This window comes from Polypterus senegalus, chromosome 6 (assembly GCF_016835505.1).
Source record: "Polypterus senegalus isolate Bchr_013 chromosome 6, ASM1683550v1, whole genome shotgun sequence".
In the NCBI taxonomy this organism is placed as follows: Eukaryota; Metazoa; Chordata; class Cladistia; order Polypteriformes; family Polypteridae; genus Polypterus; species Polypterus senegalus.
In genome coordinates, this window is record NC_053159.1 from 36,685,143 (window position 1) to 36,757,231 (window position 72,089).

The 72,089-nt window shown below is 39.2% G+C and overlaps 2 protein-coding genes across 4 annotated transcripts in view; both read left to right on the forward strand.

The window, feature by feature from the left end:
• Positions 1-270: 270 nt before the first annotated feature.
• On the forward strand, positions 271-38,536 carry LOC120530514 (trypsin-3). Of its 3 annotated transcripts, XM_039754944.1 has the most exons (7): positions 271-332; positions 2,577-2,783; positions 3,431-3,451; positions 8,614-8,782; positions 8,955-9,096; positions 36,269-36,535; positions 36,855-38,536. In XM_039754944.1, exons 2-7 carry the CDS (start codon positions 2,729-2,731, stop codon positions 37,023-37,025), a joined length of 825 nt encoding a protein of 274 aa, XP_039610878.1. In that variant the 5' UTR covers positions 271-332; positions 2,577-2,728; the 3' UTR covers positions 37,026-38,536. The 3 variants fall into 3 exon arrangements, with proteins under 3 accessions (XP_039610878.1, XP_039610877.1, XP_039610879.1); XM_039754943.1 differs by lacking the exon at positions 271-332 and having other exon boundaries at positions 2,493-2,783; XM_039754945.1 differs by lacking the exons at positions 271-332; positions 3,431-3,451 and having other exon boundaries at positions 2,493-2,783.
• Positions 38,537-70,902: 32,366 nt separating this feature from the next.
• Positions 70,903-72,089, forward strand: part of fam43b (family with sequence similarity 43 member B) — a 1,682-nt gene continuing 495 nt past the window's right edge. Inside the window, exon 1 of the mRNA XM_039755836.1 lies at positions 70,903-72,089. This exon is cut by the window's right edge and continues 495 nt beyond it. Coding sequence (XP_039611770.1) covers positions 70,953-71,906 — 954 coding nt within the window. The 5' untranslated portion in view covers positions 70,903-70,952 and the 3' untranslated portion in view covers positions 71,907-72,089.

Below are 72,089 nucleotides of genomic sequence, written 5' to 3' on the forward strand. Positions count from 1 at the left end.
CCGCCCAGTTAGAGCAGCTGACTCCGCCCCTTCTGACAGATAGATGAACCAGTAGACAGACTCCTATTAAACTGAACAACAATGTTTTTGTTATAATTTTAACCTGAAACCCTGGGCATTTCACTCCAAGATGGGCATTACTTTGGTTTATTTTTCATTAATGTTAAACAGGATGACTTGGTTGGCACCCCAAATTTTGTTCAAGCAGTCTGTTGTTCCTGCACGTGGCCTAAACTGCTATATGATTCATTATCAGACCTGAAGATGGTACAGAAGGATGCATTATAAGCTGTGGTCTTGGGTGGAAGATGGACACTGGCCAGAAATATCAGGTACAGAGAAGTCGGAAGTGTTTTGAGGCAGATGCCTTCATTCATATACAGTTTTTTGTTTTCTTAAAATATGGTAGGAGCAGAATTTGATCACTTTATATTTAATACCACAGTCATCTTTAATATATGTTTCAAAATTGTAAAATAAATAGTGAAAAATGCAGATAGTGTGTTAGTGCTGATTGATCAAAATAATGAAAAAAAAGAGATACTTAGAGGACCTCTTCAGAGTTTTTTTAAAACCTGGCAGGACCTAATCAATAATATTTTAGAAAAAGCATTTTTATTGGGGGAACGGGGGGGGGACTCCTTTCTCTCTTTACTACTCTCAAAAGTTTTACTCTGGCTGTTGGTCTTCCTCTTTTTCTCATGGGTGGGGGTTGATTTGATTTTAGTTGTGTTAAGTTTGACTTGATTGTATGGAATGTTCTATGCTTATAATAAAAGATAAATAAATAAATGAATAAATAAAGAAACAGCAAACCCAGTAAACCCCCATGCATTTAGTGAAGCATGATGAGCAGCCATATCAGTGTGTCACCATTTGCTCATCTGTGTCCGCCATACTTCTACACAGGGGTAAGGAGCATGTCAGGTAAGCTCATTTGTGTTTTCTATTAAATAAAATGAAGTTGTGTGTTTTATTTTAATACAGTGTGTTCTTATTCATCATGGCACTAAAGAGTGGCAACTTGTTCTATATTAGTCTAGCTATAATCTGTATCTAAGTCCTCCTTGAGCACATTGAGGCATGTGTGTCTTTGATGGCATATGCTGTCCCTTTTGGTGTGGCTTTAACAAAAAACATCACCGTTAATTCGATAGTAGCTACACTTTTCTTGTTTACTAAAGTGGGGATATTATTGTTTGTAGACATAATACATGACTGTACAAAGAATGAGAGTGAAAAAAAGAATACGGTTGTGAAATCCTGAATCGGCAGCGTGCTACACCAGTGGTCAGCATCTTGGTTGCCTTGTGAGTAACGTGCTGTCACAGCTACAGTCCCTTCTTGACCAGAGAGGGGGCGCTGTGCTCTGCCATGTACTGCTGCGGTGGGAGGTGTAGCTGCATTTGTTCAAAATGATCAAAGTTCTGCACCTTTCAGTTTGCGTCATAGGACAGTTCTAGGAATGGCTCTCAAATAATTCCACAAATTAAATGTCTTTGTTTTAAAAGTATTAGTAAAAATCCAAAGAAAAACAGTTCACACAAAAATAGAGAAAATTTGATATTACAAAGAAAAGAAAAGTTCTGGTTAAGGCTTTTTATTAAGTAAGTTTGGTCATACAGTCATATTACGTGCAGAACGTTAAGCACGGTCAAAATACTGAAAGCCAATCTCCTATTTGGAAACTTACCTAACAGTCCATGTTAGCTGTAAGACTGTTTTCTAACTGGCTTAATTAACAATCAGTTTTATAAATATAGCAAGGAAAGTTCGGTTTCATGTTAACTTATAGGGTATAAAAGACTATACCATATTCTAAGTAAATATGAGAAAGTGATGTGCTATTGAAATTAGGCAGACACTGTGTGAATTTAACATTTCACATTAGATTTCTAAGATTGGCTCTTACAGGAGGATACACTAACTAAGACCACTCACTGCTAATCATCAAGTCTGAGATAATAAATTGCATTCTGTAACAATGCATTTGCTGTGAAAGCAGGACTGGCAGCACTTATCAGAATGAATGGACAGTAATAGCTGAGGTCCCACCGTCATCTCCATGTGCTGTGTTGGCCAAGTCTGACTATTTTATATTTTCCACTTCTTTTTGTACTCTGATGGAATTTTAACACTTCAGGGAAGCTGGGGCTTTGTTTTTAGGAGAATACAGTAGCAGCACCATCCTATGAAGCTCTGAGCACCTTATTTGCTTTCTTTTATTATTAACCTGTTTGGCTGATATCTTTATCAAAGGTGGCTTACAACATCTGAGATACAGTTAGATGCCTTTCATTTTCTTTAATTCCAGTTGGAGCACATACAGGTGAAGTGACCTGCTCGAGGTCACACAGTGTCAGTAGTGGGATTTGAACCTTGCCTTCCAAATTCTTAACCACTATGCCACACTTTCTCTCTTGTGCAGCCTCTTACGCATACAGTATTGTTCAAAGCAGCAGCCTCTACCCTGAGTTTTTATAATTTGGTATTTATTTTTAATTAACCTTGACTTCCGAGAAGAAAAAAAAAGGTTGCATTTCAGAGACATGTAAGATACTGTCTTCGTACCCCAGGTAAGCCGTACAGGGTGGTAAAGTCACCATGGAAACTGAAACTGGAACTGGGAAACCTGAGCATTGCTGCCAATCTGATCCGGCAGAATAAGAGCCAACAGTCGGGCTGCATGTAAGTCCCACGAGAGCGGAGGCACTGAATCAGTTCCATCATGAACCAGTCGCACGTCCTAAAACTGATTTTTCTGAAGCTGCTCTCTGCCAACTGTGAGTATGGCAATGGGGGTGTGCGGTGGGGTGTGAAGAGGGTGGGGGCTACATGGCAAAAGCATATTAATAATAGACAAGACTGGAGCTGTGAAAAAAATGAACAGAAATGCCTGTGTGTGTGTGACAGAGAGCTACATAATGTACGCTTCATTTTAAGCCAAATGAGTGGGCCAGCAGTGGGCCGCAGAGATGAGTGCATGGCAATATGTGATTTAGCTCACACACAAACACACACTCACTTCAATAGAAAGTCCAGTGAGCACCATCACACGCTCAGACACACACAGTCTGTACACACCCAAACAAACACACACACCAAGTCTGCAGTTCTCGTGATTACACAAATTCACACACACACGCAAACATCCACTGATACTGAGAGCCTGGTGAACACAGCTACACACACACACCAAAGGTATGGTTTTGTCGGGGGCCCCATCTCTAATTTTTGTTATATTTTTCATAAGTTGTTTCCTTAATCTTGTTAATGCATATGTGTTTGTTAAGTATCTCCTGTATTTGTTCTGTAGCTTCTCTTCCGTACTTAGAAATCTTCTTTTTTTAATTCTGTAAAAGTTCCTTATCTTTTTGTCTTCCTTTATCCTTTTATGCTGTACCTGGGGGGATGTGGGTGCTGCTAACAGGTTTGCTATTCCAACTCCCATGTAACCGCCTTAGATTTATATTTACCCCTGGAATAACAAGCCAAAAAGGCAACTTAGATACATCAAGAAAACATGTCTAGTGTCAGCTGCTGTGCTGATTTAGGTTTAGTACACATCCTTTGTGTGATAGATTTTTAAGGTAGTCCCCAACGCACAGCCCGGTGCTGCAATTAGGGCAGTAGAAGTGTTCTTTGTGTACTATTCTTATATTTTTTCTGTTGTTTGCACTTGAGAAGGTAGAATGTCAGTGCCTGAATTGCACAATGGATGTGCTTATTTAGTTATTGTAGGCCACCACAGTGCAATGCTTAGTGACTTCCACATTTCCCCTGACATGAACACTGACAGTTGCTGCATTGTGTAACACAGTGTGTTATGCCAGCAGGAACGCGAATTAAGAAGGTGACTGGAAGACAAGGACATAGTAAAAAACTGTAGTGATGGCCAGAACCAGTAGAACAACTACAGTATCAGTAGTCAAAGGCAAGACAAAATCAAAGTAAGAAGGATTGCAGAGAGTTCAAAAACCAAAAGACAAAGCAAAAAAATTCAAAAAGGTTTGAAGGTTTTAGGAATCTGTGTAGTCAGATGGGGATGCATACCCCTGGGTGATCTTTTAGCATACCGTTGTTGTGTTTAACAGGCCGCAACCTCTGAGGATATGCCTGCTCCAGGACAGTCCTAGCAATCCAAATCCAAATCACAAATCAAAATTAAAACTACGAGGTGAGACACAAAAATAACTGGACTGGGCATGGGCTTGGAGGTTGGCCGAACTTGAGTCATAGAACTATATCCCCTCCTACACGCCCTCTTAAAGAGCCGACCGGCTAGGTATATCCTGTGAAATGCCCAGTCAGTATTTGCATAACAATCGCCACACAAGTTGCCACAACAATGTTGGGTGAAAAAAGCAAACAGCGAGACAAGACAAGACAACACTCCCGCACACAATGCTTTTTCCGCAAAGCAGTTTTTGACTGACAAAAAAATTTCTGTCCTCGATCATCCTCCTTATTCGCCCGATTTAGCTCCCTGTGATTTTTACTTGTTCACAAAAATCAAAAGTGACCTGAAGGGAACACGTTTTTCTTCAGTGGATAAAGTGAAGACAGAAACGGCAAGCATGTTGAAAAGCCTCACGCAAGAAGACACTGTTTCAATCAATGGAAGATACATATGGAGTGGTGTAGAGATCAGTAGGAGGAACATAAAGAAGGTGACAATGTTTAGAATGCTGTAATTCATCAATAAATATATACATTTTTACCAATCCGGTTATTTTTGTGCCTCACCTCATATAACTGTATTTCAAAAATAAAAGAACTTAAGGACGCTAACACTAACCACTAACAGAAGCAAAAAATATTTAAAATAGCGATCCCTGACTCCTATAGGGGTCTTAGTGGTCCACTGTCTTTCTTGTCCTTTCACTCCATTGCAATCATTTTGCCCTTTTTGCCATGTAGATATCATACCCCGCTGCAGCTTTAAGCGATTGAAGTCACCAGAAATATCACAGCGGTTCAATCGTACAGTGATGACATGTGCATCAGTTTCACTATCTATGTCAACATCTGATAACCAATTCACATTATCATCACTATTGCTTCATTCGACTAATGGTTCAGTTTCAGTTTGTCCTAAAACTGGCTTTACAGTTTCTCATTTACACACCATTGTGTGTTTTGGTTGAAGGCTCTACCCCCATTCATGAATATTGATGAATTACCATAATGAAGCGGAACGCATAGAAATAATACTTTTTTTTTTGTAGCATAATGTTATTTTATACACTAAATGGCAACAAAATATTGTTCTGAGCATTATTCAGCCTCAGATCATAACAGTTAACCAGAGAGAGGCTTAACCATATTTACATCGAATTCTGGGCCTGAAAGACTCACAGGGTTAATGCCGTGGAAGTGTCCCCAAGCAAGCTGAAGTAACATTAACTACTCCTTGCTTTTGTTGTTTGGGTCCATTTTGGGCTTCCCTATGACATTTCTAAATTAATTGGTCCTTTGTCCATTTTCAGTCTGGACATTTTGTAACCTTTGAATTATTGCGCTTTTTCTTGGCTTTGCCTGTTTGCTCAGCAGATCTGGTTTGGTCTATAATTGATTTACCTTTGTTTTTATCTACTTCTATTACTTTGTGTTTATGAATTATTTTAGTTATGATCAGGAGATTTAGAACCATATAGGTGAGAGTGTGAGACCTTCTAAAGGCTTCACAGGCCAGGGCAAGCCTCTACAACAGGCCTCACCCCAACTATAATGATCTATTTTGGCCTACACAAACCTGAAAAGGGTTAGCTCTTAGAAATACATTAATTGTTCCACATTTTCAAAGTTCATCTCAAGAAAAGGAAACTATGAAAAACCTTTGATTTCAAGAGAGAAATCCAATAAGTAACTTTTATAAATGAGAAACATTTACTTACTGTAACAATGAAGCAATAACAAAAATGTTTTAAAAGGGCAAAGGAGTTGTCTTATTGGCTATCCTAGTCAACCCAAAAGTCTCAAAACCACAGTCCGAAAAGAGCAAAAAGAAATCAGAAGGGCAGAAAAATCAAAATGATTAAACAAAACTCTGGAAAAACTTTAATGCCTTAGTTATATGTTGACCAGGATATGTTTATTTTGTGTCCGTGCCTTTTTCTGTCTTTCCCTTATGATTGTAAGGTCACAAAGATGCATATGGTGCTTTGTGGGTGGTTCCCCAAGAGGCGAGGACACCTGTCTGTCTTCATCTCTGAACCCCCCTGCCCTATAAAAGCTGAGAAGACCAAATGATCAAATGAGGTTCATTCAAAATCATGGTGTTGGTGAGGTCTCTTGTGTTTTCTAATTGCTATTAGTGATTCTCAGGATTTCTATCTTTTATCTCTGTTTTGACTACTCTCTTCCATTTACTGTTTTGGGACTTTGTCTGCTTTTCAGATTTCCCATTGAGCCCACTACAATAACCTCTGCACTTTTCAAAGCAGTTCTTTGTTACTGAGTTTTTGATGAATACATCATTTATTTTTATAAAGACTATGGGGCTTTGCCCCCTGCTTGCTTCGCTCGCCAACCCCCGTGTTTGGTTTTCCGAATACACACTTGTAAGATTTTTTTTTCTTTGAATTGTTGTTATTTCATTAGTTTCACTTTTATTTCTGAACTTCTGTAAAAACAATACTTGGAATATGTCCCAATATGCTGAATCTTTTAAATGAGGTCAGTGAGACATGTTTAATGACTTTGTACCATAATTTAGGATAGATTTCTCTGTTTGGAATTTCAGCACAGACAAAATGATCCACATCATCAGCAGTTAACAATTTTTTTTTGCAAAGTAACCAATAAATACATGTGAGTTAAACCCCATTTTTGAAATACTCTGACTTAAACTACTTTCCTTTTGTTTTGCATCAATGCGATCTGTGCTATCTTTTTTTTGATACGGTAGCGACTGACGTAATAAAGTATCATTAAAGTTCTACTTTAACAATCGCTGACTGCGTAATCCCAAACACAACCTTCTAGCATCCTCTCCAACCCCTCCTCCCACAGGTCTCGCCCCCCCTTACCGCATCAATCAGCACCCAGCTACCAACCCCTCCTCCCACGGGTCTCACCCCCCCTTACCACATCAATCAGTACCCAGCTATCAGTCTTCCGTGCTGTACTCTGCCCTCCCTCGAACGGACCTAACAGTCACTCTAAACAAAAAAGGCTTCAGTTTGCCCAGGACGCTAAAATACTTTTGACTGTTACTGCTTTCATATTCTGTACCTTTCTCTGCATATGTATCGTGCCTTGGGTCTCTTTTCTCCACGCTGCTCTTTCTTCTTTGCAGAGAGCACAGGCTCTGTGTGTGCCATGTGACTCTACATGACTGAATGTTTTCCTGGCTGTCCGAGCTCTTATTTGATAAGAAGGACGTGTCTTGCAAGACTCTTATGGTCCATGTCCCCGTGAGACTGCCCTGGGTCAGTCTCTTGGCACCAAATCTCATGTTTACGGTCCCCGCGAGACGCCCCGTGGCCAGTCTTTTTTGTCTCGTGGGTCTTTAAAATGTCTTTCGAGAACTTCTGAGAAGATCACGTATCGTCGCCTTGCTTTTCCATTCCAGGATTTTCGTTTATATATAGAGAGATTCTATATATAAGTAACAGAGGTAACTTTTTCTCTGTTGGGAGCATTTTCTACATTATTTTTGAACTCATCGTTATGTGGCCAGTTTCCCTTTTCAAGGGCCTGATCAGCATGAGGCCAGCAGGAGAGATTTGGGACATAACCAGATTGAGTGTGCCTCAGCTGGGTGCACTGATAAGGATATTGGCCTGCTCCCCAGCCAATGTGGAGGCCTCTTCTGTAGATTTTGCTTGGGAAAACCTCCTACATCATAATAAAGACACTCTGAAGTTTTCTTTTTCCTAGGCTTAAATAGCCAGAGGGCAGTTTCAGGAGTGGTGATGTCAGAGTGGCCCCGCCTCCTAGTGCACCGCCCACAAAACGTAACGGACACAGGAGAATACTGCATAACACATAAAAGCATACAATTTACAAATTAATTAATTAAACAAAACAAGGTCAAAGAAAAACATGAAATAAAACAAAAAACAGAAACAAGTGAGGAAATTTAAGAGTATCTAACAACAAAAATATTAAATACATAAGAAATAAGCATAAACCAGATGAACCATAATATTTCTGAATTTGGTATCTTTTGATGTTCATTTGAGTTCTTAAGATTGCTTTTAGATTTTCTATCAATTAAATATATTGAAATAAAACAAGTTTTGTTTGTTTCCAGAAATGCTAAAAACATCCAAATGAACTGCTAAATAAGTAAGGAGTTTATGCTCTGTTTTGGTGTTCTGAACACCTCTTACATTATATGAAGCATCATACCGAAAATAAGTGGATTCATTAAATATTATTAGGGTCATGATATTTGGTTAAGCATTTATGTACTGCTGCGGTGGGCTGGCGCCCTACTCAGGGTTTGTTCCTGCCTTGCGCCCTATGTAGGCTGGGATTTGCTCCGGCAGACCGCCGTGACCCTGTGTTAGAATATAGTGGTTTGGATAATGGATGGATGGATGGATTTATGTACTTTAGGAATTTGTGCTCTCTGTTTACTTGTTTGTACTCACCTTTTATCAGGTCAAGATTTTGGTGAGGAACGCAATGGACGCATCATAGGTGGCTATGTGCCCCCTGCACACACCATTCGATATATCGTTTCCATTCGGAGAATTGGTGGAGATCATTTCTGTGGAGGCTCTCTGGTGGGCACATTGTGGGTGTTGACCGCAGCACACTGCAATATTGGGTATGTTTTGTTGCCTATCCTTTTTTCTGGACTCCTCCTTTGTTAGATTTTAATATTTCGCAAAAGTTTTTAGGCACATACAAGGCAGGAGAAAATTGGTGTGAGAAGAATCTCCTGCAGTCTCAATTGCTGCATTTCAGTCTCTAAGTCAAGTTCCTCTTTATTTCTTTAGGTATGATGGTTTCGAGATAGTTGCCGGTGAGCACAATTTGACTGAATATGAAGGAACAGAGCAGTACTTGTATCCCGAGCTCTTGATCCCACACCCCAACTATAACTCAGCAACAAACAATCACGATCTCATGCTCATTAAGGTACAGTATGAATGCATATTATTAAATATATATTTAAACAGGAAAGGAAGGCTGCTGCATCCAGAAGGGTCACAATAAGCAGAAACTATATGTATGGCTAAAAGAAAGTAAAGTGTTCTATGTGTCTCTTAAGTGGCCTCAGAGTCTCAAGAATGATCTAGAATGTATATAGTACAGCCATCACCTTAACATAGGCTCATTTTACACCTTTAGCAAATTAGTGCCTTGAGAGGAATGAATTGTGAAAATCTTCCATTAATTCAGCGCATTTTCTACAATAGTTTATGTTGCCATCCAACCATCTCCTGAACCCACCAGATTTACAAGAGGAACAGGAATTAACCTTAAAGACATTGCCATTGTGTCATAGAGCACACTCTCATGCATACCAGTCCAATTAGAGCCTGGTAATTAACCTAACACAAATGGCATTAGAACGTGCGAGGAAGGCTGATGGGGAACCTCCACACAGACTGATGAGGTGGCATTGCTTACCACTATGTCTTCAAAGCTTTGTGAGCAAATTAGTCTCAGAGCCTTAGAATTGGTGAGTGAGAAACAGTTTAACATGCTAGCAAACAAAGTAAAGGTGTGGAAGCTCATAAAGCTTTCTCATTAAAGGTGGCATTGAAAAATCTAGTGATGGTATGTCCACACAGACAGAATGTAAGGACACATGTTACAGTACATATGCAGTTCAGTAGGGAGAATAAGAGCAAAAGCCTCAACACAGAAATGCATCTCAATTTGTAAATTTCAGTATAACATGCATCTTGTAAGACAAATAAAGCATCTATCTATCTATTGTGATCGATGGAAGGATTGCAGATCCACAAGTAGAAATGTTGGATACCAACCCAGTCGTCTTCATTTATTCAAATGAAAAGTGTAAACAAAAGACACGCTTGTGGGATTCCTTAAGCATGCAAACTTCTTTTCGCTTTGTAATGCTTAGTTTAGTCATTGGGTTAGGAGCTCAGTCTTGTGGTGCCCTCTTGTATTAAATGACACCAACATTCATAGACCGCAATATATATGGCTGGGGTGCCAGAAGGGGCGGATTCAAATGCTCTCACTAGGCGTCATCACAGCACTTTGGAGGGAATAGAAGAGGGTAAGGTTAGCGCCACCGCCCCCTCTCAACACTGGGTGGTAGTAGATACCTCAGATAATCCTGGTGGATGATCCACCGACATACATGGTAACACCATCTATCTATCTATCTATCTATCTATCTATCTATCTATCTATCTATCTATCTATCTATCTATCTATCTATCTATCTATCATATATTGCCTTTCTATCTATCTATCTATCTATCTATCTATCTTTCTATCTATCTATCTATCTATCTATCTATCTATCTATCTATCTATCTATCTATCTATCTATCTATCTATCTATCTATCTATGTCGAGTACTTTCAGAAAGTATAAATTCTATAGACAGGTGTATGCCTTTCCAAAATATGTACAATGAACTAAATTGACAACAGAATAAAGCAAAAATAGGATATTGGAATATTTTGCAGATTTATTAAAAATAAACTGACCCAAGTATTCAGACCCTTTATTGAGTACTTTAACTAGTTCAAGTACCTCCAGCCCGGAGAAGTCTTCTTGGGTATGATAGCACAAGCTTCACACAACTGCATTTGGAGATTTTCTGCATTCTTCTCTGTAGATCCTCTCAAGCTCTGATTGGTTGGATGGAGACTGTTGAGGGACAGCTGTTTTCAGGTTACTCCAGAGATGTTTGATTGGGATGAAATCTGGGTTCTGTCTGAGCTACTCAAGGGCATTGTCAGAGTTGTCCCTATGCCACTCCTTTGTTGCCTTTGCCTTGTGCTTAGGGTCAATGTCGTGTTGAAAGGTAAACCTTCTACTCAGTCTGTGGTCCAGAGCACCCTAGAGCAGGTCTTCATTTAGGATATTTCTGTACTTTGCACTGTTCTGCTTTGCCTCAACTCCAAATAGTCTCCTAGTCCTGCCACTAAAAAACAATCCCACAGCATGATGCAACCACCACTACCACGCTTCACTGTTGGAATGGTATTGTGCATGTGATGAGAGGTACCTGGTTACCTCCAGACATGACACTTAGAATTGAGGTCACATAGTTCAGTCTTGGTTTCATCAGACCAGAGAATCTTGCTTTTCATAGTCTGAGAGTCCTTTAGGAGCCAAGCTCCAACTCCAAGCAGGATTTCATGTGTCATCTGGCCTCCCTACTGTAAAGCTCAGATTAGTAGAGTGTTGCTGCGATGGTTGTCATTCTGGAAGTTTCTTCCATCCCCACACAGGTTCTCTGGAGCTTAGCAAGTGACCATCAGTTTTTTTTTCCAATGCTTGCTCGATTTGGCAGGACAGCCAGCTCTAGGAAGAGTTGTGATTATTCCAAACTTATTCTCTTTTAGAAAAATGGTTGCCACTATGCTCTTGGGTACCTTCAATGTGGCAGAATTTATTTGTTATAGCCTCCCCCAGATCTGTGCCTCAGCGTAACCCCATCTCTAACATCTCATTTCAGTCCCACTTCATCGCTTGGTTTTTGGTTTGATACACTTTGTCAGTTGTTGGACATTCTATAGACAGGTATATGCCATTCCTAATCATGAGTAATCAATTGAATTGAACACAGTTAGACTCTAAACACAGTGTAGAAACATCTCAAAGACGAGCAATAAAACAGGATGGCAAATTTCAATTGTCATGGCAAATGTCTGAATACTGATATGTGATAAATGTGATAGCTCGGTATTTTTTAACAAATTTTCAAAGATTCATGTTTTGACTTTGCTATTCTGGAGTACTGAGTATTGTTTGAGGAGTAGAAAATAATTTAAATGATTTTTAGCATAAGGCTGAAACATAGACAAATGTGTAGAAAGCAAAGGGGCCTGAAAACCTTTGATGGCACTGTATCTATCTTATTTTCCTTTGTAAGCACAGACTGTACCCAAAGATTTTCTGCTGTCACTTGCTTTATTGTAATGTCACGGAGAGGCAAACCCAACCTTTTACCGAGTCCCTTGGACAAGATGGGTGTTTATCACAGGCACACTCACACACTCAGACAAACTGGAATGCTTCTGAGACACCACTGAACCTAACAAGCACATTTTTGGGATGGAAACCAGTGGCCAGAGTATCCAGAGAATCATCCCATGAACCCAGACATGAACTCAGAGGAGATCCAAAAACAGCATACATGCATTTACTTTTCTGGACATCACTTTTTAAAATTTACTGCATAAAGTGATGTAGAATCAGACCAACAGACCATTCTGTTAAATGTTTACAGAAATGTGAAAAAATAATTGTAAACATTTTAAAAATAATCCAATTATTCTGATTTATTGTCGCAGAAAAATCAACTAAGCTTTTAAAGTTGTGAAGTTCCCAAATGAAAGATTCAAACATGAACTGAAATATTTTGAGAAATGATTAATTTTAGTTAAAAACAATGCCTTGAACTTAAAATTCTACGAAAACTCACAATTTAATAATATTTGGTTTACAAAAAATTAGAGACACCCATATGTTAAAAGCCTAACTTATTTCAATCCAAATATCTGTCCATACAGAAATGTACACGTGTGCATCCATCTACAGTGAGAATTCTTTTTAACAATGGATGCTTTCTAAAACTAAAAACTAAATAACAGCTTGGAATTTTCACATTATCAAAGTGTGAATGGATTTAAAAGAAAAGGAGCACTGTGATAAAACCTTGAATCTGCTTATTAACACATACACTTTTTCTCTGACGGAGCTATAGTAAAAACACTACAGATAAATCCAAAGTTCAACAATTAAATAAACGGTCAGATAGTGCTGGGCTCCATTTATGTTAATCAGTTTCGACCCACTTTGTCTTCCTATCTGTTTATCTGTACTCATCACGTAATTAGTAATTTATTCAGTTTGCAATTGTATTTTGTCTGTTAACCTTTCACAGAGGTGTGTGCCTGCACTCAGTAAATAGCACTATATAAAAAAAATAAACTGAATTGAATAGAAAAATCCCTGGGCGGCATGGTGGCGCAGTGGGTAGTGCTGCTGCCTTGCAGTTAGGAGACCCAGGTTCGCTTCCCGGGTCCTCCCAGCATGGAGTTTGCATGTTCTCCCCGTGTCTGCGCGGGTTTCTTCCCACAGTGCAAAGACATGCAGGTTAGGTGCATTGACGATTCTAAATTGCCCCTAGTGTGTGCTTGGTGTGTGTGTGCCCTGTGGTGGGCTGGCATCCCGCTCAGGGTTTGTTTCCAGGGATTGGCTCCAGCAGACCCCGTGACCCTGTAGGTAAGATATAGCGGGTTGGATAATGGCTGGATGGATAAAAAATCCCAATTTAAAAATCAACATATCACACTGAATAAAGATCTGTTTTCTCAGTTTGACGCAGGACAATAAGAGACTAAAGACAGTCTAAAAGATTAAAGACTACTAAAAGACTATCAATGAAAATTCTATAGATGCTCAATTCAATCCTTGATGCATCATCAGAGACCACCTCTTGAGGAGTGGATGGCTGGGCTGCTCTTTTCTAGTAACAGAATTATCAGTGCCATTTCCAAGCACACAGACCCGTACATTTGCGGAGGTACTGCTTCAGCTGCAGCCCCAACCCAGTCCTTACCGTGTTGCCTTATTCTAGCATAGTGTTTTCCCATGCCATCCCATAAACTGAGACAACAGTTTGAACCCCTGCCAAGGTTCCCTTTTATTTCAGCTCCAAACCCGCACCGATTAGCAATGCTGCACAAGTCCAGCACACTCCCACCCACCAAAGCTTCAAAGTGTTTTGTCACCACTTACTGTACTACGATTTGCATCCTCACAGCGGGCTGATGCATCTGTTCATAACAACTGTGGCTGAATTTGACAAAGATCATTTGAAATATTACACTTACTGAAAGTAATCACCACCACCAGCATTAAGATTGGCCGAATCAGTCAATAACTGAAATGGATCAGTTAGCCTCAGCCTCACTGATTAAATGGCTGACACATTGAATCACTCACTTATTGATTCACCAGAGTGTGTTTGCATATTCTCACACAGTCTGCATGGATTTTTCTGTTAATGGCTGATTTCAGGTTAGCCTTGTCTGAGTATGAGGATGTGCATATGTAAGCGGATCCTGCGATGGACTGGCAGCCTGTCTTGTGCCCGATGCTATTGGAATGGCTCCAGGCTAGCAATCCTAAAGTGGAATAAAGTGGATTTGACTGTTCTAGGCAGGGACGGATTATGGAAGGTATGGGCCCCTGGGCTAGAGGCGTTTTTGAGGCCATGCCTACACAAAGTAGTATGAGTGCTGTACACATCAACTTCAAGGAGTCACACAGAGTAAAGTAAATGACTACTACAGAGCTTTAAAATGAATGGAGAAATATCTGAACCACAGAAAAAATATGGGTTTACTCTCTGAAGTTAAAGTATGAGAGACAAATTATATTTTTAATTAGCCATTACTGTACAGATGAGAAGTAACCATCACAAATCAAGTGCTGAAAAGTCAACTACAGAACCCTATTCGATATGCCTACAAAAACAGGATTACAGTATAGGCCATTCTGAATATTAACTCAGAGTTGCTTTTCAGTATTGTACTTTTGGGGATTTCTATGCAGCAAAATCCAGTCACTAAAATCCAGTTTCTAAAGCAGATCACTCTCAGCTAACATGATCCCAATATGGTTGTGGGCCAATTCTTCACTATCCTGAGCTTGGAGAAAGATCACTCACCACTTACATTTGTGGCAGACAATGTCAAGTAAAGCCTGAAAGCAAGCTCTAGATTTGGGATGAGGCCCTGCAATTTTATTTTTTCTTTAAGAAACTGTAAAAGCTCTAGAGCAGATGAAATGCCTTGCTATGCTTGATGTACTTTTAGGCCCTGTCCACACGGCTGTTCAGATCTTGGTTAAATGAACGCGCCCTGTGTTTACCCTGCATTTTGTAGTGGCGCTTAATTGACTTCAATATGATGTTACTTTCATGTTAGTTTACCGCTGGTAAATGCCAACCTGCAGCCCAGATTGTACTTTTGTGTATTTTCCTGTGGGGGGCCAGTTGTCAGGCAGTCCAGAGTGTTTTTAACCTGTAGGGTTCGAGGTTCACCTTTCATTGGATTCACGAAATATAGATCAGTTGGCTTTATTAGATCTGAATATTGACCTCCTTGTGTTAAAAATCCTCCTGATACGGTGACGTAGGCAGAGAACACATCCCTGCCGCTACTGGGTTCACCATCTGACTGCACAGTGTGTGTGCAACATATGAAGAAATGCGAAAAAGAAAAGCTGGTGGAACACCATATTACACGCCAGTCAACCAATATGTGAGTCAGTGTTAGCTCTGAAGAGCGGCTTGAAGTAACCAAATATACGAACAGTACTCATGTATGCACTCACCCACCGGCATTAATAATCCATAGTAGCTAAACTTACGTCATTAGCACAAACCTACAAACTGTTTCGAATTCTCTACTATTATCATATACGGTCCTCCAGAATGTTAATTAAACAACATGTAAACACAATACAGAGGTTTTGTTCGTGTTCTTGTGGATTTTGGCAGGAACTGATGCCAAGAAAAAGCTGCATGAGACATTTTTTTAATGCCATCCGAATGCGCATCTGACCGAACGCAAGTGGTGAAAGCCTGTGTGGACGGTCTGATTCGCTGCAAAGAGAGGAAAAACACTTCAATCTGCGCTCACGTGACGCTACTGACAGCAGAAATACACTCGGTTCAGATGTCTGTGTGGACAGAGCTACACCAAACTTTCGCTCACCACTACGATTGAATCAAAAGATGACCCCTGCAGACAGGAAGAGCCTTATATACTTGGTGCCATTTTTCCCAACCAATCATGGGGCACTGCATCACCCTCCAACCAACTGCGGGTGAAATGAGCAGGTTCTTACATCATGCTGCATCTGCCCCTGCAAGGCCTCTATTAAAATACTGGCAGCCTCATGGCTGTGCACTAATGCACACTCATGGAACAAAAATTGAGTATGTTTGGTTCCATATCTATTAATACATCTTTTTCTAATACTATTATTAGAATTAAACTCCTGGATCACTTTTCTTTATCGCAATACAGTAAACGCTTTTCTTTTACTACAGTAGCTGGTGGCTACGAGCCGCTCTCAAGAAACTGGGCTGCACAGGGAGCCATATAGGCCTCTGTGTGTCCCTGCATCCAGAACGGCCCGCGATGTGTAGCATTGCACCACTGAAGCCTCAATGAAACACTAGTGAAAGCTTTGTCTTACTTTCTTTTCTGTTCTACCTTTACATGAGAGGTAAATGCTATTTATTTTCTGATCTTCCCCCCTTTAAATGATTCAAATACTTAAAAAGTAAGCTTTTTTTCTCTCATTTGGTAATGCCTGTCTATCTGCAACTGCATGCTGGCAAATGGAAGCTTGAGCTAGGACATGGATGGCAGCAACAGTCTGCTGATGCTGATATTAAGGAGGAGGTGGTAGACATGGTACCCATTCATCATCCTCCTCAAACTGTAATTGATGTTGGGATTGAAGAAGCATTAGGAATTTGATGGTAAAGGGAATTTTGGAACTGCCAAAGAATTTGTATTGGGGAGCAGCCCCGATTGCTTATGCTCCTGTTCCCATACATTTTCTTTCATCTTTTGTATTTTTCTTTTGATTTTCCTGTTTTCTAGCCATAATTGAGTTTTCATGCCTGTCACCCAGTTCACCTTACAAAGCATTTATATGCTCTTTCTTTAGTCCAATACTTTGCATCTTTGGACTATAAATCTTGTAAGTTAGTCCTTCTGTCCCAGTTCAAATGATTGCACATTCCACTGGCCACCTCATCAGTCCTGCAGGCTTTTTGAACCATTTCTTATTAAATCTGTTAACATCTGGCCCATATTTCTTCTTCTTAGGTGGCACAGTGGTAGCGCTGCTGCCTCACAGTAAGGAGACCTGAGTTTGCATGTTCTCCCTTTCTCTGCATGGGTTTCCTCCGGGTGCTCCGGTTTCCTCCCACAGTCCAAAGACATGCAGGTTAGGTGCTTTGGCGATCCTAATTTGTCCCTAGTGTGTGCTTGGTGTTTGTGTGTGTGCCCTGCGGTGGGCTGGCACCCTGCCAGGGGTTTGTTTCCTCTCTTTAGCCCTGTGTTGGCTGGGATTGGCTTCAGCAGACCCCCGTGACCCTGTGTTAGGATATAGCGGGTTGGATAATGGATGGATGGAATATCATTATTATTATTCAGTTTTCTAATGCCAGTTTAATTTAGGAGAACAGCTCCTCAATTTATTGTCCTCCTTGATTTTCTTATTAATTAATAATACTATATTTGTAGGAGAAGCGCTGCTTACATCCTCGAGGACCTACTTTGAGCTAAATATATATGAGATAGCTGTATCATTTCCAGGTTCCCAAAATTGAACTCCTACTGAGTTGGCAAGGAAGGACCCAGCATGAGTCAAACACATAAGAAAAGAAATTTCTCAGTTCAATATAGTTTGTTTTATAAAGGTTTTGTGAAAATTGTAAGTAAAACAGTTCACACAAAAATAGAGAAATAAGTTACTACACATGCAGTATAAAGAAAAGTAAAAATGTTTCTTCTACAAAGTCAGCTTTCTCTTGTTAAACTTCAGTTACTTTCTACACTTAAAGGCTATGCTATTTCTCTATGGCAAACTTAAATATACTTTACTCAATATATTTAGTACATTCTACACATACAGAACATTTAACACGGTCAATATGACATGTTACGGGATTCATTTTGAAAACTATTTGTCTTCCATGCCTTACCAATTACAAGGCAGATCATAAACTGGGGCTGATCTGTAGTCAGAGGGACAAGAAATAATTACAATATTCTATTTCATTTTAGCTTGTGGGGATATAATATAATCCCCCATATATTATGTATTAATATATAGGCAAACATTTTAACATAGCTAAAAAAAATCTTCCATCAATTTAAAATATCCTTACTAACTAATAAATGGCTCTTATAATGAACAAAAAGAGAAAAACTACCAAACCTCCGGCCAGTGTGGTTTCAGAGCTCTCTGCTTATGTCCTACAAACAGAGCCAAGTCAGGCCTATTTGAACAGGCAGGCCAACTTCATGGAGCGCTAACTGTTCCTTCTCACAATTATTCCCAGATCCTGTGCTGCTGTAAAGAATCATCAGATCAGTCTGATCCTACTTCTAACACCATTGGAAGAAAAATGATCTACGCGAATCAATTATCAAATAGGAGGTCTTTATTACAATCCATCAATGGATTAATCTCCTATCAAAGATAAGATTTGAATAATCTTCTGTTCTTTGAGATATATTTTTTAAAGGTTCTAAGATCCCCTCCCACATCTACTAATATACAAACCCTCCAAACTTATTTTTTAGCTGACAATCAAAAATATGTGAAAAAGTCTACAGATGTTATTTTTCTAATGACTCCACAATTGTTGGTAATAAGAGAAATATGTAATTAGTTATTTATTAGACAATTGTGCATATCCTATCTGAGGTAAGTAATACAATGCCTTGTTTTGACCAAATATATGCTTAAAACAATGGGTGAAATAACAAATCACAAAATGACTCGCGGTTAACAGCTTCACATCCCAGATATAAAAACAGGACATTGGCAGCCTCCTAAAGAAATGTATTTATATTATGTGCAACATTTCCTCTTAAAAATGCCACTTTTCAAAAGGTAAGAATCAGGTCTGTACAGATAAAAATAAACCGTGCAAAACAAAAGCATATAGATAGAATTCAAAGGTAATAAAGCAAAAGTATGAATTAAACACATTACGGTAACAATGACAGATTAACGATTTAAACGTAGACTTAAACTAAAAGAAACTAATAACTGCATTAGTAGTGCATTCCTGAAATAAAATAAACTTTAAATATACATTAATTTACACCACATAGTTTGAAGCAGCAGTAGCATAAACAAGATAAATGCCCAAATTTAAAAGAACATACACTGTGTTTGACACACAGTGAATGAGAATGCAAGTTTAAACTATCTGATGAAGAGCAGCATAAAATTAAGGCCATGTGATACAATTCCACTTACCTTTTCCTGACGAACTGACTCTTAATGCTCACCGATTGTGTGAGATGAGTATTTATGGGAATCCCACCTCTCATATCTGTTGACTGAGGCTGTTTAGTATTGGGCATTTAGCAGAAATGTGAGTGGCCAGCACATTGTCATTATGGGGCAGTTCTGAGGTAAAAGAAAAGTTTAGTCCAATCTGCTCAAATTCTAAACAACCATGTTGAGACATATTAGAAAAATGACTGACAGTGAGGTCATTATGGATACACTGAAAACAGACTCTGCAGGAATGAGATCACCAGAGAAGTCATTTGCAAAATTGTATTGTAGGTCTTTTTATCATTCCTACTGAGTCACCTTCTTGGATTGACAGATGAAGGACTAAGTAAGTGTGGAAGGTGACTGAATGTTCACACAAGTAGCAACAACTGGGCAAACTGCATGGTAAATACAGCACATAAAACTATAGGTTTATAGGGACATTATTGTCAGATGTACAGAGTACAGTGAAATTCATACTTGCCACATCCATTACATTGTCACTCTCCACTGCCATGAATAATGAGTAAAACTACTTTACCTCAAAACTCTGTCTTCCTTAGCTGCAGAATCTCAGAATTACTCCAGGAGAGTAGGATCAGATCTCAAATACTTTATATTTAGTCTCAAGACAGATTAATGTTGCCTGTGCTCAGACACAGAATAGATGAGTCATAAAGCTCTTTAAATGGCACTGTTCCTTCTTATGTTAAGCATGCAGTATCAGATAGAGCCTCTTATAAAAAGCTTAATCTAGACCAGGAGTTCCCAAATTCAGTCCTGAGGTCCACTTTGGCTGCAGGTTTTGGTTCCAACTAGCATCTGTTTTTAAATGGACTCCTGGGCTAATTAACTGAACTGTTATTTTCCAGATTCTGCATTTTGGGAACAATACAGAAATTAGAAAACTAAGTTTGGTAAATTTTTTTTTAATTAAAATGTACTAAGTAGTTATAGTGGAATAATGCATTTATTTATTTTCTTTTTAACAATATTTTCATTTTGATTTTCTTTCTACATTTCCAGGTGTTCTCATTGTTTAATTAATCCATTGTTTACTAACTAGTGGGTCTGACACTAAAGTGTTGCAGCCTTTCACGATTCAGTGTCTTTTGCCGGGGCGTCTGCTCTGCTCGTTTTTAATTGTCATTACTAAGATACAATGAATGGAGCAAACTGCACAGAGAAAGGAAAAAATACAATGAAATCAACAAAAGAGAGTTGAGCATTTAAATCTATAGCAAAAATAGAAATATTTCTTAAATGTCTAATAAATGTAAAAACCATGCTGATGTGCTTTTCTGAATGTAGAATAAGAAGAGAAAATAAAAACATCAACTAATTAATTGAGATCAGTGATATTAGCTGTTGTCACTGATTATGAATCTGGCTGGAACAAAAACCTGCAGCCACTGTGGGTCCCAGGACCAAGTTTGAAAACCCCTGATCTAGACCATCCAATTCTAAATAGTTTTAGACCCTGTATTATCATGATATTTCCCTCTACTTACCCTTTACCTAGGGGTATGTGTACTCATTATATTCGTTACCAGGTTTATCTAATGTTGCACCTTAAGATTAACACATACATACATAGCTATATGCATACACACAGAAACTCAACAGTGCCCTATGAGTGACAAACACACAGCTGATTAATCACTAGCACTTTAAAACATGCAAGTGCCTTAGGAATAACACAACCTGTCACTCTCTGAGCATTTCAAGAGATTTACTTATTATCGGCATGAACAACATATGATGTTTTAAAGATATCTCAGACTTAAATATTACTTTTGGTCTCCAAGAATATATTTAAACATACAAAGGCTCAGCATCCTTGACTAAAGGCCACTTATCAGCCATGAATGCCTTACTTTATGTACTGTTCCCCACTCTTGGGTAGAGCTCTCACCCTCAGCCCTTAATAAACCTGGCAGCACATAGGTTATGGCAAATCTCCAGCTGCACCAGTTGCTCAAAGAAATCTACCTTATTACGTCAATCACTCTAGACATTAAGACAAAGCATAGAAATTTAAGAGCAGCATGGTATTTATTACATGAATAATAATAATACCAATGGAACAAAGAATAATAGAAAATAGGACTGATAGTAAAGTCTGGATATATATAGTCATTAGAAAAAGCTTATGAAAAAATAAAGATGACAAGGATGAATGTCACAGGCAGCTTTTGATCTAGCACTCGTCATTGTTCATGAGATGCTTTTCTGATGATCAGATGGAAACGGCTGCATGTTGCCAGCGCCCTCTTCTGATGTTGTTCTGTTCCCTTCTCCTGACATCTTCATTCCTTCTTCTTCTTCCTACCTCCTCTACCGGGGTATTTGCAAGATGTGATTGTTAGATATTCTGATTGGCTGGCTGTCAATATGATGAATGAATTCACTGTCCGTTTTCTCAAACAATAAAACTTTCTTTAATGCCCGAGTTATCAGCATGTCTTCCTTTTCCAGGCTGTAAAATAATTTAGCTACTTTTGTGCCAGATGTCGAGGTTATAAACTAATCAATAGCCTTAGGCACTAGCATGTCTTCCTTTCTTTGTTGGAGCAGCTGTTTTAAAAGCGAGATACAACTAGGAAGAGGATATGCTTTGATTTGTCCTTAATGTAGTCCATCTGTTGTTGTTTTGAGCAAAATGTATAGATTTTGTACCCCTCAACAGAGCCATATCTACATTGCAATTTGTATGTAAAGTATTGGAAAAGTTAGTTTTGTTCCAATGTAACATTTTTAGGGTTATTGGTTATGTCCCAGAGCATGCCATAATACTGAATCGGCCCTCCTTATGGTGTCCAGTGACTTATTATTAGCTGTTAATCTGGATGTTGTGCTGTTTTGAGTTTGCTAGGCTTAAATGAAGCCTTTCATACCACTGAACACTCAGTCATTTTGTATCATCTTATGAATGTGTTTGGTATTCAAGGTACAGCCTTAAGGCCCTGTCACATTAGTCAAGTCATATAAAGTCAAGTGGCTTTACTGTCATTCCATGCCCACACATTTTTGCAGTATACAATGGCATGAAATAACATTCTCCAGGACCACACAGAACAATATGTACATAAGTACAGGGCAAGTGTATGACAGGTAAAGAACTATACTAATTATATTTGTCACAGTTGTTACTGCAGTTGTTTTTTTATTATTAGTTGTGTTACAATACTTTTCCAATGATTTGCAGTTGTAGAATTTATCTACAGAAACTCCATTTAAATAATATTTTTATTGCATCCTTTTTGATGGTTTGGTGTGATTTATTTTTTATTTTTATTTATTGTTTTATTTGAATTTATTTAACATATTTTTACATGTTTAAAATATGTACTGATTTTATTCTACACTTGTTTTATTTATTTATTTTATTTATGTACAGCACTTGATCAATTTTTGTTATGTTTAAATATGCTTTATAGATTAAGTTGTGATTGATTGATTGAAGTGTTTCAGACATGTATTTTTTTTTTTACATTAAAAGCCTAAGCCACATGTTGGGCCTGTGCAGGCCTTGAAGGCTGCCTGTTGAGACTGGGGTCAGGTTGTCTTGGGTGAGGCCTATTTTGGGCCAAGCTAGTAAGGTCCTGGGGCCATTGCCTTTTCACAAAACACTGAGCTTAAGGGCTAATTATATTGATTTGCATATTCAAAGAGGCATAATTCTGGAAGGAGTTGGGGAGTGGTACGGCAGGTGCGTGCACGTTCGTTACTTTTCGAGCTGCCTGGAATTTATGTAGCGGAAGAACGTGGAAGTTGGCGAACACACAGATTTATGCATCTGGATTTTTTTGTGTGTAAGCACATTTCCGCTTTTGTGCTTATCGCGTGTTATAGTGCGAATTCTACGCACGGCGTTATACATGAGGCCACTGGTCTGGCCTTTTTGTACATTTTGTGGCCTGTAACCCCTTCTGCCATCTTGTATCACAAATTTCATACCAGAGGCAAGTTCAACTAATTTATAAAAGGGTACATTATAAAGCATAGGTGTTTTTTCTTTCACGTGTGTTGTTTATAAAATGCACATTTTGCTTTGAAGGGAGTAAAGTTGTTTTTTTTTTTTTAACAACAATGAGTAATCATTTAAAAATATTGTAAATACTCAGATGCAATCCATGCTTGAAATCAAAAGAATATGATATGAGGTATTGTGCAGTGATGTATACATAACATGTAGAAAACCTGAAGAGGTGTGTTAAGGGTTAAGGGTAGCTGTGTTTTCTCTGTGTTTTGATTTGTTTTCATTTTAACTCCTTCTCTCCTAATTGCAGTTTATATTTGGGATTTATCCCATTTTTAGCGTGTATCTGACACTAATCTATTTTGCTGTAACGCCACTGCCTGATGCTTAGCAGTTTTTATGGTAATTAATACAGCAGGTGAAGACACAACCGCAAGCACACAATGGTCTGGCCATTTGATTTCCAGATCATCCGAGATTTACAGATAAACAAGGTCTTTCATGGTGGTGTGTGTTACAATTAGATTCTCTGGTTACTGGATCCTTGGCTCTGATTCTGCACTCAGACATCACAACACTCTGCCAGCAATACAAATACGGAAATGTAGAGGCATGGTATTTTATTAAGATCATACAAAATTCATGTGGCATGTGTGTATTCTTAATCAGCTTGTAGAAGGTGTGGAAACACAGGTCACAATACAAAGAGCTGTACAGAAGGGATAGTAAGAAAAATAGATTAAAAAATAAAATAAATAAAATATAGATCATAAGTAAGTAAAGAACATTCAGATTTAAGAATTCTCCAAACCCTATGCAAATAAGTCAGATATGAATTTAATTACTGCGCAAGTATGTCAAACATTAATAGCAGTAGGAGGAGAAGAAGAACTATAAGAAGATAAAGAGATGTATGATAAAAACCTATATAAATATTTGTAATTGACAGAAGAATTAGCCGAAGTTGTTTTTAAGAATACGAAGTTAAGTCCAGAAAGAAAATTAAGAAGATGTCGATTTCAGAACACATTCTCAGGTGAAGGTAGAATGTGTATGAGAAAAATAATATAGTAAAGAAGAGATGGTAGAAAAAGATAATGACAAAACATAAAGAGAAGCAACAGGGAGGTGACAAGTACAATACAGAGGATATGACTGTAATACAAGATCAGTGTACGGGATAAGTGATTCATGTGAATACAGGGAAGTGTAACTTTCAACATGTGTGTGGTGAGAAACAAGAGGTTGGATTAAAGTATAAGTGAATTGAAAAAAATGAAGTCATGAGCTATGTACTGGAAAATAAGTACATTTAGGGTTTCCCCTTGGGATTAATAAAGTATCTATCTATCTATCTATCTATCTATCTATCTATCTATCTATCTATCTATCTATCTATCTATCTATCTAGTCAGGCAAAACAATTAAGAACTCAAATGGTGGAATTAAGTGGAACATCTAAAATACAATAAAACACTAAGATCTGTGTGAGTCCTGACCCTCAGAGCAATCTGATTGGTCAGTTTGACTTTGACATGATTGGTCAGTTTCCCTCTGATGTGATTAGTCAGTTTAGCTTTAGTGACACAATCAAGAGAGGAAGTGCAAGTGTGACACACACAAGGAGGAGTAAAGATGTTCCAGTCACGTCAATAGTCACCTTTAGAGTTGGGAAGTATAAAAGCGGAAAGGAGGCAAGTAAGATGCCTTGAAATAACAGAGTCTGAGAAGCAGGCTTTAAGGGAACATGCTGGTCAGGAAAGTTTAAGACACACAAGTATACCAAGGAAAGGGTGCTGAAGGTACACTTAGGGCAAGAAATATCAAATGCATTAAAACTCATTCTACTACCTGTCTCTGAATAGTTTTTGTATAAATGAAACAAAAACAAAATAACAAAAACGGAAACAAAAAACCCTCTACCCTTACAATGGTTGTCAATTGAGCACCAGATAAAGCCTTAAAACCTGGCACATATGTTTATTCTGAAGCAGAGAAAACTGCTAATTTATTGATGTATTGATTTTTGTCTTGAAATTGCTTAAATTGGAGAATGGTGTATTTATTTTTGTGAAAATCCACTATTTAAAAAAAAAGTCTGAATGCCCACTTCACTCAGTTCTCCTCTTTGTGTGTTGGGTGTTACTTACTTGAAATCTCCACCCACGCCATTTGCTGCGAACAGAGAAGAGAAGGCGTATTCTTCCTCTAGGAATGGTAGTGCCAAGATCTGTGATAAAACATAATTACCTTCCATTTATTAGTTTTGCATAAGTATACTTCTGCAATGCTGGAGGTATGTTTTTTGAAATCAGAACATTTGCACACAGTTGGCAAGCTTGAAGGCTTTTCTTTCACATTTCTTCTGGTGCTCTAGTGCTCCATTGACCACCACTATGGGAGATGTCCATCCATCCATTTTCCAACCCGCTGAATCCGAACATAGGGTCACGGGGATCTGCTGGATTCAATCCCAGCCAACACAGGGCACAAGGCAGGAACCAATCCCGGGCAGGGTGCAAACCCACCGCAGGACACACACAAACACACCCACACACCAAGCACACACTAGGGCCAATTTAGAATCGCCAATCAACCTAACCTGCATGTCTTTGGACTGTGGGAGAAAACCGGAGCTCCCAGAGGAAACCCACACAGACACGGGGAGAACATGCAACCTCCACGGAGGGAGGACCCGGGAAGCGAACCCGGGACTTATGGGAGATGTTTTCTTTATTAATTAATAAACGTATCTGGATTTAACACTGCACATTTCCTGGGCAAATTAATGTATTGGAGAACTGTGCAGAAAATAACTTTGACTTTAGAAATATTGCAGTTTTCCTTTAAGGAATGGCGACAAAGAAACTTGTAATGCCATTACTAGACTAAGGCAAATGGTAAAAAAGAGTGAAAAAGGAAAATAAGTTGCAAAAACTAATAGATGGTTCAGTGAAGTGACTTGTCAGAGACAGTAAAAGAAAATTGAAAATGACCGGGAAAAGAAAGGGCCTAAACTAAGAGACGAAGGGATCTTTTGTCAAAACCAATAAGCAATGAAAAGTTCTAAGTCAAAAATAAGATTGGAAATTCAGGGAGAGTAAAATAAATATTCTTTTAAATCAGCAAAACAAAGGTGCTATATTTCAACCAGGGTTACTCTTCTCACTGGGGTTCAAATCTTTGTTAATGTTTGATTTTTTTGTTTATGTTAATATTGTGAATTATGCTAGATAATTGATATTTACTAATGTATTTTATTAATTTGCTGTAAGGTTTGGTTTCCTTGTGTATAAGTAGTCATTGCCATGTGCCTTGAGTTTTTGAATGGACTCTCAAGAGGCAGAACCACCTGCCATTCATCGCCAGGAACTGCACTCCACTTTCTAGTCTCGAGGGTCTCCCACAGTTCCTGGTGGTTCATTTTGGATGCACTTGGGGTTTTTGGTGAGTTATTGGATTGCTATTGTGCTTATTGTGATATTCTGGATTGTTGACCAGTTTGCTTTGTCTTTTGACCACTCTTTGGATTCTTGTACTATGACTATTTTCACCTTGCCGGCAACTTGTTTTTGATTTTTGTGCTCTTTGGGATTTGCAGTGTAACAGAGTATTTTGTGAGAATAGAACATTTTATTTTATAAAGACAGTGTGTTTGCCCTCTTTTCTAGCTAGGATTTTAATGGTAAATACTCTCCTAGTGGACATTATTGGAAATGGTTTTGATACTTTTGGGATTCACATGCTTTGGGACTTCTAGTTAATGACAAAGGGTTTGCCCATCAGCCTCAGATACCACAGAGATATCTGTGGTGACCTTTATATTGTCACTAAAATGATGCCATAAATAAGCACACCCTGGAGAATTATGGGAAGATCTCCATGGAGATGGCTGAAACAACTGCCTAAATGGCAGTGCCAGTAAGGAAAATAACGTTATTAAATATTGCATTTTGTCAACACAAAATTAAACATCAAAAATTAAATTACTTAGTCTCAAAACCTTATAAACCATATATATTCAACAGGAATTTAGCAAAAAAAAGGTATAAAATTTGGAGAACATAATTGACCATTCAAATGAAGCATAACAAAAGACAGAAGAGCCAAAGCAGGTGCAGAACTTGATTCTGCTCCTTTATGCACAAAGACCATAGTTTATTGGAATTAGTGGTAGTTGTACTTTTGATGGGTGGCACGGTGGCGCAGTGGTAGCGCTGCTGCCTTGCAGTTATGAGACCCGGGTTCGCTTTCCAGGTCCTCCCTGCGTGGAGTTTGCATGTTCTCCCCGTGTCTGCGTGGGTTTCCTCTGGGCGCTCCGGTTTCCTCCCACAGTCCAAAGATATTCAGGTTAGGTGCATTGGTGATTCACAATTGTCCCTAGTGTGTGCTTGGTGTGTGTGTGTGTGCCCTGCAGTGGGCTGGTGTCCTGCCCGGGGTTTATTTCCTGCCTTGCGCCCTGTGTTGTCTGGGATTTGCTCCACCAGACCCTTGTGACCCTGTAGTTAGGATATAGCAGGATGGATGGATGTACTTTTGGTCAGTATCATGCATCATCCCATGCATAAAATAATGCATGTAAAGCTGAATTTTGTTAAAAAGTCATTTTTTTTCTTCTGACACATCTTTGTAATATGGTTTCGTGATCTCTAAAAATTAAAATAAATTAACTAGAAAGACAACATGGAAAAGGTCCTTCCTGTTCTGCCCAACACTTATCCCTGAAAGTACACACAAGTGGGTCTTGACATCAACAAGGTAGGTTACCCCCAATCAGGCATCTGAAAATTCAGCAGTTAATAAATAAACATTTTATTTAGCATTAAAAAAAAAAAAATACACAGGAGAAAAGAAACAAAAAATGTTAAAAGGTCTGCGGTGGGCTGGCGCCCTTCCCGGGGTTTGTTTCCTGCCTTGCGCCCTGTGTTGGCTGGGATTGGCTCCAGCAGACCCCCATGACCCTGTAGTTAGGATATAGCGGGTTGGAAAATGGATGGATGGATGTTAAAAGGTGTCTTGCATTGGCTAACGTCAGGTTTTCAGAGCTACTAAGCAGAAGTGGAGTAGATGGCAGGATACCGCGGAGAACAGAACTGCTATGCAAAAACAACAGGCTGTTGAAAGAATGACCTATAGACAGATAATTGGAACACAAAACACAAATACTCTTTTTGGAAAACATGAAACAGGAAATTCCAACTATAGAATCTCATCCCAACTGTGACATATTTAGGAGTGACCACTGAATATAACTCTCACTTTTGGTTAAAAAGTGGTAGGGGCAGAAAGACATGAGACCGAATCAGACAAAGGTCAAGCAATTGATGTTCATGTAGCAATGGAGAGAAACCAAAACTGAAATGAGAAACCAGGCAAAGTCAGAAAAAACTTTCATTTTTATATTTATTTTATTTCTTTTTGAAATGTAAAGTGTACAAATAAGAATAGAATGCTATGAGGTCATCAGCGGAGTTCCTCCGGGGTCTCACCTAGAAGTGTTACTTTTTCTGATTTATATGAAAGACATTGATTCTGGTATAGTTAGTAAACTTCTTAAATTTACAGATGATATGAAACTTGGAGGATTGACAGGCTCTGAAGAAGTAGCGAAAATAATTCAAGACGACTTAGATAAGCTTCAGAGCTGGGCGAACACTTGGAAAATGCAGTTTAATGTAGTAAAGTACAAAGTGCTACACGAGGGCAAAGGAATGACAGTTATAAATACAAGATGGGAGTCACTGTCCTACAGGAAGCAACCTCTGAAAAGGATTTAGAGGCTTAATGTTGGAACAACCGTTTCATCATCTAAGCAATGTGCAGAAGTGAATCAAAAGGCAAAGTAAATGTTAGATTGCATCATAAAACCAGTTAAATATAAATCAAAGCATGTTATGCTAGGACTGTACAACATACAAGTGAGACCACATCCGAAGTATTCTGTGCAGTTCTGGTCACCACACTGCAAAAAAATAGACAGCAGCATTTGAAGATGCGCAGAGGAGAACAACCAAGTGCACCCCAGGAGTTAAGGACATGTGATACACTGACAGACTTGGAGAATTAAACCTGCTTAGTCTCAAACAAAGGAGACTGCATTTATATTCTCAGAGGCATTGATAAAGTAGATCCAACAGAATTCTTTCACATACTTGGTGATACCAGTGCAATTTAAGGAAAAGTGCCTTTAAGACTGAAGCCAGGAAGCACAATTGGAGGAGTCTGAAACAAACTACTGGGACTTGAAGTTGAAACAGAATCCTGGACAACCTTTAAGAAGTATATGGATAAGACATTGGGAAAACTTAGCTATTATTTAAACAAACAAGCTCATTGGACTGAATGACCCCCTCTCATTTGTCAAATTTCTTATGTTCTAAATTTCCATTTTAATTTTGAAGTCCAGTTGGGTTAAAAATCTGAGCCCCTCTTTTTAAAAGATGGCACCAAATGTAAATCTGATCTGCAAAATTGTAACTAGTACCTAGAATGTGGCAACCAAAACGAAATAGAGACAATAATCAAATATTATATCTTTTGAACATAATTGTGGGAAGATGTCAAAGTAATACCAACAGAGATGTACATTAGTGCAGAACCTGACAGGAAGTGGGATTAGAACAGTTTAGGTTCCAGATGGCTAGAGTCATTCAAGGAACGATTTAATTTTGAAATATTACACAAGGTAATGGTAAGATCCATGAGCTAAAGCTTAACATGGGTATGCAACATGACAAAAATTCAGATAAAAGCAACTGGACTGTTGTTAGAATAGCCAAACAACAAGATTTTTAATACTTTGGAATGAATGAACAAAGTTCCTGACCTACATCTCACTGAAATTTTGTAGTATGATCGAAATCAAGCAGATCAGGAAAGATAACCTGACAGAAAGGAATGGGGAAAGATAACTCCAAGCCAATGTGGGGGAACGATCAAAGGGTTAGCTGAGGGCAATGCTGTGAGATGTGCCACCAGATGCTAAATCCTTAAGGTTAACATGTTTTCCTTGGACTTGGAGCACTGAATTAATTTCTTCAGTGAAGACGTGAATAATTAGCATTTATTGTGTTATGTTTGTTTAATCTCCTGTACAGAGTGTAGAAGAAGCTAGATTTGTTGTCTCCGTAAAGCACTCGAGCTACTTTTTTTGTATGAATATGTGCTATATAAATAAATGTTGATTGATTGATTGATTGAGTGACGTGGGTTCGATATCTTGTATATACTGAGTTTGCCATCATGTACAAGTTTACTTCATGTACTATGCAGGAGTTTCTTCCCACAAATGTACAGGTCCCGAAGGTTGCCGGTTCAAATCCCCGTCACTGCCAAAAGAGATGCTACTCTGCTGAGCCCTTGAACAAGGCCCTTAACCTTCAATTGCTCCAGGGGCGCTGTACAATGGCTGACACTGCACTCTGACCCCAAGGGGTATGCGAAAAACCAAGTAATTTTCTTTGGGATTAATAAAGTATAATAAATAGAAAAATAAATAGAAATAGAAAAATATACTATGGAGTTAAATGTCCGGTTGCATCCAGTGGTGCCAGAATAGGCTCCAGCTCTTCATATCAGTATATTAGAATAAGCAGGTATTGAAAAGGAATAGATAGTGATTTGTTTAATTTGATTTGATTTGCTATTAGAATGTAACTGAAAATAAGAATGCAAACAATGAATACAAATAATTCAAAACGATCTCTAACATTCAATTATACACTTCGGTGCACAAGATATGTGTGTTATAATCATATGTATTATTTGAACCTAAATCGTATGGTACAATTTGTGATTTGATTGAGTATCATTACAGATATGCATTTCTGTATGCAGAGTATGCATTTCACTGAAAGATATGTGAGCAAAAATCTTCATGTGAACTCAGAAGTGGAGTGTAACTGTTGCAGCCCTGCAATGACCAAGCACTCCATTATGGGTTTCTATCTTAAAATTAGATTAAGTGATTTATTCATTGTATGGTATGCACATTGTAGAAACTAAAAATGAACTTGGAAGATAAGGAAAAAAAAAACAAATCACAGCTTTGACAATTTTACATAAGGTCCCTTAATCCATTGAATTGCTGACATTGCTTCATCATAGATGTCATTCATCCTTTTCAAGAATGCAGTCGCTGATGACATGTGGAACACTTCAGTTGGTTATACCACAATCACATTCTGAGGAAAGGACTTCCCCCCCTCTTGTACAATAAATTTCCACAGTGCCCTGTGTCAGGGCAGAAATGGTGTAGCTGTGGGGAAATCTTCTCTGATAGTATCATGTTATAAAAATCTGAGGTGGTGTGTGTTACTCAGAATTTTTGCCACTGAGCCAGTACATTTTTTTGAGCCACTTGTAGCACAGATTGGATATCTTCTTGACTTAAGTTTGTGCACAGGGGGAATGCTTTTTTTTCCCCAAGGCCTTCTTGCACTCATGGAGCTAGACACAAGCTCTGCGTACGTCTGTTCGGAGATTGAGCACTAGAAGCCAGTGTGCTGATTGGGGACGTGTTGTTCTAATAATAGGGTACTGAGTAGGGTGAAGGTGGGTGTCAAGCATTTTAACATACTGTGCAGCTGAGGAAACCAGGCCAGGGACTGAACCTCTTTGTGTTGTGCCACCTTCTCCCCAAGATGTCCCACATAATTTAGCAGTTTTTCTTTCTGTAACATTCAAGGGATATTTCTTAAATGATGGCATTCTGTTGAATATCATTCTTAAAAATACTATGCTAGCCATTCTGTTATTCAAATGGAAACAACTCAGTTCTGTTCTTCTCATACTAGGCCAGGGTCCCCATTTCTGGAAGGAGAAATGTTATGTTGGTATGGTTCCAGTTTTTATAATTTTAGTATCTTGTTTGATGAATGCAAGATCATCTGCATGCACAAAGTTCTTTCCTGTTGTTTCAGGTAAGTCCTACATGCACTAGTTAAATAGTAGAGGAGCCAGGCTATTCTGCTACAAGGAACAGCTCTTAGTTATTTCTAAGTAATACATTACCGACAGACTGAATCAAAGGCAGGGATAAGATTGATAAGTACTGCAGATTTGTTTGTATTTTTGTCATCTTTATGTGGTGAAGTACTAACCCTGGTCTGTGCAGCTCTGATGCAGCCTAAATCCAACTTGTTCCACTGGTATTTGCTCCAAAGTCTTACAGTTTATACTGTTATGTGTCATCCATTCCAGTATATACTGTAGCAGGTGCTAGGTAAGGCTACAGGATGGTAGCTTTCAGTTTCAATTTTGTGGCTTACTAGGTTCTAAAATTGATGTTATCTTGTTTTTTAACTCTAGAGGTAGATTTCCAGTGTTAAAAATGTCAAAAAGGGCATGTGATAATCAAGTGCTTGTGTTCATCTCTGCATGGATGATAAATTCTGGAGGAATTCCATGAAAACCTGGGGCTTTACCAACTTTTACATCTCCGAGTTCTATGATGACATCATCTGAATTGAAAGGTTGTGAATATTCAGAGTCGGAAAGGCTTGCAATTTTTCTGCTTCTTAGCTCTGTTTTGATGGTGTATTTTCTGCCATGCCCCACTCTCGATAATGACACTAGATGTGTGACAACTTGTTTATGTGTGATTAATGTACTATGGCAAGCGGCCTTTGAGCTGCCCCCTTGTTTTCTTAAGAGACACCAAAAGTTCCTGCTTGTTTGCTTAAAGTCTATACTTTGGACTGCTTCTGTTTTGGGACTAGGGTAGGCAACCTCTATGGGATGTCCTCTGGGTAATGCTGGAATAACCTACAAGGATTAAGTAAAATTAAATATCAGTACTTGATGAGAATCCTTAGGCTTCTGTTCAAAAACCAAACACTGAAAATGAAGACCAAAACTACAATAGAGAGAAAATAGATGGATTATGTGGTTTTCGGAAAATGTATGGAAGTATGTATGGATGTATGTTATAACATTAAACTCCACAGACTACTGGTGGTCTTCAAGGACTCTGCAATAAGGAACACAAAATGACAAAATGAGGTCCCCATTGTAATCAAATACCCAGCTCATTTCTGTTGAGTCTGGCTTGTTTCAGTCTATATAAACTGTTGTAGGCCAGAGGCACCAGAGTCAGTCCCACCCTGTGGGTGCTAGGAACATCACTTATAATAAACATTTGGATCTTTCCTTCTTGCTCCTGCAGGTCCACAGTTTAGGTGTGCTTGATGTCCACAGCAGATGTTTCTGTAGATACCTCTCCTTCTTTTCTTAACCTTATTCTCCAGTTTAATGACCTTCATAGCATTTAGTGAGTTATGGTGTGAGAACTGCGGTGGGCTGGCGCCCTGCTTGGGGTTTGTTTCCTGCCTTGTGCCGTGTGTTGGCAGGGATTGGCTCCAGCAGGCCCCCACGACCCTGTAGTTAGGATATAGTGGGTTGGATAATGGATGGATGGATGGTGCGATAAAAATGAAACTTTGCAGCACATGTTGACCAATAAGACAAAAGCTTCATGGAATAAATTAGTCCTTTTGTAAATCAATAGAACTTTCTAGGAGTCGTCTAACTCTGTAATAATCTGGTTTGTTTTCCCCCTTTTCTTGTAGCACTGCTTTTCTAATCATTTGTCACCATTTCCATTCCCAGTGAGTGAGTTGAACACTCTTATAATGACAGCTATAAATCGTTTAAATTTTGATAAGGAGAACACACGCTTTATCAATGGCAATGGAGCTGTTCTTCTTCTGATGGTCTGATATAAGAAGTTTTATTTTTTTAATTTTATTGATTTTATTATAATCATTCCATACAAATAGATAAATTATTACAAAAAATTAGGATTGAAAACAAATTTAACCCCCACCCCTGAGAAAGAGAGCATGGCCAACGGACTAAAACTTAAAAATAGTAAAAATGAATAAATCTGCGGTGGGCTGGCGCCCTGCCCTGGGTTTGTTTCCTGTCTTGCGCTCTGTGTTGGCTGGGATTGGCTCCAGTAGACCACCATGACCCCGTAATTAGGATATAGTGGGTTGGATAATGGATTGATGGAAAATGAATTAATTGATGAGTTTATTAGGTGGATACAGATAAATGGAGAACAAAAAGAAATGGGGAGAGAATTTACTTCCTCAGTGCTTTAAGAGTTTATTCTAAAATATTATTGATTAGATACTGCCAGGTTTTGAAAAAGTTCTGCACAGATCCTCTAACTGAGAATTCGATTTTTTCCAATTTCAAATAGTATAAAACATCATTTACCCATTGACTTAAGAGAGGAGTGTTTGGATTCTTCCAGTTTAGCAAAATAAGTCTGTGTGCCAATAGTGTAATGAAGGCAATCACAGTTTGTTTGTCGTTCTCCACTTTAAGAGCATCTGGAAGAACCCCAAACACAGCTGTTAATGGCTTAGGAGGGATTGGGACACCAAGGCTGTCTGAAAGACACTTAAAAATTTGTGTCCAGAATGATGTTAATTTGGTGCAAGCCCAAAACATGTGACGCAGTGAGGCTGGAACTTGATTGCAGCGTTCGCAGGTTGGATTTTGCCCTGGAAACAGTTTGGACAATTTTAAGCGAGACAGATGTGCTCGATATATATATAATTTTTATTTGAATAATTGTATGCTTTGTGCATATGGAGCTCGAATGAATTTTCTGCATTGCTACCTTCCAGTCCTTTCTTGATATGTTGAGTGAGAGATCCTTTTCCCATTGTTCTCTTGGAGCTTTGAAAGGGAGGGACTGTAAAATATTTTTATATATTGCAGAAATGCTGTCTGAGTCCTCGAGAATGAGCAATATTTTTTCCAGCATAGACGAAGGTGGGAGATGAGGGAAATCAGGCAGGTTCTGTTTGACAAAGTTTCTGATTTAAAGATAGTGAAAGAAATGTGTAGCTGGAAAATTAAATTTGGAATGTAATTGTTCATAGGATGCAAAGATGTTGTCTATATAAAGATCTCTAAGCAATTTAATCCCAAATGTTTTCCAGATATTAAAAACTGCATATGTTTGTGGGTTGAAAAAGGTGGTTCTCATGTAGAGGTGCCACAGATAAAAGATTATCCATCTTAAAATGCTTTCTACATTGGTTCCATATTTTGAGTGTGTGAAGCACAATTGGGTTATTAGTATATTGGCGATAAATTGCATTTATTGGGGCACAAAGCAGGGAATGTAAAGAAGTACTGCAGGATTTTATTTCTATTGCGGACAAAGCCTGTGTATGTTCATCTATTTGTGTCCAGGTTTTTATAGCTTGCATGTTTGCTGCCCAGTAATAAAACTGGAAGTTGGGTAGAGCCATGCCACCTTTTGTCTTAGGTCTTTGTAGAGTTGCTCTTTGGATACGTGGATGTTTTAAATTCTAAATAAATGAGGTTATGGTTGAATCTAATTGCTTAAAGAATGATTTATTGATGTGTATTGGAATGTTTTGAAATAAAAAACGTTAACAACATTAATTCTTCCAGCAAGATGTGAGATGGAGGTTTGACCATCTTTGCAAGTCTTGCTTATTTTTTTCCATACAGACGGCGAAATTGCATTGATAAAGAGCTTTATGTTTACTTGTGATGTTTACCCCTAGGTATTTAAACTGATCTGCAATAATTAAAGGGAAAGTGTCCAATCTAATATTGTATGCTTGAGATTTCACTGGAAAGAGCACACTTTTATTCAAATTAATTCTGAGACCAGAGATCTTTTGAAATTCTGTAAGTGCTGTTAAGACTGCAGGCACAGTATTTTGTGGGTCTGATATATACAGTACCATATCGTCAGAATATAGAGAAATTCTTTGTTCAAGTCTTTCTCTGATAATCCCCTTTATCTGATAAGCATTTTGATAGTGAACTGCCAGTGGTTCAATGATGATTACAAATAGCAGTAGTGACAAGGGGCATCCTTGTCTGGTACCACGTTCTTGTTTAAAGTAGTCTGAGCAAATGTTGTTAATACAAACTGAAGCTTCTGGATTGGTATACAGTACTTTGATCCAGGCACAAATATTCGGGCCAAACCCAAATTTCTCTAATGTAGTGAACAGGTAGTGATATAAGAAGTTTACACTTTATTTCACATCTGCTTTTACCAAACAGCTGCAGAGTCCTGCAATCCTTGGAAGTTTTGTTTCCATTGTTGTGCTGCCACACCAAGATGCCTCGATCCATGAGGGCCACATGTGCCGGGTTTCTGGCTGGGGTTACACAAACTTTGCTGAGAAACAGGCGTCCATTGTCCTCAGGACTGTAAATATCCCCATTATATCACCTGTGGAATGCAATGGCAGCAGCTCTTTTAACGGACATATAACCAGTAAGATGCTCTGTGCTGGGTACAATGACGGAGGCAAGGATGCATGCAAGGTAAGTTCTGATTTTTGCTTTGATCTCAACTTTCTTCTAGCAAATAGTTCATCCTATCAAAACTTACAAAAAAAATCTTCTACTTTAATATCTCATTAGACAAATACATGCCAGCTAAGCCGCCTTGTGAAAAAATGACTTGAGATGGTGGCACAGCTTGCAGTTCAGCGGGTGTTATTTGAAGTTAGTGTTCTTTGAACACTGCAAATCATCCAAGTGATTTGGGAGAGAGTAAACCATGCATATTTGACATGATTCTCATTCAGGGGGTCTTCTTGTACAACGACATGACTCTTTCTACCACTTTTTTTCCTTCCAGGGAGACTCTGGAGGCCCTTTGGTTTGTGAAGGTCGTGTCTATGGAATCGTGTCTTGGGGAAAAAGTTGTGGAGAAGCTCACTATCCTGGAGTGTACACAGCCGTTGCTCAGTTCCGAACATGGATAGATGAGGCAATGCAGATCCTTAGCCACACATGTCCTATGGTTTAGTCATGTGCTGTCTTCCATCAGAAATGAGAAAGAGTTAAGCGTGCGTGCTTTGTTTCTTTTCCTTAGACACCAGCATTTTTAAGCAGTTGAGACTGCCACTGGATACAGAACTTATGATACCATATCCACCAACTCAATATGTTCCAGAGAGATGTCAGTCTTCTTTTGTTACAAACTGTTAGCAGGGGGAATTATTATATCCCTACAATATTTCTATGTGGATAGACATCAGAGAGGAGTGAGGTTTAATATAAATCCAGTTAACTGTCATAGGGAATGGTGTCTGACAGGATTGAGGGGAAGTGGTTACCAGCATGTAGCTTTGAAGAATGCTGCATTCACACCATGGGTACATGGTGCCATCACTTTGCTGCTCTGATTACTTTCTCTTTTGTGCTGCTTGATTCTGGTATTTCCATTTATTCTTTCTACCAAAGTAATGTAATAAAGTACCTATCAAACCTCAAAGGGAAAAGGAAAGGCAACACTTGAGAGACAATGTAACAGTCGGAGCACATGGCAAATCAGCTTCAAGGTAGCAGCACCGAGGGGTTCAAGAAACTTAGAAAGGAACACAGATAAAGAAATCTTGGAATAGGCTTGCAGTTAAAGTTAATACTTGGAGAAGACTTGCAGCATGTCCACAACGCATTACTAGAGACAGCGAGAAAGAGAACATTAGTTTACTGCGTAAATCGCTGCCACTTGTACCAATAGGAGAGGACAGGTGGATCATGACTGTGAGAAAGTGAATCTAGCACCCTCAAGGTGACTTCTTTCTCTCTTTCATCCCTGACTATTCATCTAGATTAAATCCCCCAATTTCCAATGTCCCCCTGTTCACTGATATTTGACTCATGTAGCCCCCTCCCAAAACACAGAATAAGCTGCACTGTACTCTTCAGGTTTAAAGGACCCTTATGAGATGCCTATTTGTCCTACTGCCAGATGGAAGCCATATCCCTTTCTTAGTCACATTGTCGACATATCTTGAATTATTTGTCAGGTCTGTTTCTCCTTGGATCTCTGAACACCCTCCTTTAATAGGAGACCAGCCCCTGATAGCTTCCATACTCATCACTTTAAAAGAGTTTGGATTGGCATGATATTCCAAGTTGTGCTCCCAGAGAAGACAAGCTCTGCTACATTCCCTTTCTTACCTTATTTTTCTGTGTAACAAAGACGTAAGTGCATGTGTGTATCCATAAGGATCAGGGTTCATATTCTATTATTGCATTAGGTTTTGGCTCTCAATAAATAAGTCTAAATTTCTTGAAGGTGTGTAGCACCTCATGTGTCAAGGGTTAATGAAAGATACTGTTAATGTAACGTAATGAGGCATCAAAAGTGCACAAGTCATGCATGTGAAGACAATAAAACATGGACCATGATGTAGCTGATGAAGGAGAAGCTAAGAATAAATTAGAAGCAAGACTTGTAAAGCAGTGGGCAGGCGCCCTGCCCGGGATTTGTTCATGCCTTGCACCCTGTGCTGGCTGGGATTGGCTCTAGCAGACGCCCTGTGACCCTGTGTTAGGATATAGCGGGTTGGATAATAACTGACTGACTGACTGACTTGTAAAGACTTGTAAATACAATACAGTAAAATACAATACAATACAATACAGTTTATTTTTGTATAGCCCAAAATCACACAAGAAGTGCCGCAATGGGCTTTAACAGGCCCTGCCTTTTGACAGCCCCCCAGCCTTGACTCTCTAAGAAGACAAAGAAAAACTCCCAAAAAAAAAACCAAATATGGAAAAAATGGAAGAAACCTCAGGAAAGGCAGTTCAAAGCGAAACCCCTTTCCAGTTAGGTTGGGCGTGCAGTGGGTGTCAAAAAGAAGGGGGTCAATACAATATAATACAATACACAGAACAGAACAAATCCTCAATACAGTATACAAATAAAAAAAAATTACGTAGCAGAATTTAACAGTAGATGATATCCCATAATATGATTTGGATTTGTTTAGAGTCCTGGAGACCTCATCCATCAAGCTGCCTCCCCCATTTGGCCATTCCATGGCTGAAACAGCGCCGGGCCAGCCAATCCGATGAATAGACCCCTCTTTCCCACGATTCCTGCAATCCTCCATCAGGGATGACTTTACCTTAGGTAGACAAAAAAACTTGTCAGGTGAGCCATGGCACCAAGTGCCATATTTGAGTACTGAGAAGAGAAACACAGTAGGTGATGGTTAGTATCCAATTATAACTGTCATGTGACTTATGTTTTAGTGCTAATGACTAACAACAGAGATGCAGTATGTACAGTTAATCAGCAGCTCTAGTCAGGATATGCTAAACTGAAGTAGAGAGTCTTCAAGCCGGGATTTAAAAGCTGAGACCGAAGGGGGGTCTCTTATAGTAGCAGGCAGACCATTCCACAGTTTAGGGGCCCTGTAACTAAGAGCTCGGCCTCCCTCTGTTATTTTATTAATCCTTGGAATCCTAAGCAGACCGGCATCTTGAGATCTTAATATGAACTGGTTTGTAAGTCATGATAAGTTCAGACAAGTAAGCCGGACCTTGTCCATTTAATGCTTTATATGTTAAAAGGATGATTCTGAAATCTGCCCTAAACTTAACTGGGAGCCAGTGTTAGGATTTAAGAACTGGAGTTATGTGTTCATATTTTCTTGTACTTGTATTCTTGCAGCAGCATTTAGGATTAACTGGAGGCTGCATATAGAATAGTTTGAACATCCAGTGAACACCGCATTGCAGTAGTCAATCCTACTAGAAATAAATGCATACATTAATTTCTCAGAATCCTGTTTATTTAGAAAGCGCCTTAATTTCCTAACATTTTTAAGATGGAAGAAACATGATTTGGACAACTTTGTAATATGCGCTTTAAATGACATGCTAGAGTCAAAGATAACTCCTAGATTGTGGGCTGATTCAGTAAAATTAATTGGGATTCCAACTGAGTTAAATGATGACAAAATATTGTTGTGATCAGCGTCATTCCCTCCAACAATTAACATCTCTGTTTTATCTGTATTTAAAGACAAATACAAGAGCTGTGGTTATCCTTTACCTCAAAATGACTCCCTTTCATTGAATCTAAAGATTGTGCGATTGTGGTGGGGTTCTTTCCGACTAATTTTCACTTGAGAATGAATATTAGTTCTTTAATTATTTGGTCATACAGGCCCAGTGGTTTCTAGTGAGCAGCCATTTATTGCAGTATTGAGGGATAATAAATCTGGAGACTTTCTGCCGCATGGATCTTGTCCCTTTACTAAATGATATGACTGTCAACATTTAGAATACTCAGCTGATGTTATTTTTCAGGTCGTGTATACTTTACACTGACTTGCAATGATCCTCTAGAGAAATATCATATGTATCGGAGGGTTCCAGAGGCTGCCCAACAGCAGGTAATGGAAAGAGTAAAGTTTGATTGACACAACTCGTATATAGAAACAGTTTTCCAGATACATGGGCCTGAGGAGTGAAGAGTTTGAGGGTTGAAGATTATGTCTCTAAAGTAAATCCTCTGCCAATGTATTTTGCTTTGTAAAGCAATGAATCTGGGAACAGAAAGTTGCTTAGCAACAGAGCCAACTGGAAAATGAAAATTCAAAACTCAAATTATGAAATCCAGTAAACAACAATTCAAACTAGCGGGTGACTATCAGCTAAAGTTATCTACCAGTTAACCTTCCGTGCATCTTCTGGCCAAGGGCAGCATGGATGAGCTGTTCATCATATTAACTGTAGCAAACTGTGCTAATCTGTTTTTAAAGGAACACAGATAAAAATGACCAACAAAAGGGTACATTTAGTAAGGGAAACTCCAGCTGTGAACAGATATCTGTTTGTCCTTATAGGGAGTACAGAAGAGAAATTCCAAAATGTTTACACGACTTTTTCAGTAGAAATGCTTAGTTGAAGAAAGGACGGACACAGGTGTTTTGTATTTGTGCAGTCAACAACTTTCTCATAAGAAATTCTAATAAATTCTAATGCTCATCCTATTCTGGTTTAGGGCAATGTAGGGTTGTAACAGTGGGAAAAATACTTAAGGCCACCTTCAGGCTCATACAGAGTGCAGACCATAAAGAGAGGCTTTACTATGTACTGTATGACATGACACTCAAGGGTTAATATGTTCACGTGACAGGAGAGTTTTATATATTTTAATTACCACACTCCTATTTCTCTCAAGTTTCATTTATTGTCATTTGTGCATAGTTCAGTGAAATTCCTTCTTGCACGTCTTTGGCAGACAGTAGCACAATAACAATAGCAGACAAGGAATATTAATACCAAGGGCACACATTAAGTACGCTCATGCAATTGTCAGTATTGGTGACTGTTAAATAGTCATATGTCCCGAGGATAAAAACTGCCCTACAATCTACTGGTGCGAGTGCTAATGGTCCAGTGCTATTTACTAGAATGGACGAAGAAGGAAAGTGACTGTGCAGGATGGCAGAGGAGCTTATATAATCCTGATTGCCTTTCCAAGGCAGTGAACAGAAGAGAGCTGTAAGTCAGTAATATTCATTACTCTCTGTAGAGCTTTGTGAGCTGAGCAGATGCCATGTTAGAATTAATGTGCCCGTTGAGGGTGGCCTGCACTGTGCACTTACAGACGTTAGTAGGCATTGATGGAGATATTCCTCACTTTTCAGCCTGCTTTTTTGATTACAGGGCTGCAGAGAGAATTCCTGCGTGAATGGCAGGATTGGTGCTGGTTGAGATGTCTATCGCATACACGCAGACATAGTTATACCAAAGTAATTATAAAAATATAACCAGTTAAACTAAAACAGGTTTAATTTTCTGAATTTGGAAGAAAACTGGAATATCTGGGGAAACTGTGAATAATCCAAAGGTAAAAGAGTCAATTAAAGTAAAATAATGGACAGTATTGATCGTTAAGAAAGAAGCACTGCAGTGGTGTAGAAACTAAACTGTGCAATGTAAGAATTCAGGAGCTGGAGCAGTAATCTTTCAACATTGTAAAGATAAGAAAATGGAAAGGAAGAATAATGATTGAACAAAAGGAACAAGGCAGCCGGGGAGGATGAATTATTAGAGGGGTGTGAGAAACAGAAAAGAACACCATGAGAGATACAAGCAGAAGCAAAAGGGAGGAAAGTATGGACCAAGAAAATGGTGATTTGGATTAACAGAAAATATTAAAGATACTCGGGCCAAAGTAGGCAGACTGCAAGCATTAAAAAGAATACAGAAAATAAGAAATTATGGACCTAAAGTAGGCATGAAAATTATTCCATGAGTAAAGGAAAACTGTACAGAGCAAAATAAATAATCTGAAAGAAGTTCAGAAAAAGACATGTTAGATCATAAGTAGTGGATTTTAGACAAGGGGGAATCACTTGACAACACTGTGAAGCACAGTAGAATATTATTTGAGGGAACGTTTCTGAATATAAACAAGTGGGTTTAAAGAAGCTTGTGTAGCATAAGAACGGGCATCCCAGCCAGTAAGGAGGATGGTGTACTGTATTACTCGGTCGGGAAGCCAGAGCAGTATGACAAACAATTGGAGCTGGGGTGAGAAAAATATCTTTGTGCCTGGCTGGTATAAAATAATAGACAGACCAGCAGAAACTAAGAGTAAGGAGTTTTGCTCCATCCCTCATACACCAGGTAGTAGTTGTCCTCATATGGCAGCCTAGTCAGACCACCCGCAAGGGTTTTTGGGAGATGGAGTCTGGAAGTACAAATCTGTCATGGTCCCTGGGTACCGGTAGAGGGCGCCGTTGGGGGTGGACCGCCTTCCTTTCTTTATGGCCCAGAAATGGTTCAGGAAGACACGCCATAGCACCGGAAGCCCACTTCTCACATCAATGAGTCAGCATTGGTAGGCAGCAGGCAACTCTCTGTGGGAAGACGAGAGGAGGAAAAATTGTTTATTTATTGTATATTTTGTCTTATCTTTTGAAATGTGATTATTGGAGAGGTGCTTTGTTTAAATAAATACCTTTTATTAACTCCCAAAACTGGGCTGGGCATTGCTGTGTCTGTGGTTTGGGGCTCAGTGGCACCCCCTGGTGGTTACACATGTTAGAATAACGGATAACTCTAAATTGGTCCTGTATGAGAACATGCGGATGTGTGAGTGGTGCGAGTCTTTCACTTTACTGACTTGTACCCTGTTCAGGACAGGTGTATAAATTGTGTCATTCGCTGCCAGGATAGTCATCAGCAACTTGCACCTTTGATCTGGATAGACAAGTGGATGCGCTGCAATTAATTAATTCGTAAATATATAAGGTCTGTAATGTGTAAGGTATACAGTGATCCCTCGCTATATCGCGCTTCGACTTTCGCGGCTTCACTCTATCGCGATTTTTTTCTCATACACGCTTACGTCACTACGCATGCGCTTTCTGAGAACTTTTATCTAAGCCCTATGATGGCTCCTAAATGTGCTGCTTTTTCTAAGCCTTCTGACAATAAAACTAAGCACCGGAGGAAGATGCTTACAATCCAGGAGAAGGTGAAACTCTTGGATATGATTAAAGATGGCAATACCCTACAAAAGCCTCCTCATGCATATGAAAAGACAGCGCCAGCAACTGCCTATCAAGATGTTCTTCAGCCACTCACCCAGATACCCACTGCCTACTCTTAGTACTCCTTCAGCTGAAGAAGACAACAACGCACCTGCTGAAGATACTGCACCACCTCTGAAGACTCTCCTACTGAGGTTGTGCCTTCATAGGTTAGTGGTTGTGTGCAATTAAATGTACAGTATAATAATCTGTTATATAAAAGCGTTCGGGATTGTCCTTCCATCCCGTGAGTGCAAAGCGTAGCGGTATTCTGCTTATCACAGACTTACTACTTGAGATTTGAGGTACGAAGCGACGTAATGTGAGCAGAGTTCTTGTGCTCCCATCGTTCCCTTGCTTTTGTGCGCGATGCGCTGGAAAAATAGACAAAATTATGTCTCTGGAAATAATTAATGTGATGGAGTACAAATGCCTCACTGCGTAGTAAATATCAGGGGAGATGGTGCTTGCTTATTCTCATCTATAGCTTATTTAGTGCATGAAACTCCATCTTTAGCGGTACAGATTCAGGCTGACATTGTACGACCTTGGACAGGCACTTGAGGGGATAAAAAAAAACGTAGGTTTTCGGGAGATGTTATGAATGGGCACTTTGATGTTCTCATTCCCTACACTTACATGCCTGATGTACACATGGAGCGCACAAAAATTGAGGATAAAAGTCGGTCGCCTTAAAAGGCGAGTGAGCCTAGTAATATGATATTTGTAACGTCTAATATGTCTTATTTTCTCTTATTTTGTCTAATATATTGGGTAATATGAGTGTAATGGTGACTAAAGGGTGTTATTTCATGTCTAGAGGGCTCTAATAATGTTATAAAAAGTATTTAGAATGTCATAAACAGGTTTTCTATACTCTGCTCTATAACTGCGAAAATATTCGATTTATAAATAAAGAATCCTACTTTGTGAAAATTCATTTATCATGGTAGAGTCTGGAATGGATTAACTGTGATAAACGAGGGTTCACTGTAAATGATTAGAGTTTAACTAGATGCAAAGCTTGCTTGTATATATCTCTCTATTATATACAAAAATCCTAGAAAGGAAAAGCAGGGCGACAAGATGTGATCTTCTCGAAAGACATTTAAAAGACCCGCAAGACGCAAACAATATCAAATTAGAGCATGACCAGCAAAACACTCAGTCATGTAAAAGCACGTAGCACACACAGATCCTGTGCTCTCGGCATATAAAAAGCGTATAAGGACAATGCGTTCTAGATGAAATGTCAGTGACTAAGCAAAGAAGAAAGAGCAGCGTGCAGAAAAGAGACCCAATAGCGTTGAAGATAAAAAAGGCAGATAAGAGATTATGAAAGCATTGGAATTCAACAGGCTCAAACAAACGATGGCACGAGACACATGCGAGAAAGGTAAAGAATATGAAAGCAGTAAAATTCGAAAGTATTGTATCGTCCCAGCCAGGTTGAAGCCTTTTTTGTTTTATGTGACTGTTAGGTCCGATTGAGGGAGGGCGGAGTACAGCACGGAAGACTGAGAGATTAATTGATGTGGTAAGGGGCGGAGACCCGGGGATGAGGGTTGGAGAGGGTGCTAGAAAGTTGTGTTTGGGGTTACGATGTCGGCGATTGTTCAAGTAAAACTTTTGTGACACTTTATTACGTCAGTTGCTACAGTATCAAAAAAAGATAGTAAAGATCACATAACCGCAAAACAAAAGGAAGTTAATCATCAAGACCAGGTGTAATTGAAAAAATAGCAGGACAAAGCGAGGTCAGAAATAAAAGCAAAAAGCAGAAGACAAAGTGTTTTCGCCTTCGCATCATTCAATGCACAAAATGTAGATTTACAAAATAATAGACCATACGCTATGAGAATCTGTGGTCCCGCAACAGTTAAAGCAACGACAAGTTTAATTTTAAAGAAAACACAATTCGGTCAGGTATATATTTATGATCATGGAGAAGAGAGCACAACTCGAGCAGCAGAGACACGAAGTGGCAAAAAGGACAGCGGCTGTATAAGCTTTAAAATGACCTACCCCCTTTCACAACGCAAGCAGCGTTATACGTCCTTCAAGAAAGAGATTTAACCACACCAGGGGATGGAAATAAAGGACAAGTATTGTTTTTATAACGTCACGTGAGATAAGGCAGTGAGCTGTCATTTAAAACAAGTTCACGGACATCTAACCTAGCAGCTGTTGGATTGCTTTTGGCAGACATGCATCATGTGCTCCCAGCTCTTAAAACAACGACATGCAACAAGCAGAACAGGCAGCTCACAAGCAGCAAAATACAGCAGATGATCCGACGGCATCTCCTTAGCATGCGTTCAAAAGCACCCTTCACAACGCGAGCAGCGTTACACGTCCTGCGAGATGGAGATGTAACCATGCCCGGTTAATAAAGGACTAGTATTGTTTTTACAAAAGTTTTTAAAGTAAAAGTGAAAATAATGTATATGTAACAATTCCCATGAAAATAACAATCTCTTTAAATTGTATATCCGGTAAACCAAACACAGGGGCGGGTGAGTGAAGTGAGCAGGGGGCAGAGCCCCCTAGTACAAACAAAAATAATAAGCCAAAATGAAAATATGGGGTGGTAATATGATGGTGGTAATGAAAAAAGAGTACAAAACAATGGCTACTGCCATCTTCATAAGACACTGTAGCATTTCTGTTAAAGGGCTCCTACTGTAACAGCTGCATGTCTGCAATGAAGAGTCACTGCCAGTGGTCATCTTGCTTTTATGATGGACTCCTTGAAGGGTAGGGTTTCCTGTGCCCATGAGGGAGTGACATCAGTTGTCTTCTGGCTGTCATCTCTCTGAGCTGCACCAGGAAAAGAATATGAAGTTATTAACGGTGCCCCCTCTCACGGTGATATCGCCTATATTGTGTGAGCCCTGAAGGTACTCTCGACTTGCATGTGCTTGACAACACCAAGTTCAAAGGGAAATCTATTAAAAGAAATGGGAAAGGAAATAAAAAGAGGCTTAAAGTGTGGTAATAGTTTATAATAATGGATTAAGGAAATCAGAAGAATCAAACAAAAAAGTAAAAAAAATCCCTGTGGACACCTGGAGAAAATGCAGATACACCATACTGAGAGTCTCCAAGCTGGAAATGAAGTCCAGGTCCATAATGCAGTTATACAGCAGTGCAAACCATTTAGTTATTGGGTGCATCTGGAGGTAGTAGCGAAGAAGAGAATGAAGACAGAGCTGATGGCCTTTGTGAACAATGTTACACATCCTTTCTTTCACCTTTCTCCCGACCCTGACACACTAACATTGATGACTTTCAGCCAAAATTATTCAGCAGAAGTGTGACAAGAAACACTACTGGGGCTGCTTCATACCTAAAGCAATATGTCTGCCTTTATGCTACTTCACTGTGATGGTGACTACTTTTTTCTATGCTGTTTGTTTTTGTTTCTTTTTTAATCTTTAGGAAGTTTGTTGTATGTTATAATGTAATTATATTTATTCATTTATTGAGCACTAGCAAGGTTACCTGTCAAAGACAGATAATAAAAAAACAGAAAAATATTTGATGTCTTGTCCTAAATGTAGCTTCGGGGCCTTTCCTCTGTGTACTTGTGTGCCTGAATCTCCCTTGACTAATGCTCCCTTCTCTTTGTTGTGTTCCCATCAAGTGTGTCTCAGACTCTGTCTTTTATTGGTGTCTTTCGCGACTCCTGTCCCCTTTAATACATTCCATCTTTGAAGATGACTCTCACTGTGCCTTCTAATCCTTTACTCCACCTTGTGTGTCTCGCTCTCACACTTCTTTCAGTCACGGCATCAAAGCCAAACTGACCAATCTTGTTGCTCAGAGGGATCAGACATACACACAGATCTTAGTATTTCATTATATGGTAGATCTATAAAAAAACAAACTTTCCCCTATCTATCTATCTATCTATCTATCTATCTATCTATCTATCTATCTATCTATCTATCTATCTATCTATCTATCTATCTATCTATCTATCTATCTATCTATCCTGTAAGGATGTACTGTACATATTAATAAATTGGAGTGTACAAAAAGAAAGATAAAGAGAGAAACTGACAATTAAAGCTGAAAATACTCCTAACATTTATTTTTTATTTTCTGAAGATAGTCACTGGCTTTTAAGGAAGTGTGTGTTAAATGTCATCAAAATTCTACTTTTATGTGTATATGGTGTTGCCAGATAAACATAATTTCAGATTTTTGTAGAAAAAGGCTAGCTTTGATTAGAATGACTTCTTTGATTGTTCTTGTTTTGCAGGACATTGCCGATAAAGGAGAGATGTTTCCCTCTTTTTTCACCGTTGCAGTTTCCATCATTTATGATTCCATCCTGCTGGTGGAGCTCTGTAGTTCAGTGCCATTAAATGTCTACCTTGACAGTACTCTCACAGAGCAGCAGGTGGCAGTATGCAGTTTAGGGCAAAATTCTGTTCCCAATGGGCTCCAACTGATCTTGCAATTTGATTAAATCCTGCTCTACAGCTAATTCTCAGTTTCTAATGAAGGTTTTGTTTCACCAAGATGTTTTAACAGGTCAGATTGTAAAACAGTATTTTGTATTCTGCTAACTTCAAAGTTCTTAATAGGATGGCTATTTCATTATTTCTGTCTAAATACAAGCAGGACTGTGAATGAGTTTTCATTATTGGTGGTCAATGGAATATCAAGAGTAACTGCCTCTGCTCTTCATGATTTGACTGACTTTCAAGGATCATTTCAGCATAATCAGCATAATCAATAATTCACATAATTAAAGAAACCAAACCGAACAATGGCCACAAATACAGAGGCTGTTGTGGAAGAATCATAGTATCAGTATACATCTTAATGAAATAAGGTAAAAAATGCAGTCACTATGCGCCATGCAGAAAATGGGAACCGAAGAGCTTCATTAATACAAGGAAATTCAATTAAAGGAGCGAAACATCTTCTCAATACAGGGTGGCTGGAGTGAAATCCAGCAGGTTCTGCAGGCCTTGAAGACAGCTTGATAAATGTCCTCATCATTTTTAACCTTGTATCCATTTGCTAGGCAGTAGTTTCCAGAAATCTTTGGTTCACTCATTTCTTGTCAAGGAGCCATTTAAAAGAATGTTCTAATTCTTAGCATTATTTGAAGCCTTTTTCATATTCAGACAATAGATTTTCTGTTTATAATTTCTAGTGTTCCTTTCCAGATTCTATAATTGTGAAGACTTTTAGTGACTCCTCATTTATATTGTGACTGTGGTTGTGTGGGGGAATACTGTACTTGGCTACTGCTATTCCCCTCTGAGCCGGGGATCAGATTTATAAAACTTGGGCAAGCACAAACAGAAGCTCGAGACATGTGCACACTTTACATGTAAAAGTTTATAAAAGATTTATAAAGGGATTTATAAAAGAAAACTTAACAGGAGAACTTACAGTATATATATTTACCGCAACTCTGACCCATTCATGTGCAGCATTTTGGAGGAATTGGGAAATGACAACACCATTGAATAATCAGAGAAATACAGCCCAACCAGCTAAATGACAACTCATGTGTATAATAATTCATATCATCAAGTCGTTATTATAATGTGTGCTGATGTAACAGACAGACAAGTTAAAGGTCAAAAATGATGAATATGATGTACAGCAGACTGGCAGATCCGAAAGGGAGTGCAGGTAGATCACGTTGCATTCAAAAATATTTTTTTTAATGTTAGTCTATCATATATCCTCCTAATGACATTTGCCACTTGACTGACATACAGGGCAGCCAGTCTGAGATCTCTTTTCTTCTCACACACTGGTCATCCCGCTCGCATGATAAAACGCACAAGCTACTGCAAAACTCTGGCTGTGATCTAGTTAGACTTCCAATTTATATCGACTAAAGAAGGGATTAAAAAACAAATGTTGTTTATGGGCTGGATGTGGAATTGGAAGATAATTTTTTTTCTCTCACAATGTCACAATCGAAGTGCGTTGGTCTGATCTGTCAATATATCATTGCTATTCCAAAGAAGGAAAATGTGGAAAGGCACTTTTGAACTGTTCATAAAAACTACAAAACTTCCTTCTGAAAAGCGATCTGAGAAAGAAAAAGGAGAGGGAACTAAAATCGCAGTTAAACAGACAGCCATCATTTTTCACTCGGCTGAATTCAAAAGCAAAGGCAGACACACCGAAGCATCGTTCCGGGTGAGTCACTCAATCATTAAGCATAAGAAGTCCTTCCAAGACGGAGAGATGATAAAAGATGCCTTCGTTGAGGCAGATGGTCAGGAAGAAATTCCTGCTGAGATTTCAAGACCCCTGGCCGGAGAAAAAGGAGTTTCTCCTTGTCATTAAACATGCAGAATACAAGCAACTAAATAACGATCAATGGCCTCTAGACTTGGCATTTTTTTCCGATCTGACCAACATGTTGAATGAGCTTAATTTACAGCTGCAAGGAAAAGAAAACCACAGTCAATATGATTAGCTCAGTTAATGCTTTCAAACGAAAAATGCAACATCTGTCCTCAAAGCTGCAGCGCCTTGATTTGGGGAACATCCAAAACCTTGCAATGGAAGGCATGTGCGCAATTTGACAGCATACGCTACACAGAGCAGACTGAAAATTGTCTGTCAAACTTTATCTAATGGAAAAAAAGTAACGATTTGAGTGTTGCCCAATGTAGTGGAGTAAGAGTAGCGTTTCTTCTTCACAAATGTACTCAAGTAAAAGTAAAAAGTATGGTGCAGCAAAACTACTCTTAGAAGTACAATTGTTTTAAACAGTTACTCAAGTAAATGTAACGGAATAAATGTGACTCGTCACTGCCCACCTCTGATACTCAGCATATATATACTGTATATATATATATATATATATATATATAGGGTAGTCCAGATCTAATTATGCAATTTTCATTACGCTGTAACTTATTAAGTTTATTACATAGAAAATCACCCAAAAAATCCCAGACCATCAAGAAATGTGCAAACTGATGACATGAAGAATTGTCTTCGTGTTAAACTGGAATCGTCCCTGCATAAATCAAACTCATCCAGACAATTTGGATCTGCATAATTAGATCTGGACCACCCTGAATATATATATTTATATTTATATATACAGGTACATGTCGACTTACGACAGCGATTGGTTCTGACTGACTGGTCATAAGTTGATCTGGACGTAGTTGGCCTATGATAAATTAAGGTAAGAATTATAAACTGGGTAATGATATTGTAGTCATCTTAAAATAATATTTTATCAACATTTTCTTACTTTCTAAGTCAAACACAGTATACTACAGTACAATTGGTTTAATATGTGGAAAACATACAAAAATAAGAAACACATTTAATTCTTGGCACCACTGGTGCTTGGCTGCAGGTTGTCGATATCACCTTCATCAGGCGAGGCTGCGGACAGGGGTGATGGGAGGAGTCGCTCTTTTCATAAATATAGTGAGCTTAGTCTGAATTGTTTGTTTTTTTTATTCAGTACATTTAGGAAGACACATTTACAAAATGAATGTGATTTATAATGGTAAACTGTATGCAATTGTGTGTATTCCAGGTTTAATAAATCAGATTTTTTTTTACCGTATGCATATTTTTACACTTGAATACATGCAAAGTTTTATTAATGAGATTCCTGGCCCTTTAACAGCCAACCTGACTGCATCTTCGTTAGTTAGAAGCAAAGTGTGGCCATCTCTTTGCTGGGTGCTCTCATGGCCACTTGTCAGCCCTCCATGGTACCCTTCTGTCTTTCTCTTTTGATAGAGAGCTAGGCATGCCAGGCAAGACTGGAATGCCCCACTTCTACCACTGCACATTTCCACCCAGTAAACCATTCTTTCTCCTTCATGTGTTCCTACTTGTATCTCTTCTGCGCTGCCTAACAAGGTGTACTGCCCCAGTAGTGGTAGCTGCCTTCCTATACTGGCATGTGTAACTACTCTTTCTCTGCCAGTGTAGGTATTTCTTCCTATGGAACCTTACCCTGCAGTGTGCTATCCTGGAAGTATTCTGGCCCATGGTAATTCCCTGCCCTTCCCTTTTCAATAATGCTACAGGCATTTGGCATACCTGTGCCCTATGTACCAAGTAAATACTTTTAGCTCCAATACATTACATTCTGCAGAGCCTTCTTCTTTTGTGCTATTTCCCTGCTCAGCGTCTTTCCATTTGCGTCACCCTCTGGGCTCATTTCTCACGTGTACAGTGGAAGGCTTTACTCAGCCTTCTTAACACACATCACAGACTGCTGGGCTTTAGTCTGAAGCAAACACAAGCTTGCACACTCATGCTCACACCTTCCTACTCTCTTACGATGATGAAGGAAGCGTCAAAATCAGAGCAGGCTCAAGCTGGCTTCTTAATCGGTCCTGTTAGGAAGGAATTCAGCCTCAGTTAACAAAAACTAAAGTGTGGTCATTTTAAAGTTTTATGCTTTTAACTCACTTGTCTTTGGGCAGGGGGATGAGTGGACAATGGTGAGGATTTATAACACTGGACTCCCAAGTTTAATTAGCAGCAACCACAAAAGCTCATACTTATACTGTATTCACCACTCAAATGAGATGGGGGCACACATGCTCACGAGCAGATTTGAAAGTAGGAGACCCTCAGGAAGCCATGGGGTCAGTACATCCAATTTGGACATTAGCGTGCAGGGGGGAAATCTATTTTAACAGTCCAATTGTCCAGTATGTTCCCTACTACCACTTTCTCAGGGTTTCTTTTTCATTTACAGTGTCAGAAGAAATGAAGAAAAATTAAATGCTAAAAGCTTTCAGCCTTAACCATAGCTTCTCATACTTGAACCTGGGTAACAGAAGAGAGGCAAATACTAAAAGCAACCTAAGTGACCTAAGATATCACACATTTCACATCCAGGCCACGTGTAGGACAGTAGAAAATGAGACCATCTCTTAAGAGAAGTGCTGTGGAGACCTCTAGGACAGCTCTTGGCACAAAATTATGGAAACGTCCACTTTTAACCAGTGTTTCTGCATTTTTTTTGTTGTGGTGATCCACTCTGGATGGGGGGTCAAGCTTGGTGAATTGAGGGTGACTGCCAGACTGGGAGAGGACTGAGCATGATCATTAGAGCAGTGACCCTTTTCCAACCCACTTGAGAGCCACTATAATCCTCTTCGCAAACCATTGGGACCCACGACCATTACAAACAATAGCAACCTGTGACCCACCAGCATCAGCTTGCAACCCAAAATTGGTTCACAACTCAGTGGTTAAGAAACACTGCTTTAAACCTTGATTCATCAGCTGCCAGCAACGTATTATGTGCTTGATTCAAGATGCAGAACAAAGAGTCTAGCGCTTTGCCATAAATAGGGTTGTAGAGCCTGAGCTCAGAACATCACAATGTGTTACCAGATGGGCTTGGCAAAGATGGAGATCCTATAACAGTTGTTCATAGTGCTGTCTAGACTTCTGTCTCAGTGTTAAAGCTAACGATTGCACTGGCCTAAAGGAGTCTGTTAGTTTTTTTAGCAAATATTGTTGCCGTATTGCTATTGTTCAGTTAAAATCTCTCCATCACCACAGTTGTTTAGATGTTTCCCTTTAGGTCATTCAAGACCAGAACTACTAGATTCCAGAACAAATACTTTCCCGAAGCTTTGAGAAGCCTGTACTAAACACCTCTGCAATACAGTCTCCTGTATTCCAGTAGTCTGATGAATATGTCTGCATGGGTGTTGTGTGTGTTGTTGTGTGCCAATGTTACTCTATTAGGGTATATTTGTATGAATTTCACTGACTTGAATTTGATAAAACTGCCATCAAGTAAAATACTGAAGTAAAGTTTAGGCATCAGTGCATTACAGGGCAATGATACTAATTTGTATCGTGTTTTTTAGAGTCCAACTATAACAAAATTGGGAGAAGCTGATACATGAGAGACCATAAACCAAGAAATGAGGGAAAACAAAAAGGAAGGGGTCAGAAACATGAGAAATCAAGGATATGAGAAATCCCAGTACATGATACACAAAGAAAATTATGAACAGTGTGTAAAACAGAGCTGGATGAAATGCTGAACATTGTTATTACCGCTGAAAAAACTGTGTAAGAGTCTGATGGCCAGATAATAGAAACTACAGCGTGCAAAACCAAAAGGAATATTGGGGATGGATATCCAAATAAGTGAGAACAAAACAATAAGCAAAGGTTCCAAACCCTACACCAAAAGTCAGAAATCAAAACGAGAAAGAAATCCTAAACCAAAGCTAACTAATAGAATATCACTTTGCTAAAATGCATGGTTATTTTACCCAAGCACTTGAGTGCCTCAGTACTGCATGCCACCATCTTAAATAGGTGGGATGTGATGACGTAATATTTTGAGTGACTTCCATGTCATATGACAGACAATGGGTGCCATTATTATCAAAAGTGTGATATGAAAAACAAGCATCAAAATGGTTGTGTCACATGAATGGCAACAGGCATTGTAACCACAAATAATGTGACTGCAGCCATTCAAAAACAACAAAACAGTGATGACCACAATCCATAACAATACATGACATGGTGTTGTGGGAATGTCATAAATTTTCTTTGCCAGAAGAAAACAGTCCAAATGCTCAGGAAGGTTCAAAATGGTAAACTCCTGACATGTTTTCACTAATTTATAAAATTTGTTCAGATCTATTTTGGGTTTATTTTCTTTGCCTTATTTGTGTTAAATGTGTCATCTGGAAACATCACACATGCTATGTGGACATTTTTTCCATGCATTTTCATGTGCTCTTCTGTTACAAATCCATGTGGACAATTCAAAAATGGTTGTAGAAGAAGTTACATGTCTCTGTGTATGAACCAAAGATTTCTTATTTAGAGAGACTGACAAGATAGACCAAGGTGACATTCAATTCTGACAAATCAATGTCCCTGGTCCTAAAGAAAGGCAGGGTTATATACAAATTCAAGTTCTCCATCTCTGGATCATCAATCCCCACCATCTATGAGATGCTAGCAAAAAAGCATTGGGAAGTTCTTTGACAACAGCCTCAGAGATGTGGCATAAATAAAGAAAACATATGAGGAACTAGAGTGGTGGCTGATAGTGATTAGGCAGAACTCCCAGGAAAATACCAGGCATGGATTTACCAACAAGAAAATTCTAGTAAGGATCTTGTGGCCACCTTTTTCTCAATGAGTTTCTTATTTCCATAGACCTTGAGAGGAGAGGAGATTTTTATTGAGGAGATGATTAGGTTTTTCTGAGGAGCTTTAGCTAATTCACCCTCTACGGCAATACCTACAAACTGAGACCCTTGAAATCCACCAAGGAACAAGTCAAGGTAAGGCATGTGAGAGAGCTGCTGAAGTATCAAGAGTCAAACAACCCTAAAGTTTCAGAGGCATGGACAGCAGTTAAAACCATTAGAAAGTGGAGAGTAGAGACAGCAGTGATGCAGGCAGAATCATGACTTGTGGTATAGGAATTTGGTTGGAACATTGACCAGAGAAAGAGCAGGACTAGAAATCTTTACAACTCTCTGTTGTGAAAAGGCACAAGGTAAGGTGTAGCAGCAACTGGTCCAAGAGAAGGTAAAAACAGCGAGCAAGGAGGAGCGATCTAATAGAGCAGTTGAAATGAAAAAGTAAGGTGATCCGGATGGGAAAAGGTTGTGGAAAGAAAGATTTCATGGACTTACCTATGGAGGGAGTAGTACCACACTATCACACTGCATCAAGTTCTTGGTCCAGGCAGTGTATGATGTCCTTCCAAGCACATCCAAACTGCACTGCTGGGGCATGGTGGAGAAACCAGATTGCCCTATCTACAATAGGAATTGGAGCATATTCTGAACTGCTGTCCATAGCTTTTGGGGGAAGATCAGCGTCTCTTTAAAAATGATGAGGTATTTAAAATCATTGTGGAGAGCATCAGCAGTGCCACCACAACATGCTGGAGGTCTATACCAGTAAGGCCATTCATTCACTTTGTTAGACCTAGAAAGAAGGCAGAAGCAAAAACACCATCAGGAGTTGTCAACACAGCACAGGACTGGCAGGTGGTGGTGTTAAACATTGGCAAGCAACTGAAGTTCTCACATTACATTCTCAAGACCACTCTCTCAGCAGACATAATCAGGAAGCACAAGGAGAGCATTGTCATGCTGGAGTTGCTGTGCCATGGAAGAAGAATTTGGAAGTGACCTTTGAGAGGAAGAAGAGCAAGCATGAAAACCTAATCATTAACTGCTACAGACAAGGCTGGAAGGCCAGGTGGATCCTGGTGTAGAAAAAGCACAGAGGCTTTGCAGGGAAGAAGGAGAGCTTTCAAGTACAGCACAAATTCTACATAGAAAGCCTTTAAGTGGCTTAAGAAAGTAGATTCCTGGGCGAGTGCTGCTAGAGCACAAGCTAAGGCTTCATCACCCTCTTCTGGGTCACCTGGGTGACAGTATCTGATGTTCAAAAGATGTGAAAAATGAAATATCTCCAGAAAACACTACCAATAATGTGCTGTAGCTTAGAGGAGTTGTTGCTGGTTATGTCAGAAAAGTACTATAGGGCCTGGATGTAACCAGGCTGTTTTACAGTTTGTTTTAAATCACTGAAGGAATGAAGGCTAGCTGTGACTCTCAACATGACAGTGCTATCTTCTCAGGCTTTTGCTGAGTTAAGTGAGTGACAGGTGCTTGCTGTGATTCATTCTTTGGCAGCGGTGTCTTTTGTGCAGTTACTCCAGAACTGCAGTATTCAGCTGATTTTATTTGATGTAGGCCAGTTGGCCTCAGACACTTTCCTTTATTTAATACTTTTGAAGGGCAGTAACCACAGTGGTGGTGATCTCCATTGCAATACACATCAAGGTTATATTTAATAATGATGAATTCTGAAAAGAATTAGTAAAATGATGCCAATGAAAAGATCATCTGTAAATGTCTCTGTAAACTATGTATAAGGAAATGATTTTGAAATTAGCTTGTGCTTCCGACTCAGGACTTCTGTCTTGAGTAGCTTGAAAACAAACACAAGTCCACATACTGCTATCTTGAATGCTGCTTCACATGATGAAGTGTATACTGGTGCAGATATTGTTCTTTGTGGATTTCTTAGAAAACAACAAAAAGAAATATTATATTATAAATATTTTTGCTGAATCAAAAAGCCACCCAGGGCAACATTCACCCTTGAAAATACTGATTTTCAGTAAGCTTTCCTAAGACTATACAGTATATAAATCCAGAGTTTGGTCTCTATTAAACATTCTTTTATTGTTATGATTATACTTTAATAAATACCACATTACGTTTACATTACTACACTTTGTCTTTATTTCTTGTTTCAATTAGTAAAGTAAATATTGGAGAACCTGGTACAGGGGAGACTGGCATTTGCTCAGGCTGAAAGGTTTACCAAGGCTGAAAGGTCTCATCTCAAAAGACTGAACAAGTACAGTAGATGTAAGACCCCATTGGTTGGTAAATGGCATAGAAACAAAAGGACACCCATACACTGTTAGTGCTGGAGATTGTCCCTGTGTGGAGTACTGAGGAGGGACAGGCATTGTAGGCACTGATCATACTGTACGTCTGTGGATGGGATCTTATGTGGAATACTACAGAGTGACCAGTAGTTAGGCATCACTCACAAGTAATCGTGCAAATAGTATCTATGTGTGTGTGTGTGTGTGTCTGCGTGTGTGTGTGTGTGTGTGTGTCTTAATTTTAGGGTTTTACCAGCCTAGTAACAAATGAGGAAAATTTCACTCTTCCCTCAATGAGAGCCAAAACACATCTGTCTTCCCCTTTTTTAGACTGAAGGTCTGTCTTAAACAACACTAACTACATTAAAGGGAGACTCTTATATAATTGTTATTAATGATGTTAACCAGGCCATATTAACACCTTGAACTGCATATATATCACAGAACCATGGAAAAAAAAAGATTTTTATCAAGTACATTTGAATTGCATATGAATGAAAATGACATACCGTATATTTCAGTACGTAGCTGCAATGGATCTGTGCTGAATGTTTTTTTGGGTCACATTAGAACATTAGAATAATTGTTGATGAGAACAGCCCATTCAACCCAACAAAGCTTGTCAATCGTATCCACCTAATTCCTCCAAAACAACATCAAGTCAAGTTTTGACCGATCCCAGAGTCCTCCTGTCTGTTGCAGTACTTGGTACCTTAATCCATGCATCTATGGTTTTCTGTGTGACAAGAACTAGATGACATATGGAATAAGTTACCAAGTAGTGTTGTGGACAGTAGGACTATAGGGACATTCAACCGACATCCAACATTTGTTTACAATTCATATTAATGCTTCTTATTTTTCTTGTTTCTTCTGAATGATTTCAAGTCTAGACATTTCACAGGAAATGTGTCATCACAAGTATGTGTGATCTTTGATGTATGGTACCTACTTGAAAGTGTGAGTGGGACCCAAGCATTTAGGAATTGTGGGTGGCATTAGACATTTGACTTCATATGTGTTTAACCCACCCTTACCCCAGCATGCACTTGAAAATACGTGGAATGACCGTGGAGATAATTTGGAGTTAACACGCTGTAGCAGCACACGTTTGACAATTGTCCTAAGCATTGTTTTGTAAATTCAGCTTCTTTGTGGTTAGTAAGGTGTAATAAAGTATTAAAAGACTTCTATTTTTATAAACCTTTTGTATGTAAACTGGAGAAGCTTTGTTATCTTTATTTATTTATTTTTGCTTTGATTACAAAGCTGGATTATAGCACTGTTGTTTCCAGGCCATCAACACGCTTTTATAAATGCTGACTCGTATTTACCAGCCTTTCAAATTGCCCTGCAATACCTACTAAGGATAAACTGCTGTGTTGTGCATAATGACACTTGAATAGTGAATTGGATTATTCACAGAACAGCATTCCAAATTATAGCCATGCCTCAATTCAAGCACCAGGCCTGTGGCCCGGGATGTGAAGACAGACTCATCACTTCCTTTCAGAGCTAACAGAACTTTTCTGCTGCACACATACATTCTTTGTCTCATTAATGTTCCACTGCCATCTTTGATAATATCAGGTCCGGCCTAAATAAAGGCATTGTGTCAAGAAGCATAATCACCCCATCAGCCAAGCAGGAAGATGTCATTGATTTCCTGTTCAAGACTGGGAAGTCTACCAGGATGACTGAATTGTAAAAAGGACAAATCTTGGGCAGGTAAGGATGAGCATTACAAACGAAATGGACAGCTAATGACTTCACTGAAGCTTTAGTGGCTTCATGTGTGTAATGAAATGCACCAGCCAATACTTAATCCTAAAAGACATCTCATGAGGTCATCCATTTGTTGCTTTAAATGCCTAAACAGAAAATACCTGAGGAAGGAAGTTAGTGGTAGCCTGGCACAATTATGGTGCTGCTTAGTGATTCTGAGGACTTCATGTTGTTGGAAGTCAGTAAACGGATGTAGCCCTACCTTAGTGAATCCGGAATGCAGATTTCTGGCATTAGAGATGGCTTTCTTTTGGCATTGCAGCAAGGAAGCTGGTATGTTTTCACATAAAGAAGCAAATACTTTGCTGCAATTGACGAGAGACAATAAATTTAGAATGCAGCACTGTGACTGTAGGAGAATAAAAATGGAAAAAAGAGAAAGACTACAGACTGCCAAATTAGATAGAAGATAATCTGGGCAATGTGCCAAGTACCCAAATGCAATTTCTCAACTTCTGAGGCTCAAAATATCTCAAGGACACGTCAAAGTCTAATGCACTGAGATAAAAGACAAAAGAGGAATGTATTAAGTGTGCTTGGTGTATAACAGCAAAACACATAAAAGAAGCTGTCACAGACTAACTGAAGGACTTAAAAACAGCAGGAAGAAAAAGCTGTCTCTATTCCATGGATGTATAATTGCAGTATAACTGTAGAATTAGGACACCTGAAGACGTTTCTTTGATGCTTGTAAGTTATGCAAACGAGCAGCTCAATGCAAATCAGATGACGATACAATTGACAGCTATCACCAAAAAAAAAAAAGAACAACCCTGAATGGCACCCTGCTTCTCGCAGCTCTTTTACAGTAGGAAGAAGGTGAACAAACATAGGAAAAGGTCAGCCAATAATGCAGCTCTTGACTTCAGCCCCATGTCTCTTTACCTGATTTATGCAATGAGGATCTCATCTTCTCTTTCAGGTTCCCTCCCATATAAGTTCTTAGTTGTGGATTCATTTTTATCAACACAAGGTAATATGTGCCATTAAAGAGCAGATATTACAAAGAAGAGGGGAGCAGGTTAACTGTCTTGTATTACTCAATTAGCCGAGAAAAATATTTAAGTATTGCTGATATGAGACACACATTCCTTTCTTAATCTGTAACTGAGGCTCCTTATGTGTAGCTCCTCCTAGATTGTCATGGAGTCTGTTGTAGTAATATGTCAATCTGTTCTTCTATGAGAAGCTTTACTGTGTGCCCGTCACCTTAATAAATACTTGAAATGCAGACTCAAACAAAGCCACTGTGATATGGTAATTCGACATATTTAGTGACACTTTACTTAGTCACCAGTTGAAGTGACTACTGCTGTTTGTAAGGAACTGTTCTCATCACATGAAGACAACTAATTACTCTTTCTTTTAATCTGCCTTTAAGTGCGCACAACACTGCATATTCACATCCACTTTACGCCATCATTTCTATAAAAGCCCTTACTAATTTTTTATTGCCAATGCTGTGAAGAAAAAATCATAGCATACCATCTGTATACTCTGAAAGAATACGTGCTAGTAGAAACTGTTTATGTGCATGCATAGAAAGTTAAGCTGAGCCAGAAGTAACATTGAAAAGGTTAATTGAAAACTGATTTGGTGAAAGGAAAAAAATTAAGCAGTTTTCCGAATTTAGATTAGCGTAATAAAATAAAAAAAGTAGAAGCAGTAAATACACAGAATTGTAAAACTACTTTTATTTATATTTGTTTTCTGATATTGTGATGCAGCTTACACGTGCCTAGTATAATTGTTCACATACTTCCACCGTTTGAACACAGGCAGGTTAAGTGACTCGTCCAGGGCCCCGTGTTAGTGCCGCTACACGATACTACTTCTTGTATGCAGAATAATCTAAAATTCTGTATTAATGAAATGGAATTGTTATCTTACGCTCTTGTTCATGAAGGCAGTGTATTACACACAGAGAATAGTGATAAAAAACGGGAAAACACCGCTTCGAAAATGACTTGAGCCAGCGTGCCGCTGTCCAGGGTGCTGAAGCCAGAGAGGCGCGCGGTCGTCGTTGGCGCTTTTCTTTTTCGTTCTGTTACACCCGGCCATGTCCAGTGCATTAAAGATGACGATGAACCACCAGGATTTGGACCCGAATGCAGCAGATGACACCTCAGCACCACACTGGAACAACGTGAGTTTTTTTTACAGTGGCTGGAGTGCCAATCCTACCACCAACTCCCAATTTTTCCATGTTAAGTTGGAGGACTTGCTGGCAGGGCTGGACTCAAAACTCTTTCCACAACTAGGCCTTCAGTTTAGCCGCCTTATTGCCCTCCTAAGTAAAGCTGGACTAATGTGCTCTTTTCCCAAGTGTCTTAATTTGGAGTGAATATTATGAAGTTGTCCCGCAGCAGATGTCCCAAGCAGGTTCAATAATAGTCACAAGACTATGACTTGGTGTCATGTATTGGGAGTGTATGGTGTTATAAGAATGTCAGCTGAGGAGGAAGTTGGGAGCAACGAACAACCCGGATTGAGATCCGAGTGCAGCCATGCAATGGATGACACCTCAGCACTAAACTGATGAGTGTGAGGTTTTTTACAGTGGCTGGAGTGCCAAACCTGCCACCAATCTCCAGGTTTTCCATGCAGGTTGGACGACCTGCTTGCAGGGCTGGGTGCAGATTAACATCATATCTAGGACGAAGCGATTGCAGGTTTAGGGCCTTACTCAAGGGCCCAATGGAGTAGAGTCGCTTCTGGCTTTTAAATCAAAGATGTCATTTCATATCAATGACTTTAGCTAAATTCAAACCCTGGCAGAAGATGTCTTTCTTTCTTTGTTTTTTAAATTTTAATTATTACTGTAAACGATATCTAATAATCACATTTAAGATTGGTGTTTGTGCTAATCTATCCTTCCATTTTCTGAACCCACCTAGTCCAATGCAAAACCACATTTGATAGACTTTATCCCGTCAGTCTATGCCAGTCAATAGCAGGACACTCGAGTTCATATCCACTCATACATGGCCAATTCAGATTCAACCAAATTCATACACCACTGTAAAAAAATGACTGTAACTTTATACTAAATTACTGGGTACTGATTTCATTACTTTTACAGTATTACTGAATCACATCACTGTATATTAGAATAAAAAAACAATGCTATACAGTGACTACATGGTAAACTGGATTACAAAATTACTATGATGTAGCAGTATACTGTTGTTAAAATACAGTAATACACCCTTTCCAATTTACTTTCAGTTCCAGTGTTGTTCATTATCAACTAGAACTGAAATAGAAAATAATTCACTGTAAACATCAATAACAGTACTCTATAAAGGACATTTAAGCAATCTTGATGAAATCAAATCATTCAACCAAACAAGTTAATTTATGTTACACTATAATATAATACAGACACTAACCTAATGGTGGAATATTTAATACTTAGTAGCTATCACAAAAAAAAACATTACATTGTTTCATCTAAGTTTAAGTTTTATACATTAAAATTAATCCAGTGCTTAGAACAATATGTCATATTGTCTGGAGGAGGAAAAAAATCCTGTTTTTGTGTTGCAGGGAGTTCTATAGATTCACCAGTTTCTCAAAAGCAACCCACCATAAATCAGCTTCCATAATCACAACAACCCACACAGAAAAATAAGTCTCTTTAGAAGTTAAATTAGCTTTCTAACCATCTTTACATTTCTGTTTCCCACTGAGCAAAGATGTGGGAGGTCTTGCACTGTTGCTGCTATGGGGGCTTCTTTACGCAAATATACAAATTTCATGCAAATTTAGAATTATATGCTATCGTGACTTTATGACAATACACTATTCATAAAGCAGTCTTGCAAATTAAAACAAATAATTGATACTAACAGCTAAAACACTTCTTAAATGTAAATTTGCATGCATTTATTTATTTAAAATCACTGTTTTAACCATTTATTGTGTAAAAATATGGTTAATGTAATATATTTTTTACAGATGTTTTCCCCAAAATAACATCAGGTTGAGTTGTGAAGGTCCCTAAAGTCCTCCTGTTCACCTTATTGGCCACTTGATCCTTCTCTCTGGGGTTCTCTGTGTGAATAAACCTTTTCTAATAATTGTAAGAAATCAAGCAAGTTTCCATTGGTGTCCCTGTAGCAAGGATTCGACTTTTAAATAGCGTAGGAATGCACAAAGCGAAAATATCCCAGAATGCAACACAGACTAGTCCAAATAAAACTTTAAAGCAATTTGTTGTCTTCCGACTGAAGATTACAAAATGCTATTCTGAACGCAGTAGTTTATTATGAAAAATTACAGTTAACTCCTGTGAAATCCTGGCAATTATTTACAGTGCAGAGAAAGTACATACAAGTACAGGAAATGTGCAGACTCCACACAGTAGAACTAGACTTGAAAGGTTTATATTTGTCAAAAATATTTTATTTTATTTTATTTAAGCAACCTCCAGAATAAGATGGATTCAGAGTATAAATTTTTAAATTATTTTCCAGAGCACAGAGTTGTGACTGCAGAAGATAATCTGCTAGAAATTCTCAGAGCTCTCTGCCCATTTAGTTTTTCTTGGTCTGTTCGGCTGATGCCCTGCCTATCTGACCAGTCACAGCAATAACCAATAACAACAGATCATGAATTATTACCTCACTGTACAAAACCAACAATCTTAAATTAAAAGGCAAAGTCACACTCTCAACCTTTGACTATTGGTTAAATGTGCTCTGGTACCAGGTACATTTATAAGATGTTCAAGCATCGGATTCTTAAGGATAATCCATGATTTATGGTAAAATCAAATAGCAGTTTGCCATTAGGATTCAAATCCCACTTGAAGTGTCTCAGTAACGACATACTTTTACACTGTATTCCCCATTCTTGAAGAATTCCAATATTTCTGAATAGTTTTTAAGCATATACTTGCAAATATCCGGCAAAGCATCATCTCAAAAAATAAGTCCCTAGTGGAGTGGTGGCTCTGAGGTTAGAAATTTGCACCGAATCCAATAAAGCACCAAAATTGACTCTACTCCATTGGGTCCCTGAGCAATGCCCTTAACTGCAATTGCCCCATCCTGGGTATGATGTTAATCTGCACCCAGCCCTGCAAACAAGTCTTCCAACTTGCATGGAAAACCTGGGAGTTGGTGGCAGGATTGGCACTCCAGCCGCTGTAAAAAAATCTCACACTCTTCAGTTTGGTGCTGAGGTGTCACCTATTGCATGGCTGCACTCGGATCTCAATCCGGGTGGTTCGTTGTGAGGCAACGTGCTGTAATCAGCGCATGCTCCCAACCTCCTCCTTAGGTGACAGTCTTATAACACCTTACACTCCTAATACATGACACCGAGTCATAGGCTTGTGACTGTTATTGAACCTGCTGGGGGCATCTGCTGCAGGACAACTTCAGAATATGAAGAAGACCACTCCACTTGGTAACAGAGCACATTAGTCCAGCTTTACCTATGAATAAGGCAGCTAAAATGAAGGCCTAGTTGTGGAAAGAATTTAAATAGTTTATGTTGAATGGTCTCTGAGTTGCTTCAAAGAGGTTCTAGCAAACCATTTTAATGTCTTTTGATGTTTGGCAAGAAGACTAAAGATATGGCCTGACTGTGCAAGAAGCACTTTCAGGAACTACTGAAACCAGCTGAAAAACTGTGTTCACTGTTATAAGGTCAGGGTGAGAATCAGCACCTTCAAATCTGAGGTCATGGTCTTCTTGTACAAAAGTGCTGGCTTATTTTTGCCAATTAAATGTTTTGTGTGTGTGTTTTTGTTTTATCAAGTTGAATATAATGGCCAAGTGCTGCAGAAGTTGTACTTGATAGTGGTAATGAAGAGGAAGAAAACTCCTTGAGTTATTATTTTAATTTAGCTGCCAATCTGCATTCCTGTCCTTAACTATGGTCCCTAGAGATGGATAAATGACAAAAACCATGGATTGCTAGAATAAGCAGCCAAGACACATTTCTCTACACAAAATTGTGTTTCTCAGATTGTATAAAGTGATGATTAACTGGGCATTCTGAACATAATAGAAAATGCAGATATTGTTATTTATCCAGATGGAGAAGATGCAATTGTGATTGTTTTGGGGATCTCCACTCAGAAGACTCCAAGGAATAGATACACTTGAGGATTTATATTTCAAAGCTGGCCTGGAATCCCATGTAAATTCCCCAGCATGGGCTGGAGTCTGTTTGTGGGATAGATACGTCTGTTTGGATCTGTTGCACCAAGTAAACACTGTGACCTCTACCAGAAGGAAGCAAAATAAAAATAAGATGACATAATTTGACATGTGATGAGAGGACAAGGTATAACATGAGATATGAATGGAGGAACGATGCACATATGGAGAGTGCTATGCCTTTGCTGTATATGGTCAGCTTGCATGCTACATCACATCATCCTTCATTGTTATATGCTGATGACCAATTCTAACTTCATTTGCATACAGTGGTGCCCTAGTAGAAAGAAGCAAAACCCCTTTTTCTGGAAGTTCCTGAAGACTGGTGATACCTTATTACCACTCTGCTGGACTTCACTGTTAGCATTAGCTGTCCATTGCATGGTGGAATTTGAACTTAACTGGCAGAATTCTCACTCAATTACCTTGTGGTCCCTACTACATGGGACTCTGTCGGTTGGTCTATCTGTGTCAATCATAATGTTTAATTTGAATTTTAGATTTTGGTCCTAAATTTAATTGCTTCAAAACAGACTCTTTTGTGCAAGTGTAACTGACACTGATTCTGCTGTGCTGTCAATTCTTGCCATCAGTTGACAGTTCTGTGCTTTCACTCCATTGTTCTTTATTTTAACATGAAGCCACATTCCCAATATTCTTGGAGTTTTTATGTTTTTCTCTAATTAATTTTATGCTCAAACCTTTTTGCAACCTTTCTTGCTATGATAACGTAATAGTTTTGAAAAGCCTGATCATCCAGCGTCTCAGAAGTACATAGCACTTCTGCCTCTGCATTGCTGTGTGAAGGTCACACCGCATGTCTTTTTCAGGTTCTTTTTCAGAAAAACATGTCCTTGGTTTGTCAGGCTGGATTCAGCACACCAGTAGATATGGACAATATTAAGGATATGGCATTCTCAAGGACCGATACACAAAAGCCAAAATGAGACACTCTAATGTGAGGAGGAGGAGGAGAAATAAAAGATGGAATCAGGTGGGAGGCAGTTGTCTACCTAGTAATAGGATCTGCCTGAGAAGCAAAATGAGAGTTTTTGTGATGTACCTCACTGTGAAAGATCTCATGTGCAACAAAGATTGATTGGTGGATAAAATGACTCTGAGTAATACAGCAGTGTTTTCTATAAGGGGGCTGCCAAACAGCACAGTGTTTCTGAAAAATTAAATCCTTTACTCCCCATAAATGGTACATTTCATAATGAGTAGTCAGAGATGCCTGTGCGTGTGGGAAACAGCAGGGCCGATGCCCACGAGAAGCCAATCATTTCATTATATTACGAGCTTTATAGTCTGCTAAAAATAGACCAGAACACTTTTTCTTGTTGAAATAAAGGAAGAAATGAGAGAAAATAGACCTTTCAATTCCCTGCCTCTTTTATTAACTTTTATATGCAGTTAATGTAAGATTATTTTTGTGCCTTAAATTCTATGGCTATCGCTATATACAACACATCCAGGATGACAGTCTGTGGCAGGTCCATTCAATTTCTGTGGCTCCACATTCAGTATCTCTTCCCTTTTTAGCCCACTGCCATTCTTTTCCTGTGTAGGAATTAATACTAATAATAATATATTATAGCATATTTCTTATAAGACGCCATCGCCTTATGATATTCCATGCCGTTGCTACAGGATTTGAGAGGTTGATCTATTGTTGTGTGTTTTTTTTTATGTTCTTCCCTTGTTAATGTACATTTCTCCTCAGATTCTCCATTGTTTCTCCAAGGACCAAAGATGTCTATCTGAGGTTTATTGCTAACTCTAAATAGACTTGCTTTGCGTGAGTATGGTTGAAACTAATTCTTCCATGGCAATCTATGGCTACCCACAAGAAGTGAAATGCCAAGGTTTACTCCAATGTAATGTTAATGGCCCATTACACAGAGCTATGGCGTAGCAATGGATTGTGCAGATTGGACAAGGCACCAGGGCCTACAAACTTGGGGTGCCCACCTGGGGCCGTATAGATTTTTAAACATTTTTTAATGACTTAACTAAAACAGCGGCTTCACAGTTTTGATGCAGTGGCTTCAACGTTCAATGTCTTGTGACCTCGATGGCTGATGGCAAATTGTACACTGCTGCCGATTTTCTCGTTGAATGCTATAGCACCGACATTTCACCAGCGTTTTCTGCTCAACTGTTTTCAGTCCATCCTGTCAACCAAGTCGCCTGTTTTCAAAGTAGCTGAACTGTTGCTGATAGGTCACTTTATACTGTTGTCTACTTCCAGTAACATTTGCACTGCTGACTTGTTACTGCTGACTATGCCAATGACTGTTGCTACGTGTGGACAATCGTTCTTCAAGTTAAAACTCATCAGAAATGACCTCAGAAGCACCAGGTCGCAAGACAGCCTTAGTGGCTTGGCTATACGAGTGTGCCAGACAACTTGACGTGTCAAACATTGTGGAGAGTTTTGTGCAACAGAAGGCATGCAAGTAAGTATTTTAAGGTGCTAGTGATAGTATAAGTAATATCATTTGTGACTTGTCAGTCAGTTCCATTTTTGCAAGCTTTAACAGTTTATTTAACACAAGGGAGCCCAATATGTCGATCGCGATCGACCGGTAGATCAGAAAGGTAGTGCAGGTAGATTGTGTTACATTCAAAAACATTTTTTTTAACGTTAGTCTATCATATATCCTCCCTATGACATTTGCCACTTGACTGACATACAGGGCGGCCAGTCTGAGATCTCTTTTCTTCTAACACATTCGTCATCCCGTACGCACAATCAAATGCACGAGCTACTGCAAAACTCCGGCTATCTAAGTGATCTAGTTACCCTCCCAATTTATATCGGCTAAAGAAGGGATTTAAAAAAAAATTGTTGGTTATGGGCTGGATGTGGAATTGGAGGAAGATTTTTATCTCTCACAATGCCACAATCGAAGTGCGTTTGTCTGATCTGTCAATCTATCATTGCTATTCCAAAGAAGGAAAATGTGGAAAGGCAATTTGGAACTGTTCATAAAAACTACGAAACTGACTTCCTTCCGAAAAGCAATCTGAGAAAGAGAAAGGAGCGGGAACTAAAATCGCAGTTAATCGGACAGCCATCATTTTTCACTCGGCTGAATTCAAAAGCAAAGGCAGACACACCGAAGCATCGTTCTGGGTGAATCACTAGATCATTAAGCATAAGAAGTCCTCCCAAGATGGAGAGATGATAAAAGAGGCCTTCGTTGAGGCAGATGGCCGGGGAGAAATTCCTGCTGAGATTTCAAGACCCCTGGCCGGAGAAAAAGGAGTTTCTCCTTGTCATTAAACATGCAGAATACAAGCAACTTAATAACGATCAATGGCCACTAGATTTGTCATTTTTTTTCCAATCTGACCAACATGTTGAATGAGCTTAATTTACAGCTGCAAGGAAAAGAAAAAAAAAACATGGTTAATACGATTAGCTCAGTTAATGCTTTCAAATGAAAAATGCAACATCTGTCCTCAAAACTGCAGTGCCTTGATTTGGGGAACATCCAAAACCTCGCGTCAGAGCTGGAGACGCAATGGAAGGTGTGTGCGCAATTTGACAGCATACGCTACACAGAGCAGATTGAAAATTGTCTGTCAGACTTTATCTAATGGAAAAAAGTAACGATTCGAGTGTTGCCCAATGTAGCAGAGTAAGAGTAGCGTTTCTTCTTCACAAATGTACTCAAGTAAAAGTAAAAAGTATGGTGCAGCAAAACTACTCTTAGAAGTACAATTGTTTTAAAAAGTTACTCAAGTAAATATAACAGAGTAAATGTAATATATATCATTTTTAATGTAGGTAAATCATTTTGACCTGGTCATTTTAAAAGTAGCTTGCAAGCCGAAAAAGTGTGGGCACCCCTAGTTTAACATATCTGTAGTCTGTTTTATTGTGTCCCTTAGTATGGCTTACTGTACGTTAGTGTCACTACTGTGAGGATTTGTGAGCATGGCCACTTTATGATGTCCATTTTCTCTGAACTTCTCTTAAAGAGGTTGATTGTGTAGTGGTATCCTGTCAGCCAGTGTTGTCATTTTAATTTGTTACAAATTGAAATGGCTTCATTTTATAGCACAGAACAGTTTCTACTTTCTAGCTTATGTTACATTTTAATCATCTTCCTTCACAAAGTTGACTTGGAAAAGTAAGCATGTCCACATTTTATCGATATGTATGTATTTCTACTACTATTACCCACACGTCCCACATTCCATTCCCACAATTTCTTTTATTTTTGCTAACTTACAGTGGCTGTAATAAAGCAATTAAAAAGCATTATTACGAATTCCATTTAGAGAGCCGGTTTGCTTGTCACCAGTGTGTGATCTGATAGTGAGGTCATCGCGGTCACCACTGCCCAGCCACCCCCTAGGATCTAGTTGTGAATAAATTACTAACAGTTATGGTAGACAGGAAGGGTCCACCTCAGAGCGCTGCACAGGGGTCTTCAGCAAGCCAGCTACGCCACTGACACAGAGGGTCTAAGTCTTCAAACACATTTACTCATTGACCTCCATGAAAGCATCATCACTATATCTGTAATCTTTTCATAACTGTCCTTAGCATGAAGGTCCTTTATATACAGTTATGGAACCATTCCACTCCATTTATATGTAGAGGGTGTCTTGCAAATGCCGTACAGCTTTTGCATCAGAGGAGCAGCCTCTGACATCAACTGATTGAAGGTGGTGGGAGATGATGACGTCCAAACCTGTTTTCTCTACTGTGAGAGCAGAGAGGCAGTGGTAGCACTCTTATTCGGGCTTTTCTGATTAAAATCTTACCCTTAAGTTGGAAAGAGATTTGATCAAGGAGGAGGTGTTGCTTCTGCCTACTTGTCTTATGGTCCAGCACAGCTTGTGTGTTAATGTCCTGACAACCTGGGCGCATGAATGAGCGAATGCACTCTGCTCTTTTAGTGTCAAGAGCTTCACTGTGTTAAAGCTGGCAGCTCTGGCTCCTCACCCTTTTTGTATGTAGGAAGCTGGAAAGCAACTTGATATTTTGGCAGTAAAGTTTGCAGAAGCAGACTGCTGCTGACAGGACTTGTTGATGCCTTCAGTGCTGAGGTCCTCATAAAGTAATAAGTGACCATGTGGAAAGTAGAGGTCCCAGAATGAGAGCTCTGATGTCAGAAATTAAGGACTCCCAGCATTTGTTGCAATCAGAGTATTTAACTATTATGAATGCAAATTAAGGAGTATGATGCTAAAATGTGGCCTCCAGAAATACTGGCCACAAGTAAAGGCTTAGAAACAATGGATGCAGTGCAAAGAAGAGCAACCACATAACATATTCCTGGACTAAAAGCCTGACTATGGCAAGCTAAGGCAAAATTACCTAGCGGCCCTGAACAAAAAAACGTAGGAACAAACTCCAAGTATGTAAAATTCTCAGTGAAGTCAATCCAGCAGAATTCTTTAATTATAATAATTAAACATGACACTAGAGGACATGTGTGCATTAATGGTGGAAACCATAAAGCGCTTGATTTTGTATTTGTAACAGATACCCTGGTGGCTTTGTAACAGTGGCTGGGCTCGATATTCCAACTTCTATATTAGGCAAAAAATCTTATTTGAGCAATCTAAAACAACGATTGGCTACTCGATCTCAGGGAGCCTGTAGCTTTTCTTCGTCAAACAGGACACTTCTAAAAGTGGGAGGCAGTGGACAAAAACAAAATAAAATGTGAGAAGTTGAATGCCCTGCCGTCTGTATGAAATGTAATTAATCTATTTTAACTGCTTATTTAATAAAAGATGTAAAGGCATTGACGAAGATATCTAAGTGCATTAGGATTCATCTGATTTACTTTCACAAGTAAAATCACAGTGGCGATCTGTGACGGAAAAGATAGTCAGCAGTGCGCGGGAGTGCGCAGACGCGTGCACTGCTGCTCATTCTCGCGAAGCTGTCGGAACGCGCCTGCGCGACTTTATAAGCTCGGGGAGCCGTTCTCTGAGCCAGACTGTCCGGCGAGATGCTACCTTGGAGAAGAAGTAAGTTCGTGCTCGTAGGCGATGAGGACAAAGGGAAGCAGAAAAGCCTTGCCTCTGGCTTCTTGTACAACTCTCTTATCTCATCTTTTGTGCGCTCATGTCCGGATTTGCTGCCAGACTACCCGCTAGAGCGCCTGGGCAGTGTCTTTAGAAGCAAGCGGCACAAAGTGGAGATCAATAAGGATGACCCGACCTACACTGTTCGCTATCTGGGCAACGCCGTGACCCTGATGGCCAAGGGTGAGGGCTGTACAGACGAGGCGGTTTGCAAGATCTGGGTGAAAAGCGAGTACGGCGGCCAGAGCAGCAAGATGAAACTGACCCTAGGTCCGCAAGGCATTCGCATGAGCCCGTCAGACTCGAGCTCAAAGAAGGCCGGTCACTTCTACCTTTTGCACCGTATCACGTATTGTGCCGCCGATCCACGCAGACCCAAAATCTTCGCCTGGGTGTATCGGCATCAAGTCAAAAACAAGGCGGTGGTGTTACGCTGCCACGCCGTGCTGCTGTCCAGGGCGGACAAAGCTCGAGACATGGCTAACACTCTCTACCAGACATCTACGGCGGCCTTTAACGAGTTTAAGCGACTCAAGAGGCAAAACGACTTCCGACGCAGGCAACAGCAACTCTTGGGAGAAGACATCGTGCCATTGGAACCTCTCCGGAAACTTCTGAAAAGCCAGTGCTCTTACCGACCGCCGGCGGAGAGAAGCCGAGGGGCAGCTAGACTTAGCGCCATAGCCGAGGAAGAGGAGGAGGACGAGGAAGAGAAGCGGGACGAAGCGACTCTCGTGCTGCGAGAGCTGGATATTTGCCCCTGCTGTCGTAAGAAAGAAGGCGAGCTACACAAAATAGTGTCCGAACTGAAGGAGTGCACCCTGAGCAGCAATCTGAGCAGTGTGGAGAGACACCACAGTGTGAGCAAACGGCGGTGAGAACGAGGGGAGGACAGTGAGACCCTGGACAAAGGGCTGCTAGGATCTTCAAAACCAGGGGCATAATGCTGTCACTGAGCTGCTACAGACAGCAGGAGATGAGACTCAGAGCTGTCAGTGACTGCAGGACATGAGACACAGTGAAGCCCACTGATAGCACTGTCTGATGCTTGGAGCTTCCAG

What these genes read in the sequence shown, in the direction of transcription:
- LOC120530514 (XM_039754944.1), top strand. Translation starts at nt 2,729, where the DNA reads ATGAACCAGTCGCACGTCCTAAAACTGATTTTTCTGAAGCTGCTCTCT. An exon ending in GCAGCACACTGCAATATTGG is followed by an intron (nt 8,783 to 8,954) that starts GTATGTTTTGTT and finishes TTATTTCTTTAG; the next exon opens with GTATGATGGTTTCGAGATAG. An exon ending in GAGGCAAGGATGCATGCAAG is followed by an intron (nt 36,536 to 36,854) that starts GTAAGTTCTGAT and finishes TTTTCCTTCCAG; the next exon opens with GGAGACTCTGGAGGCCCTTT.